The sequence below is a fragment of the Dipteris shenzhenensis genome, chromosome 23 (assembly GCF_047967505.1).
Source record: "Dipteris shenzhenensis isolate YYH24624 ecotype China chromosome 23, Dip_SZ_1.0, whole genome shotgun sequence".
Taxonomy (NCBI): domain Eukaryota; kingdom Viridiplantae; phylum Streptophyta; class Polypodiopsida; order Gleicheniales; family Dipteridaceae; genus Dipteris; species Dipteris shenzhenensis.
Window position 1 is genome coordinate 19,637,897 of NC_141618.1, and position 72,089 is coordinate 19,709,985.

Consider the following 72,089-nt stretch of genomic DNA (forward strand, 5'->3'; position numbering starts at 1 on the left):
AAGATGTTGCCCTTGGTATAGGTGATGCCATAATCAAGTGTGCCTTTGATGTATTTCAGCACCCGCATCCTTGCGCTCCAATGGTTCTCCCGGGGCTTATTGGAAAACCTGCTTAGTACACCAGTCGTAAAACTGATGTCCGACCGTGTGTTGCACAGGTAAATCACAGTGCACTCTTGCACTTCCGGCTGTGCTACCTGCAGAGATTTGCTCCCAAACTCGAAAAAGGAAAGCAACACTAGTCCTCTTACCAGGACACTGCGAACTTGGTTTGCTTTCTTGAGCTCCTTACCACGAACAAGGCTCTGATACCATGTGAAGATAGTGGGAGAGAGGGAAGGAGTCTCACTTGCAACTTTCTCACATACACAATGGGGGAATACACACAAAGGTGGAGGCTGAAAACAGTTTTCCTCTTCTTAGTTGTGTAAGCCAAAAGAACTCTAGTGGGATCTGCTAGTGCAATGCCTGCATAAAGTCAGACATCAAAGTTTGATGCCAACTCATCCATCGACAAGCAAAAACTTGCGTGATTTAATTCGATCAGACCCAATAACAACTGCAAGATACTACGTCCACAAATTCCAAGCGATGAAAACTCTGCTCAAGCAAGATTCTTTAATTATCGGCGGCAAGGTGATAGATTTTTTTTTTTGTAAACAGAATTCCAAAAAAGAGGAAGCTAGCATGACCATGGACTTTTATGGATCAAAAATGCCCCAACATATGGCAAATCTCCCAATAGCACAATCGAAGACTTTGCTGATAAATACATATGCATAGACATCGCAAAGCTTTTGGTGGACAACAAGGACATTCAAAGACACAGGCACAGGAAAACATGCAGAAAGCATGGGAGTATGTGTCGCTTTCATTTCCCATGACCACCTATGCAGCAACAAAGATCCTAGGTCTGCTTGAAGAAACAATATCTACTACCATGCACAAACGCAACTACAAAAAAATCATCTCATTCTTAGAAGAAGGCCATGCCGAAACCATGGACTACAACAAGCTACTAGAGTCTCTCCTATTATCAAAAGACGACTACATAAAAGCTTTGCAATCAAGCATCATGCAGCCTACTCTGTTCCTACGCAGACACCCGAAAGGCATATACACAAACAATTTCAACGTAACTGTTGTTGGATTGTGGGTTGCTAATACAGATGTGCAGTTTGTGATGAACCCACATGGAGCAGTAGCTTATTGTACTTCGTACATGACGAAAGTTGACCACGCTACTTCTGAAGCCGTCAAGCAAGCCCTTCAACAGAGCTTGCAAACAGGAGCGCTAATGAACGAGTGCATTCAACAAATAGGGAACGTAATCTTAAACACATAACATATAAGTTCGCAACAAGCTACCTACTTAACACTATCATTGCCGTTAACAAGTTCATCAAGAGAGTTCTGTTATATTAACACAAGCTCAACTGAGGAACACACCATGTTGCTTAAACACTGTTTTGAACTAGAAAGAATGGAACCGCAAAGCACTGACATCTTCTCACCAGACATAATCAGCAAGTTTGCAACCAGATCTTCCTAGCTAAGGGACTTATGCCTTGTAGAGTTTGCGAGCTCGTACACAACTGAAAAATCAGTAAAGAAAATAAAGCGTGCAAAAATCATTCGATTCAACAATTACAGCAAAACCAAGGATTCTGAAAATCACTACAGAGAATTGTGCTTGCTATATTTGCCATTCATTGACAAAGAGCCTGACCTTGACGATGCAACGCCCACATGGCATGATTTGTACGTGCACGAAGAACAAACAATAAACACCAATAAGAAGTTTAATCAAAACATCATTCCACAAAGATGGCTCAACAACTGAACAACAGTAGCCACATCATCAACCTCGCCAAACACTCAACAAAGTCCTAGTAACGGTTTCGACCTGCGTGTTGAAATTGATGGTTTGCAACAAGGCAACCGATTTCACATTCACTTGTATGCCAAACGCCCAATACTACAACGACCTAGGCAAACTAAACACCAAACAATGTTGGCTTCTCGAGATGACATTCTGCTTAAGAAACGATTGCAAAACACAACACCTATTCACCTTTTTATGTCTGGCGATGCTGGTACAAGCAAAACATTCACGCTGTTACTCTTAGTGCAAGCTTTGGTTCACCATTACTCACACAAACAAGTGACTACTACTGATCTACCAAAAGTCTTGCTCTTAGCATACATCGGCAAAGCTGCATACAACATAGGCGAAACCACCATCCACTCTACACTCCATCTACTGCTGCTTGCGACCACTTACAAAAGCCTAACTACAAAGAAGCTAGAAACACTATCACAAATGTATAAAGATGTCCAATTAATTGTGATTGATGAGATTTCATTAGTTGGCCAAAATACTTTTATCACAGCAGACATGCGCATGCGAGAAATTAAACACAACCATCTTCAACCTTTTGGAGGAGTGGATTTGCTACTATGTGGGGACCTATGCCAAGCAAGCCTGACAAAGGATAGTTGGATATTCTCATGCAAGCCATCAATGCTAGCAATGTCACCATCTATTTGGAAAGACAATATACTGTACTATGAGCTCGACATGCCCATGCGCCAAAACAATCCCTAATTTCTTGGCCAATTGAACCAAATAAGAACTCCATCACATACTCCGGACGATATTCACGATCTCAATTCTCTGTATTGTCGATCGCCAGCTGATGCAACGAAGGTGCCCCACCTTTTTTACACAAATGCTGCTAAAGATACACACAACAACGCCATCTTCACGCAACTACCATCAACTCCTTTTTGCATCAAAGCAAGAGACATCAGGCACAAAACATGAAGCAAAATAATAAATCTACCATTGGACGCCAAATCAACTGGAGGCTTGCATAAGGAGCTACTCTTAAAGCTTGACATGATAGTCGAGATATGCAGCGGCAACCTTGACATACCCGATGGATTGGTGAATGGCACTGACGCCATCTTCAAGGGTGCAATCATAAATAAAACACCTCCAATAATATGGATAGAATTTGCAAGCCCACAAGCAGGAGCACGAATGAGAGCTTCTTATTCCCATTTGTATGAAGAAGGAATTCCGAAAATATGGGCATCAATCTTCCAAATATCGCAAGAGTTTCAAGTTGGAAAGAACCAACTCAACACTGTGTGCAGGTACCAATTCCCTATTCAACCAACTGCTGCAAGAACAATTCATCGTGCACAAGGACTATCTATGGACTCCCTCGCATTTGATCCTTCTGGAATAAAGTCCCATGGGCTTGTATACACAACGCTCTCTCGCGTACGTGATCCATCAAATTTGTATATCTTACAACCATTGCAAAACTCGCAAATCAAAATAGACAAAACAGTAATCGAAGAACTAGCTCATTTGCGCGAGACGTGTGCCTGGCAAACACAACAAGTTGATTTCAGCACATCAACGCTTGACATACTATCGCTGCAGTCGCTAAACACAAGGTCTTTCGCAACGCACTACGATAGCATAATCAAGACAACTAGCATGCTGGCAGCTTGAATCTTGTGCCTACAAGAGGTGTGCCTGAATGAAACCACCACATGTTCGTTGCCAACGCATGCATGCACCATTGGTGGAAAAGGCATTGGCGTAGCCACGTTCCACAGGAAGGACATCGTGCTTCTTGCGAAACATTTTATTTGCTCCGAAGGAGTCGAATGTTTGCTTACCACCTTCAAAAGCTTGAAACCCAACGAAGTCGCCATCATTAACGTGTACAAATCACCAAGAGTAAGCACATTTAACCTCATAACCGCTATAGATCAACTCTTGCAGCATGTCCATCCCCACGAGCCTCTTTACATAGTCGGTGATTTCAACATTTGCTTCAACAAGCCCAGCTGAAATCTCCAGACCCTGAAAAACTTCATGGAAAACCAAAGCATGCACCAATTAATTGTTCAACCAACAACTACTTACAACTCCACACTAGACCACATATGGGCTCGCAATAATCTTAGCACTCACAACACACATGAGGCACAAACTATGTTCACTGGTTTGACCACTCACTGGTATACACCATCATCCCCAACACATGAACATACTAGTTTCTTGTGCGCCAACGATAACAAAAAATAGTCAACCCTTATACACCAACACGTAACTTGAAGAAACTCGGTAGGCCATATGAATCATATTCATCTTGTTCTCTAGAGTGTATAAACTCTACGTCTCTCTCTCCCATTCTCTATTCCGATATACATTATTGAATGTATAACTTATCATCAAGAAGACTTCATACAATTCCACATTGTAATTATAAGCCACTATCATAAATCTCCATACGTAAACATCTCTTGCAAATATCTAAAACTTCAACAAAGTAGGGCCATAGTGGTTGCTTTGTTTTTTCCCACACACACGGTCAACTACGAGGGGCACACCCATGGCCTGTGGCCTATGCTAATAGGTAGTAGGTTTCTTTCCCCGCATGTGGGTAAGTTGCGCATGCTCAAATGAGTGCGTGCCCAAACTGCCTGTGTTGCTGCTATTCCTCCTCAACAGACTAGAGCCGCCCATACGGGCCCATGGTGCATTAAATGTATGTGGGCCATGGGATGGACGTAATCTTGCCCGTCCATGATCTGTGGGCGGTGCCCATGGTGTAATAGTCTGTAAGCACCCTCAGGGTGGATTCAGACCAAGTGGGGCAAAGGAGGTTGGCCGCCGTTGGGTGGTGTTTACACCATACGGACAGAGATGGAGCCCATTTACAGGTGCTGTAGCGCGTCAAAGTCCTCTTGACTGGGGCTTGGGTTGGGGGTTGGGGGTTGCTGCACAACCTTCTCTGCCACGAGGCAACCTTCCATCCAATGATTTTTTGCCATTCCAGGCGGTGTCGCGTTGGCGTCTGCATGGTGCGAATGATTTTATGCCATTCCAGGCGGTGCCTAGTTGGCAAGCCAGGCGTCCAATGAGGTGGAAAGTGAGGTGGCCGGATGCCACGTGGCACGGGGGCAGGGTGAGTAGGCAAAGAAACCAGGGGGAAGGTCAAAGAAGCAGAGCAGGCTATGGCGCTCGCTTCTCCCTCCTTCGATCGAAACTTGCACTTGAATTACATGCTCTTCATGCTCCATGGCCTCCCTTCTGCTGCCGAGAATCAGGACAGTAATCGCCTCACCATTGCCTACTTTGTTGTCTCCAGCTTGGACCTTTTGAATGCTCTTGATCAGGTGCTTTTTCAACTTCCGCTTTCTTTGCTCTCTGATAGACTTGTTATGTGCTTCAATTATAGGTCCTTCTTGCTTCGGCTCAATTTTCATTCCAAGTTTCGTCCTTTGTTTTGAACCAGGTGGATGCCAAACAAATAATTGACTGGGTCTATGCAGCACAAGTACTTCCTTCTAAAGAAGTAGAAGAAGAAGGTCTCAGTTGCTTGAACAACACTGGTAATTTCAAAGATTTGTTATCCGTCCAATCATATCAGAGCATGCATATGCTTCACAAATGTAGGTTTCAGAAATGCTTGAGCAACAATGCTCTCATTTAAATTGGACGGATTTATGTATAAATCTATGTCCTGCTTCACGTTGTTAACATGGAATTTGAATTGCAGGAGTCTTTTTTGGATTTCGAGGATCTCCGTCAATAGGCACACGTTTCAGCTCCTCTGGTGTATGAATGATTGAGTTTCTAGCTTTGAAAGATTTGATTGATGCGGAAGTTGGGTGAAGAGTTTCTGGGAGCCATTAAAGAAAAGTAGTACAAATGTTAAAAAACTAAGAACGCGCCATGATTGACGATGGTCAGGTGTATTTGTTACTCCATGATGGAGGTCACCTTGCTAGTACCTACTCAGCATTGGCTATACTCAGGATACTTGGGGATGATTTTTCTCGACTTCAGCAGGATGCTATATTGACTTCTATGCGAATGTTGCAGCAGCCTGATGGAAGGTCACTGTTCGACCCAACCTTCATATCTCATATCTACTTTTGGTTACTCAAACTGCATGAACATATCACATGTGTCATAATGCTTAGTAGCCAGTTGCGTTTTTCAGTGCATGCTTGTTTATGTTTTTCAGCTTTACAGCAATTCATACTGGAGCAGAGACAGATTTGAGATTTGTCTTTTGTGCTGGTATTAGCCTTTCGCCTTGAAGTCTGCTTATATTGTGTCTCCTTTTCAAGGTGTGGGAGTACTTTTTTCTTTACAAATGTTAAAAAGCACAAATAAAACATAAAGAGGCTGTTACTTGAACGGTTATGTCATATATGCGTTGATCACGTTAGAGATGCCAGGATCTGCCCATAATCTGAGTGCCTACTTAAATTACATGTAGTCTTTGTATTCTTTTGTTGGCAAATACCTAGATGAGGCCAGGAACATGCCCAAACTCATCCTCTGAAAACACAACATAGTGCAGTTTCAATCTCATGATAGTCACTCATAAGGTTGAAAATCTTAAACTCCATCACGCATAGCAGGGACTTGCCACTATGACATCCCCACTGACGTCATCAATGCCGAACAGTGGGTGTAGACCATAATATAAACATATGCTCTCACACATACAAATCCTCACACCCACACATACTTGAGCATCCATGTATTAATTACAGTTGATTGTGGAAAACTTTCAACATGTAAACACAAAGTCCAATGATTTTACGAAATGGCCAATTGCAGACAAGGAGTATATTTTACGATTTTGGCATAGGCCAATGTGGGAATGTGAACGTGCTTTTTGAACAACTTTTAGTGGGATAGCAATTTAGACTGCCATCATGTCCTTAATGTGACTAACTAGGGCTTAACCATAATTGGATGGCCTAGGGTTAAGGCCACTTGAACATAAGATCTGGATGATCGGGGTCTAAGGATACTTTAACTAAGTGTTGACAATAGTTAGTGTTAAGACTAGACTAACTCAGTATTGGCTGATGGTGTGGATTAATCTAAGGTTGATTTAATTTTTAATATTTTAAATGAGAGAGAGAGAGAGAGAGAGTTATTTTCCTTCCTGTTTTTTGGAAGATTGCTTAGTCACCTTCTTCCTTTCTTCTTTATTTCTTGTTTTCTTTCTCTTTTGTTTATTTGACGTATATTAGTAAGCACTGGGTTTGCCCAAGAGACTCCGCGGGTCTTTAGGAACCTAGTATAACTGTTATGCTTGGGCACTGATGACGACATAATTGTTGCTTTGCTTGCTAAGTATGTCTTTCTTTCTTTTTTCAAAAAGTTTTTGTTACCTCTTTTTTCTTCTCTTCTGTTTTCTCTTTTAAACAACAAAAAATCTAAATTTGTATGATTGGATATATTCTAGTCCTACAAAGGTATAATCTAAGGTTGAGATTGGAGCTAGCATGGATGAGATTTAGATGCCATGATTCATCTATTCCAGGCAAGGCAAGGCTAATTTAGGAAAAGCAGGGCTTTTTATCGAAAGGCAAGGTATTTAGAGCATGACTTGACAGCTACGGTAGATGATAAAGGTAGCTAGAACTAGGCCTATAATAAGAAGCCAGGGACTTAATACACTGGACATCTACAGGTGGAGCTTAGAGATGGGAGTAGCAGCATGGTGGAGGGGCATGTGGTATGGGACCCATGGCATGACTATCAAGCAGGCTAGCTTCTAGACCTCAGGTTCGGGGTTGGTTCAAGTCTGATAACCTACTACTGGGTGGTGAGCTCCCTAGCTCAATCCTTATTGGTTCAGTTACCCTGTGGTTGTTGCTCTTGCTATGATTTGACATGTCAGGAGATGAACATTCTGGTTACTTGAAATTGTTTGCTCACTTGTTGTTGGGTATCTTGTGGGGGTCTTGTGGTCCTTGCTCAAAAACCTTGTGCATTATGCAGCTTTTCTTTGAACCTTTCACTAGCTTGTCTCTGTATTGTGGATGTTCTGGTCTGTGGCCTTCCCACAGGAAACCCAGAAGTTTAAAGCGTATGAAAGGCTGGACTCTTCGATCGAAAGCCAGTGGTGTGTGCTATACAACCACTGATGTGGTAAACGGTGTGGGCAGATTGTTGACAAATGACCACATGCTCAAAAGCTTGCAGAACCATATCTATGGCTGGATAGTTCTCACTGCTCTCTCTCAATTGCTCAACAACGAAAAAACGGCGGTGGTATGAAAAGACAAAATGCTTTATATTATCACCGACTCAAGGACATAGGATAGAGATTCAGGACTTAAGATCACCTCTACTGAGGATTGTTGCTTTTACAATGGTCTCTTGACAAAATCTATATAGATGACTCAACTGACAAGCCATAATGACACTCTATAGCATGCTATCAGCCAGCCGAGAAGGCTTGGCTCATAGCCACACAACCACGGAGCTCCTCTCTCATGTGTATGTCTTGTAACAGGAGCTCCACATAGCCAGAATGACACTATATAGCATGTTATCAGCCAGCCGAGAAGGCTTGGCACATATCCACACAACTACGCAGCTCGTCTCTCATGTGTATAGTCTTATAGCAGGAGCTCCACATAGCCCGTGACCTGAAAAGGATCTTGAACCACCGCATGAGCTCCTCAAATATCAAAGCCTCTAATCATTGACTCGTTGGATAAAGGAGGTGCCATGCACCACGTAATCTCTACCAGTCCATACATACCACCACGTTGCATGACTACATTGTTACTCCAAGAGGCATTCAAAGGCATCCACGGTTTGTCTACCGTTCACAAACCTTATACATACACAGGAAACACCTCCAAATATCACTTTTCCAACATTCTCCCCTTGATCTGAGGAGGGGATCAAAACAAAAACCCCACTAGCAAAAAATGAAGAGAACACTGAGCCATGTAGATGATATGTCCACACAGGACTGCGCCAAAAAGCTAGCAGCACCATGAAACAAAAAATGGTCAGACCCACAGTGAGTGCATAACCAGACAATCGTGAGCCACCCACACAGGGAAAAGCACAAAGAGTCGGCAACTGAAGTTTTTAAAAGGCCCATTCATCACCCATGCTTGAAACTTCTCCTTCTGCCCAATGCAAAACCCTGCAAAATGCTGACCCGGTGTAGATTCTTTCACAATACATGCCTTCTCTTGTTTTCTCTTGGAATCAAATGATTTACCATAACACAACTTCTCTTCATGTCCATCTTGCCCATAATATGTACACTTCAGCATATTGTTCACCTTCTTTGCTTCAGACTTTTCTCCAGTGTCCACAGCATAGGCAGGCTTCCCAATAGGTAGACTTGCTTCCATCCTTCTTTCCTTACTAAATGATAAAGCAACCACATCATGAAACTGAAGATTCTCAAAGCTTAGGCGAAGCATCTGTACCAAAGTAGGGTATTATAGATAAACTTGAAAGCAAGATTGCTTTTGCATCCTCTTCATCAGCCTTAGAACCATGGGCGGCCGATTGTTTCAACACAGCCTTCATCCAATTAAGACAGGTTCCTAAGTGCTCATTTTCACCCATGTGAAAGCTAAATAAGTACTATTTTAAAAGACCCGTAGAGTTCTTCATTCTTGTTCCAAACAAAGATTTGATGATACTCAGTCGTCCGATGCCAAGACCACTAAGTCTCAGAATTTCTTCTGCATGAAATATAAATATGTTGACAATTGCTATGAAGGAAAGCTCCTCCCTTTGTATCTCAAGATGTGTGCGCCACTCGTTTCTCAGACTTCGTCCAGGTGTCCATGACCAGTGGCCACAAATTCACCAAAAGCTCAAACCCAATATCCACTTCCTTTCTAAGAAAATATCAGTTCAAGACTTCAACCGGTACCTTGACTAATCCTCATAGACCCTGAAAAAACCACACAACTTTTCAACAATCTCCCAATGATTGCCACGACAAGGCTCTGATACCAAATGTTAAATCTATGCATGAAATTCACTTAGATAACCCGAAACATGCATGCATGACACGATATGATAAGGAACAAAAATATTCAATGCAATGCTCATGGCTCCCTCTCAATCACTCAACACATGAAAAAAATGGCGATGCTGTTAAAAGACCAAATGTCATATATTATCACCAACTCAAGGACATAGGATAGAGACTCGGGCATCTTAAAGCTAAGTGCTACTCTGAATCACATAGAGTGCAGACGCTACCCTCTCTAGGTATGCCCTTAGGACGTCCACTCTCAATGAATAGTCGATGTGATGCCACACGGAACTACCTGATTGACGAATGGGGGAGTTGGAGGTGTGTATAGCCTGGCACATTGATGAAGCCCTCCTCTGATATCTGTAAGCAGTGATTTATGTAGAAGCTGAGATTCATAGGAAGCTCGGTAAAGGCTAATCAGATTTGCGATTTGATGCAGATGTGGTTTGCAATTATTGTGAGCTGGTTCACAATTATTGTGGGAGAGTTGGGTGCTATAGGCTATTAAATAGGAGGGAGTAGGGCGTTCAAAAGCTAGGGGCTTTGTTCTAAAAAAGCAATCCCAAAGCAAAGGGAAAGCCAGAAGATGAATTTTGATGCGGAGACTAAGGCAATATTTCTCTTATGTTCATTGCCATCCTCATGGGATACCTTCCGTACAGTTGTCAGTAACTCTGTACTTGGTGGAGTACTGAAATTTGATGATGTTATCGGTAGCTTGTTGGCCGAGGAGATTAGACGGAAGTCTATGGACGGCAACAAGCAGGATGCAGCCTTAAATGTGCAAAGGGGCAGATCACAGTTCAGGGGGAAGTCCCAAGAAAAAGGGAAGTCTCGTAGCAAATCCAGGGCACAGAACATTGAGTGTTACCACTGTGGCAAGAAGGGCCATATGAAAAAGGATTGCTACAAGCTGAAAAGAGAGCAAAAGGATAAGAAAAAGAATTCCTTTTTAGAAAGCCTTTCCGAAAAGTAAGCCTCAAAGCCTTCCTAAAACCTTTAGCTTTGTATGGGGTCCTAGAAAAGCAATCAGCCAGGAGCAGAAACAGCAGCGATCGCCTGTGTACCTGTGGCAGGCAATGTGGCTGCTGCACAGACCGTTGATGTGATTGTCTGCATGGCAGCCAGCATGTCCATGGGTATGAGGATGTCCGTGACATGGGCAATAGCAAAGGGCCAGTTGGCTATATTTAGCTAGGGACGCTTATTAAAGCAGGAGGTTCATCTATATAAGAGTGGCCAAGGCTACCCATTACGGGTGGAATGTGCATCAATTGGACATAAGAACAGCGTTCTTAAATGGGGATTTGTGAGAAGAAGATTTTGTGAATATCCCATTTGTTTTGTTGTGTCGGGTCAGGAAACCAAGGTGTTTGACAAAAGCACTTTATGGAGCCCCCAAAGCTTGGAATGAGAAGATACATGCCTACTTGGTCAGCCAGAAATTCAGAAACGGTCCAACTGAGAGCACTTTCTATGTTAAAGAAGATCATGGTGTTCTACTTGTGCTCACTCTGTATGTGGATGACATGCTGTTGACTCGGAATAATCAAGATGCCATCTCAGCTTTAAAAGCTGATTTACAACAGACATTTGAGATATTAGATCTGGATGTTTTGCATTATTACTGAAGCATGCAATTTGTGCAATCAGATGAAGGCACAGTGTTGCTTTAGTCCAAGTACAGACAAGAGCTCCTGCATGGCTTTCACGATTGAACAGCCTCGTTTCTCAGCATTGGCAAGCAGTCAAGCGTATTTTCCATGACATACAAGGTACACAGAATCTTGGATTGTCTTATTTAAGGGGGGACGGTTTGCAGCTATATGCTTCTAGTGATTAGGCCGGGCAAGGGATCATCATACCCGACAGTCCACCACTGGAAATTGTTTTTTTCGTGGCAAGTCATGCATATCTTGGTTACGTAAGAGACATACCAGTGTTGCCACCTCTAACTGTGAGGGGAAGTACAGGGCAATCTTCACTTCCCACAGTAGATTGTGTATGGCTGAAGATGTTACTTGGAGACCTTTGCTAGTATTAGGAGACACCACTACCATACTCACGGATAGTCAGAGTGCTATAACTGTGGCAAGGAATCTAGGTTTTCATACCCCTACCAAGCATATTGAGATTCACTATGCCTGTCACCAAGCTGTAAATATGCCAAAGTCAAAGCATAAGTTGACCATTTATTGATCATAATTAATGAGTTCTTTATTTATTTAATTATGTTCAAAGAGTTACTTTCATTTGGTCAAAGTCTTGACTCTGGTCAAAGATACTTAACCTCGGTTAAGTAAGCCTAACCTTGGTTAGGAAGATCTGGCTTCGTGGCCAAGATGGTTAACCACAGTTAACCAAGCAACTAAAGTGCTGACCTTGGTCAAAGAGTGTTGACTTTGGTCAATGAGATTGGGCTTATGCCAGAGATGTGCCAACTTCGGTTGGAGAGACCTGTTTATAATTAAGGTGCCTTGACCATTGGTCAAAGTCCTTAATTATGAACAAGAGGGTTGACTTCGGTCAACCAGAGAACTAAAACTATATGTGCACATGTGTTTTGTGCAGTGGGGACGCCCACAAGTGACTAGGATTAGTCTATGGTTTATTTGCATGCAAAAGCACTAACCATTAATGGGTGCCATGGTTGTGCGCATTAGCTATTGGTTGCAGGTACTAGGACGGATTGAAGGATCAAGTAATTTGAAGCTAGGCGAGCGCTTCGGAGATCACTCGTGTGACCAAGTGCTTCGAAGACTCCAGAGTCACCCCTAGTGGCATATAGTTAGGAAAGTAGACTAGAAATTGGACACACTTGGCATGTTGCCAAAAGAATGAGCTTTGAGCTCTTGTAAAAGTCTTCTCGTTTTGAATTTTGTAACACATAGCTCTACGCTGAACTATGTACTCAGATTCTCTCTTCATGAATAAAGGCCTTCGGGGGGTCCAGCCTAACAAATTTATGGGCCCTAGTGTTGTGTGTGTGTGTGTGCGTGAGAGAGAGAAAGAATGAAAGAAAGAAAGTTTATTAAAGTCTTCGGGAGACCGTGAAGGTCTATGAGACTAAAGATAATTGATACAATGAGCATAACGGTGGTGGTCTCAAAACGGGCCAACCAACCGTTTCTACAAAAAAAGAGGTTATGAAGGACTATGTGTCTAGTCCTGATACAAAAAATATATATGTGTCTACCTCCAGATGATACAAAGAAGAAGAAGGGGGGGGCACAAAAAAGTGGGGCAGAGGAGGGAGATACAGTATACATGTGCAGGTGGTGATCGTCAGAGACCAATCATAGAGGGGCCATCAAATGGGAAGTCGGAAAAAACCCTGCGATAGATGATTGGCCTCTGACGTCACGCGGCCTAGTCGAGCTCGGTCGTCGGGGGCGGTGGGTGGCCCTATGGATGAGGGCAACGGTAACCCTAGTGGGGCGGGCCGAGAGCAGAGACGAGATGTCATGGACCTGGATGTGTGAATCTGTCCGCTGACGCAGCTGTCGTGACTCTGGCTCTCGCTCACGTCCGCGTCGTCGGCTAGACTGAGAAGAGGTATCCTGTGGCTGAAAGAAGTCAGTGATAGGCCGCTGGATATCCTCACGCTGTGTGTGCTGCTCGTGTCGCCGTGCTCGGAGAGAAGTATCTCGGTGGCGGGTCATCTCATGTAAGAAAGCGGCAAGGCACCGCTGATCCGGGAATTGTAGCATGTGTGAGAGGGAGCCGAATCCGTTGCGGAAGAGGCAGTGGTATCGGCCTCGAATGGCATAATAGATAGGACATCTGAAAGCAAAATGCTCCTCCGACTCGATCTCCTGTAAGTCGCAAAGTGGGCAAAGGCGGTCCTCTTGTGAGATACCCTCTGCGCGTCCACTCTCGATCCGTAATCGGTGTGATGAGACCCTAAACTGACCGAGGGAGATCCGGAGCGCATGTGGTAGATGAAGTTGTGTGTAACCCGGAGGTGTGATGAAGCCCTCCTGTGAGATCTGGAGGCAGTGTCGGCGGTAAAAGTCGAGCTTCACAGGAAGCTCAGAGTGAAGAAACCATGTCCGCCAGGTGTGGAGCTGGAGCAGATCCGCCCGAATGAGCCGGTTGACCTCCTGGTCAGTGGGGGAGAGGGGAGATGGTGGAGCGTCGAGGCTGTACTGAAAAGGAGGCAACCGGTCTAAGTCGAGGCCCGGTCGGGTGAACCAACTGGAAAGACGACTGTACCAGCATCGCTGGTCCCCATCAACGGATAAGGCCATAGAGGAGGATAGGGCTAACCAAGGTAGGCGGAGGCGACCGTCAGCGGAGGAGCCAAAATCCCTGACTCTGTGGAGGTAGGTGATAGCTTGAAAAGCCGCATCAAGCTGTAGGGGTGAGGCGCCGAACTCTGCTAGAATGATCTGGTGTGGTACCGATGGTTTGCTACGGATCATCCGAGCAAACATCAGTATTTGCAGGCGCTCAACTCGAGCCCACTCTGTGTCTGAAAGGTCGACTCCCCACCAAGGGCTACCATACATGCGTGCTGGGCGGACCAAAGAATCAAAAAGGAGAGACTTGGTCCGCGGGTCCTGGAAGTGGGAGTGGTAGCACTGTCGCTCTAGCCTGGCAAGAGCGGCGTATCCCCGGCTGATCCTGGCCTGCATGGCCGGGTGCATCGTGAAGATCGGGCCTGAGAAGACAACGCCCAAGTATGTGTAGGAGTCAACTATCTCAACAGGGTCGCCGGCGAAGAGGAACTCCTCTCGGTGCATAGCGGGTCTGGAAGTGTTGAAGATCATCACCTTGGTTTTCCCAAGGTTGACCTTCAAGTCATGTGTATCACAGAAGGCCTGAAGTCCATCCAAGTGTCGCTGAAGACCAGTAGCAGAGGAGGATAGTAGTACTACATCGTCTGCGTATAGGAGAATCTGGATGGCAGTCCCCGCAAGAGAGCAGCCTGCACCTCCGAGTGTCCTGATGGTGGTCTCGAGCTCCTCGATGTAGAGGCCAAATAGAGTCGGTGACAAGGGACATCCTTGTTTGACTCCGATAGTGCTCGTGATCTCTGGGGTCCAACTGGTGCCAATCCTGACCTGCCCCGTCACCCGCTCATAGAGAGCTACTACTGCCCAGATAATCGCCGAGTCGTAGCCTAACTCCTGCAGACGTCTGATGAGTCGGGCGCGGGGAACGGTGTCAAATGCCTTGCGGAAATCCACAAAGCAACAATATACTCTCTGTCTCCTGTGTCTGGCCTCCTCAATAATCCCTCTAAGTGTAAAAATGTGATCGTAAGTCGAGTGATCCATCCTGAAGCCGGCTTGTCCGGATGCCCTGAGCCCCTGTATCTCTGCGCGAGCACTGACCTCGCCATCTAACACTGATGCATAGATCTTGGACATAACATGTCCAACCATGATGGTCCTGTAATTCCGTGGATCCATGGGATCTCCTGCTTTGTGGATGGGTGTGATAGTGTTCAGGGTCCAGGCTCTGGGGAACCCGTGACAGACAGCTTCATTGAACAGTGTTGCGAGGATGGGGGCTAGAGTTTTGATGCCGTAGGCAACAAACTTTGTGCATAGGCCCTCATGATCCTTAGCTCGACCGTTATGAAGCTTATGTGCTGCGTGGGTGACTCCCTCGGTTGTGAAGAGGATACAAGAAGCGGGGCGGGGGGTGGCTGAGAGGTCGGGGGGGGGTGATCATGGATATCATAGTGTGCGTGCGTAGGTGTGCCAGAGGGAAGTGTCCGTGAGGGGGGAGGGGGATCGGCGTTCTGGGGATCGGCGTTCTAGGAATTTCCTCCAGAAATCCTTGGAGTTGCTACTAAACAGAATGTTCAGTAGCGTATCCTCATTCTGGCGCAAGAAGGCTAGCTTCTTGCGACGGACTAGTCGACGATAATCCCTGGTGAGACGTGGGTTGGCCCTAGCGTTTCGCTGGGTTGTGAGTCGGAGTGTGCGGCGTAATGCTTTGCACTCGTCATCATACCATCTGTTGCAAGGGGTAGAGCTAGCGGGTGGAGGGCGGGTGGATCGGGCAGTGGAAGGAAAGATGTGGCGGGCTGCATTGTGAAGGGAGTGGGTGATAAGGGTGGCTCGGTGATCTAGAGAGGGTGTGGTGCCTATGTGTCTGAGGAGGGAGGCTAGGTGGGCTGAGTAATCAGGTGAGAGGTTATGATCGAAGTGTATATCATGATAGGTAGTATAGTGCGGGGTGTGGCTGAGTAATCAGGTGAGAGGTTATGATCGAAGTGTATATCATGATAGGTAGTATAGTGCGGGGTGTGGCTGGGGGGGGCTCGGGACGCAAGTATATGAAAGAAAAGGTAAGTGTGATCGGCTCCTGGGGGTAAGGGTGCAGTGCGGAAGTCAGTGATCTGTGAGGTTAAAGCAGGAGATCCTAGAATATAGTCGACGACACTGGCTCCTCCGCCATGTGGGAAACATGTGAAACCAGAGGAGGCAGGCCATCGATCTAGTCCATTGTAGATGACCAGATCATGTATACGTCCAAGGTCCAAAAGAGCCTGCCCATACCCAGTAACGGGAGCGCGACTGTCGGCCGAGGAGTGAGGGAAGCCCGAGTCCTCTGTGTCCATCTCAGGTAATAGGACCGGATCTGAGTGGAAATCCAGGAGTGATGTCTGACGTGCACCTGTCCTTGTGTTGAAATCCCCAACTAGGAGGACCTCTCCGCGTCTGGAGAACTCCACAATGTCTGAGTAGAGATCTAGATAGGGGGATACCCCCGTGTCCTCGCGAAGCATCCGTGCGAAATGTGACGTCTCTGGAGGAAAATAGCAGACTGCAATAAAGAGGTCGCGTGTGGAGGGGCGTCGGAATCGGAGCCATAGGTAATGGGCATGGGCATCCCGTCTAACCACGGATGTCAAGCTCGTGAGCGCTGAGCGAAGGAGTACTGCAACTCCGCCTGACCCTCGGACCCCCCCAGTATATCTGGTCTCCTCACGGAATACTGACTCCCAGGTATAGCCACTGACCAAGGGGAGAGGGCGCTCGGGGCTCTCATGTGTCTCTGTATAGAAAGCGATGTCGCGTCCAGTGTATGACTCTGAGAAGTTCCTAGGGTCAGACCAGAGGGTACCATTACAGTTCCATACGGTGCATGCCAAGGGTACTGTGTGCTGAGTCTGAGTCTCATAGACCATGTCTCCCTATTTGGGGGGGGAGTTTGCTACCATGTCTGGAGTACCTGGTGGGGCTCGTTGGCAGGGGCCAACTAACAGGCGGCCATCTCGGACGACAGCCCACTTCCCCTCCTGACGGGTTACATCTCGCTACTGAAGCAGGGTGCGCCGCTCTTCCACCTGCATAGGTGTGAGATCCTCATCCATGAAGATAGTAGGGTGATCCTGTAGTGTAGCACGCTGCCTGAGTGCTGCAAGTCGAGCCTGAGTATCCTTGAATCGGATGATGAGTGGCTGTGGGCGCGTGGGATCTCGTCCTGTGCGCCATGCATGCTTGATCCCATGCTCGACGAGGCCGAGGGTAGAGGTCACAAAAGCAGTCGCGTTCGCTAAGGGGGTGAGTGAATCTGCGCGGGGGATACCTCGTACTCGGATGTTGAGAGCCTTACTGGCCCTCTGTTCCTGCTCGGCGATGGCGGCTGAAACTGCTGCTTTGGGTGCCCATCTCGCAACGTCCACCCATCTGGTAGTCTCCGCAATAGCAGTCTGGATAGTAGCGATCCTCTACCTCTGGTGTAGTGCGCGGAGCCGCTGTGACTGTAGCAGTGAGAGAGACAACCTCCTGACGGAGGTGAGTGATCTCCTGGCACATGCTCTGAATAAGCTGGTCTTGTGCTACGGTGTGATCCCGTAGTCGATGTAGCTCCGCAAAGATGTAATCTATCGTCTCAGGTGGGACCCGGGGGGGTGCGAACTGGGACATGGCGTATGGCTGTGGAGGCGTGGGCGATAGGCTAGCTGTATATGGCAGAGGAGTGGAGAAAGGCTGCTGGGTGAGGGGAAGGGGGGACATAAGAGTGGTGGAGACAGAAGGAAGCTGTGTGGGGGGTGAGGAACTGTGACCCTCTCCTGTGGGGGGCAGGCTGAGTGGTACAGTGGTGGGGGGGGCAGTGATTGGAGTAGAGATGATGGCTACGGGAGAAAGAACTACATTGGTGTCCATTGCACCCGATGTTTTCAGGGCTGGTTGGCTGTCAATTGCTAATCCACTCCTGGAGATGCGCTTTGTGATCTCTCCCACGATTGGCTTCGGAGACTGTTTGGGTTTGCGGGCCATTGTAGGACTTGTTCAAGTGCACGATTTCCAGGGGAGGCCGATCTTGTGCAGCATTGCTGTAGGGGTGCGCAGGCCTGCGCAAGGCCAGTGGCAAGCCAAGGCTTGCAGCAGACAAGGGCCCTCAGACCACGGGAAGGTTGCGGGAGGGTGTGGGGCAGAGGCTACGGGAGGGGGGGGGCGAGAGGGGCAGCGGGGGGCGCCGAGGGCAGCAAGAGGGGCAGCGGGGGGGGCGTCGAGGGGCAGCGAGGGCGTGCGGGGAGGGCGTTGAGGGCAGCGGGGAGGGTGTCGAGGGCAGCGGGGGGGCGTCGAGGGCAGTGGGGAGGCGTCGAGGGCAGCGGGGGGGCGTCGAGGGGCAGCGAGAGGGGGCAGCGAGGGGGGTGTCGAGGGCAGCGGGGGGCGAGACGGGCAGCGGGGGGCGTCGAGGGCAGCAGAGGGGCAGCGGGGGGCGTCGAGGGGCAGCGAGGGCGTGCGGGAGGGGTAGCGAGGGCGTGCGGGAGGGGCAGCGGGGGCAGCGAGTGCGTGCGGGAGGGGCAGCGAGGGCGTCGTGAGGGCAGCGTCGAGGGCGTCGAGGGGCAGCGAGGGCGTCGTGAGGGCATTGTGAGGGCGTCGTGGGGGGCGTCGAGGGCGTCGTGAGGGCGTCGTGAGGGGCAGTGAGGGGCAGCGAGGGCAGCGTCGTGAGCGTCGGGGGCGTCGTGAGGGCGTCGTGAGGGCGTCGCGAGGGCGTCGTGAGGGCAGGCAAGGAGGGAGCCGCGCAGGCGGGTAGGAGCTGCGCGGCTGGAAGCGGGAGCTGGGAGCGGGAGCTGCCTGCGAGCAGGCTGGTAGCAGAGCGGGGAGCTGCAGGCGGAGCAGCAGCGAACAGGAGCGGAGGGGCGAGAGAGAGAGAGAGAGAGAGAGAGAGAGAGAGAGAGAGAGAGAGAGAGAGAGAGGTGCGCACAAACTTAAAAAAAAAAAGATGCCCTCCCTGCACACACACATAGAACATGCGCACGCGGTGGTTAATTCTATCAATATCCTCAAGGTGGACTTTGTTGCTAGAGAGAGAGAGAGTGAGAGAGAATTTCTGAGAGAGTATTCTGCAAAAATTGACGTTTGAGAAGTAAAGGATTTCGTTGGTATCAGAGCACATTCTCATCGCTCTTCTTAGAGCGTGACAATCCACGAAGCGAAGCAAGGAAGGAGGAGATTGTACGCATTCCGTTGAGCAAGCAGAGTATCATTCACGAGGGTGTACAAGGGACTGATATTCATTCAGTAATGAAGAAGATGTCAAGGCCAATTCAAACGAGTAATCTCTGAGGTTGTGAACTTAGGCGCACAGAAAGGTGAAGCGATGAAGGCCCCGCGAGCATATCGATGATTTGGGCGAGTCACGCAAGCAGAGAAGCCTCAAGGACCGCATAAACCAATGGCGGGAGGAATTCCTTATATACTGGGTCATGTTTCAAACCCAGAGGAACGAGAATTACTGCTATCATGGGGCAAAGTCAGAGAGGAGCAAGCGCTGATTTTATTTGATGCAGGGGCTACAGATAATTTTATATCAGAAGATTTAGCCCTAAGGCTAGGAATAAAGACGGAGGAGTTGGGCAGGCTCTGGACTAGATGTTCTGTGGGAACCTTGTGCCAGTCACTCCCTTGATAGGGAAGCTCCGTCTTCATGTACAGAGTTATGTGGATCAAGAAGACTTCTTCATTTCTCCACTGATACATCATGATGTAGTCTTGGGTATGCCTTGGTTCCATTGCAACGCAATAAAGTTGACTCTTCTTGAGAGAGTGTTGGAGTTTGTACATAGGGGCAAAGTAGAATGTGTGGTTGCTAGGAATAGAGGGGAAACTATTCCCATTGTATCAAATAGTTCTGTTGGAAAAGAAATAAAGTCTGCAGTTTCAAAAGAGAGAGATGTTGAAATGCATGCTGAAATAAGTGAGGCAGATCAAAATAAATTTGAGTTTCTTGAAAATTTTAAAGATTGCTTTTTTGACGCTTTGCTAGGGGAGTTACTCCCTGAAAGACCTGAAGATCATGGCATAGAACTCATTCCTGGCAGTGAGCCACCCAATAGGCCCCCATACAGAGTTAGTGCAACTCAGCAAGAGGATATTATGGCTCAAGTGCAGGACTTGTTGTCCAAGGGGCTGATTCAGCCCAATTCTTCTCCTTTTTGCTCCCCTGTCTTGCTGGTACAAAAGAAAGATGGTTCATTCCGTATGTGTGTCGATTATCGCGCTCTAAATAAAATGACCATTAAGAATAGATTTCCTATTCCGCACATTGATGATGTGCTGGATCAGTTAAATGGGGCTTCAATTTTCAGCAGGATAGACTTAAAGAGTGGCTATCACCAAGTGAGGATACAACCATAGGATGTGCATAAGACAGTGTGCCGCTCTACTTTTGGGTTGTATGAGTATCTAGTGATGTCTTTTGGATTGACTAATGCCCGAGCTACTTTCAATAGGATGATGGATCACATCTTCGGACCCTATAGACAGTTCACCGGTACCTTCTTTGATGACATTATTGTCTTTTCTAAGTTCGAAGAAGAGTACAAGGAACATCTTGCTACAATATTTCAAGAGCTGAGAAATCACTAGCTCTATGCAAATAGCAAGAAAAGTGAACTCTTCTTGGGAGAGATCCATTACTTGAGACATATAATATCCAAAGATGGGATACGGATGGATCCTCGAAGAGGCTGACCACAAAGCCAATCTTGATAGTTCTAGATTTGTATTAGCCATTCGATATGGATTGTGATGCTTGTGGAGAATGTGTTGGGGCTGCATTGCATCAGAATGGTCATGTAGTGGCCTATGAAATCTATGAGAAAGAGTTGCTGGCTGTAATTCACGCCATCCATACATGGAAGCATTATCTTTTGACTTTATAGTTAAAACAGATCACCAAAGTCTGAGATACTTTTTGACTCAAACAAAACTCTCCAAGAAACATATGAATGGGCAAACATGTTGTCAATGTGCCATTTTCAGATTGTCCATACTCCGGGAGTTAGGAACAAAGTGGCAGATGCCTTGTCTCGAAGACCCCATGTAAACAATGTGACTATTGCTTATCATCGGGATCTAGAAGACATTAGGGAGCAATATGCTAATGATGCAGATTTTGGTGAGATTTTACAGCAAGTGCAAGAGGGGCAGTCTACCAGTCACTACTCCCTGAAAGATGGGTATCTAATGAAAAATGACTGCCTATGCATCACCCAAGAGATGAGGAAAAAGATTCTGGAGGAATGCCATGCACCTCCCTATGCTGGGTATAGAGGAATTATAGCAACAACTCAAGCACTAGAGAGGTATTTCTTTTGGCCAGGGATGCGGAAAGATATGCATCAATTTGTCACAAAATGCCTTACTTGTTAGAAAGTGAAATATGATAGATGGAAGGCACGTGGCCTACTTATGCCTCTTCCCGTGCCTCAAGTACTGTGGGAAAGTATTGCAATGGACTTCATTTTTGATTTGCCAAGATCAAAGTCAGGGAATGATGGGATTTGGACTATCATTGATAGATTCAACAAGCAAGCTCATTTCATTCCGGTTCATAAAACCATAAAGGCAGACCATATGGCTAAGCTTTTCATGGTACAGATCTTTAAGCACCATGGTATGCCCAAGTCCATTGTCAGTGATCGAGATCCCAGAATGACGAGTCTACTCTAGAGAGCTTTATTTGATAATATGGGGACGAATCTGAATTTTTCTTCTTCCTTCCATCCCCAGACAAATGGTCAAATTGAGGTAGCAAATTCTACAGCGTTGGATATGCTGAAATGCTACGTGGGTGACCAAGGTTCAGACTAGGAAAAGTACCTACCTTTGGTGGAGTTTGCTTACAATAATACAGTTCATAGCTCCACATGGAAAGCCCCTTTTGAGGTCATCGATGGCCACCTATCCTGAGGACCAAAGATGAAACATTTGCAGCAGATCAGTTTGTTAGAGACCTCCAGACAGCTTTCAGCTAAGTCCGGACAGCAATTGAAAGGTCTCAAGAAAAGCATAAGAGAGCTGCAGATAAGCATAGGAGACAATTAGATCTCAAGGAAGGGGATTGGGTGCTTTTGAAGTTCGAGAAAGCTAGGGTCCGCAAGCTAAAGGGCAAGCAAAAGGTGTATGCAAAGTTATCTCCTAGATACTATGTCCCTTTCGGGTTTATAGAAGAGATTAATGAAGTTGCATACAGGTTAGCACTGCGAGAGCATTGGAGGATTCACAATGCCTTTCATGTGAGTCTTCTAAAGAGATTCCAGGGGCTAGAGCCTCCAGAGTCAGTAACAGAGGATCCACCAGAAGTGGATGAGTTGGAGGAGGTCCTTCAGCCAGAGCAGATTGTGTACCATACTGTACGCAAAGGCCCTTAGGGCAAGGAATTTTACAAATACCTTGTAAAATTCAAGAATTATTCGGCATTGGATGCCAAGTGGATGGATGAGGACATGTTGTCCCACCGCTTTTGGATGTTTACAAGGAAGCTTTTTAGTTGAGGTCAACTGAATAGAAGCTGAGGGGATGTCACCAAGCTGTAAATATTCCAAAGTCAAAGCATAAGTTGACCATTTATTGATCATAATTCATGAGTTTTTTATTTATTTAGTTATGTTCAAAGAGTCACTTTCATTTGGTCAAAGTCTTGACTCCGGTCGAAGATACTTAACCTCGGTTAAGTAAGCCTAACCTTGGTTAGAAAGATTTGGCTTTGGTCAAGATAGTTAACCACGGTTAACTAAAGTGTTGACCTCGGTCAGAGAGTGTTGACTTCGGTTAATGAGATTAGGCTTATGCCAGAGATGTGCCAACTTCGGTTGGAGAGACCTGTTTATAATTAAGGCGCCTTGACCATTGGTCAAAGCCCTTAATTATGAACAAGTGGGTTGACTTTGGTCAACCAGAGAATTAAAACTATATGTGCACGTGTTTTGTTCAGTGGGGATGCCCACAAGTGACTAGGATTAGTCTATAGTTTATTTGTATGTTTATTTGTATGCAAAAGCGCTAACCATTAATGGGTGCCATGGTTGTGCGCTTTAGCTATTGGTTGTAGGTATTAGGACGGATTGAAGGATACAATAATTTGGAGCTAGGCGAGCGCTTCGGAGATCACTCATGTGACCAAGTGCTTCGAAGACTCTAGAGTTTCCCCTAGTGGCATGTAGTTAGAAAAGTAGACTAGAAATTGGACACTCGGCATGTTGCCAAAAGAATGAGCGTTGAGCTCTTGTAAAAGTCTTCTCGTTTTGAATTTTGTAACACACAGCTCTACGCTGAACTATGTACTCGGATTTTCTCTTCAAGTATAAAGACCTTCGGGGGCCCAACCCGACAAATTGTCCTGGGCCCTAGTGTTGTGTGAGAGTATTCTGCAGAAATTGATGTTTCAGAAGTAAAGGATCTTCATGTAGGGGAGATCACATTGACGTATTAGCCAATACCTGAGAAAAGTTTGAAGCTTTCTGCAAAGCTTTTTGTTTATTTCCTTTTGGTGATTGATCCATTTCTTTGTACATCTTCACACTCTCACTACAAGGGGGATTTTGTTAGATTATGAATAGCTTGGTGTGAACACATAGTTTCCCAGCTTGAGCTGCTGCTCCTCCCTGACCCTTGCTGCCCCCCCTCTCCCTCAGCCCCTCCCACTCCCACAGCCCCTCTCCTCCCTCTCCCTCTACCCCTTCCCTTTCAGCCCGCCTCCCCTTAGCCCTCCTACTCACCCCCTCTCCCCTGCTGCCTCTCCTCCTCCACTGCCCCCTCTCCCCCGCTGCCCTCCTCCTCACCCACCCTCTCCCGCTGCCCCTCTTCCTCCGCTCCCCCCCTCCTCCGCTCCCCCCTCTCCCCCGCTGCCCTCCTTCCCCACCCTCTGAGGATACACGCATATTCATTTACCCCACTCACTGAGGATCTCTATTCGGCAGTTTCGAGTCTCTTCACAGACTGCCCATTGAGAGTGGCAGGGCAGAGGGTCTACCCCGGGAGAGGCGCATATGCACATTATGTGACAAACAAGAGGTGGAGTCAGAGGAGCATTTCATTTTCAGATGCCCAGTCTACTATGAGATCCGAGGATGCTTCTACTGCCTCTTCAGAGGCAGTTCTGGGGTGTTGTCTCGGTTTCTCTCCTATCCAAACTAGAGATGCTTGGCGGCTTTCATCCATGAGGTAGTCGGGCACCACGAGCGTCTACTTCAGTCTAAGAGATAGGAGCAAACCTCCTCCTTGGTAGATCCTTCTCAGAGCTCGATCACGGAGTTCTTTTAGCCAAAGCATGTGGACCCCCATACCATGAGGCCTCGACATAATCGAGATCCAAAGCCAACGACATGACATCTCAGACAGAGGGTTGACGCATAGATTGCACTTGGGGATATCCCCTCTCTGTTTAGAGTCGGGGTTCCACTGAGGGGTCATTGTAGCCCTTGCTAGGTGCAGAGCTATACCGGGAGATGACACAGGACCATGCCCACGAGCAACCGACAACACTCTATCGCCGACTTCATGCTTCCGCTGTCTCATCCACCGGATGAATTGATGATGATGATGATGATGATGATGAGGATGATGATGATGATTATGAGGATGATGATGATGGTGATGCTGCTGCTGATGTGTAGTCAATCACTCTGACATGACTCTATAGTATTTAGCACTAGCTTTTTGCATTCTGCATTGGTGTGGATGCTCGTTTAGTAGCTTCACCCTCAAAGTTTGTTTGTATCAAGATTCTCACAGTTTCATAGACCCATCGGTCTTCCGAAGACTTTAATAAACTTTATTTATTTCTTTCTTTCTCCTGCAGCCCGCCCTTCCCCGCTGCCCCCTCTCCTCCTCACCCGCCCTCTCTTGCTGCCCCCACTCCTCCTCACCTGCCCTCTCCTACTGCCCCCTCTCCCTACGCCCCTCCCCCTCCCTACACCTCCCCCTACCCCCATCCCTTCACCCCTTCTCCCACTCTCTATGCCCCTCCTCCCTACCCGGCCCCCTCCCTGTCTTCTCCTTCGCCTCTGAGACCCCTCCTTCTGCCTCTCTCTCAGCCCCCCCCCCCCCCCCCTCTCTCTCTCTCACTCTCTCTCTCCCCTCCCTCCTCTTTCCTCCTTTCTCTCAATCTCAGCCCCTCCTCTCTTCTCTTTTCTCTCTTCTGGCCTCTACTTCCTGCGGCACTTCGGGTTCGGACGGAACATATTCTTTTGTTCGAGTCGGCCTACTCACTTTGATTGGCAATGGATTTCCATTCAGCCAATCCTACTCCGCTTCCACCAGCCGTGAAAGCAGTTACATTTTCAGAAGACGAGTTGCAGCAGCTCAAGAAAGATATAGAGCTCAAAAGCTCTACCACATTGATTGCACGCATCTATCGTAGGTCGCAAGCTAGAGGCTAGATGCTTGCGGCGCTACCTTCAGACCTCACCCCTCGACTCAAAGATGTTCACTTATTAGGGCGAGGTTTCTTCCAGGTTGTTTTTGATTCATTGGAGACTACGAGCGCTGTGCTCAAAGCTGGGTATTTGCACTTGGGACATAGAAAGATTTTGTTTGACCCTTTCGTGCTGGGCTTTGACCTTGTGGAGGAGGCCAGGCAAGGGTTTTCTTTTTTTGTCCGTTTTTTCGGTCTCCCATAGGTTTACCATCGCTTACTCTCGGTGATTGGGAATTACTTTGGTATTGTCATTGAGATCTCCCCCTTCCTGGTTGCCGTGGACAACTACAGAGGCGATCAGGTCTGATGAGGTTCCTAGAGTTAGGGTCCTTACATTGGACCTTAATTTAATAGACGATCATATCTGCTTCAACGTCTGGATGGTTGGTTCTTTCGATAGAGGGTGGAGATCGCGGGCAGACAGGACCAGTGTAGGATCTGCAGGGCCGTTGGGCATTTCGCTAGGGAATGCCCATAAAAGACGAGGCCCAAAAAGCCTTCAGGTACAACAGCTCCCCCCTAGACCTCAACAGGGGTGGTACAGTTCCAGCACCTTTTGCGGGACCTCAACAGGGTGTTGGTACAGTTCCAACACCTCTTTCTTGACCTCGACAAGGTGTTGGTACAACTCCTCCACGCCAGAGCGCTCTTCCTTGACAGAGTGCTCCCTTGGTACCTCCACCTGCTTCCATGGCCTCTGTTGTCTCCACATACAGGGACCTGGTGGTGTCTCTCATCGCCGTCGTAGACAATTGATTAGGAATCAGCTTCATCCAGGTGTTACTGGTGGCTGCATTGATGTCTTATTCATTCAGGAACACAAGTTGGATGACAGAGATTGCACAAAGTCAGGTAAATTCTTTCAGGCCACACTTTTTGGTCACCTGCTTTGGGCACTAGGGGAGGTACATGCATTTCAATGTCGATCTCTTTTCTCCTCCTAGTTGTTGGCCACGGAGTTATCTCCCCTTTGGAGCCCAGTGGATTCTTCTTTTGATTGGGGGACGTAAGGTTAGATTCCTCAAACTCTACGCCCCCAATGATAGAGGGGATCGTGTCTTGTTCTGGAAAGAGTTGCTCTTCTGGGCCCCCATTGCTGATTCGTCAGTGGAATTGCCCTCAGACAAGCCCTCAGACAAAAAAGGAGGCAGAGAGGGTGGCCTCCACTCCTTGGAGAGGGCAGCTTGGGATGCATTCCTCTTCAGTTTCAGTGGCAGAGATGCTTGGTTTGATGATGCCTTTCACACTCAGTCACGGTCACTCTTGTTTTCTTGGTCGAATAGGAGACTGCAGATGCTTATCCATGCATGGATTGACCGGTTCTATGTTGACAATTGGGCCTTGGATGGAGGAGGTTCAGTTTGCATTGCCCCTGGGGTTCCTACTTCGGATCACTTTCCGGTAGTGCTGATGATTTCTGAGCCGCACTTGAGAGGTCGATTCGCTAGTATTAGGATTCCTGATGCCCTTTATGTAGAGGAGGACCTTACAGAGGTAGCTTTGTAGATCTGGGTTTCTCACTTGTAGGGTGGAGTGCCTTCCCCGTCACATTTGGCACATGCCCTCTCCAATATTAGTGACTTCTACCATCTGGTTGCGAGTACCAGGAGATGTGAGATTCTTCGATGAGAGGTTGGTGCTCACGAGCAGTTGGCAGCCTTGCAGAGGGAAGAGTAGAAGAGGCCACACGATGCTTGGATTCAGGAGCGCCTTGCTGCAGCAAGGGCTCACCAGCATATTTTGTTAGATCAGAGAGCAGAGTATTCCTTTCATGCACGAGAGTCCTTCTGGAACCAGATGGGAGGTAGGGTCAATAAGCATTCTTCTCTACTCGTGGCCCCAGACATAGTAGAGAGAGTGTTTCTCAGCTCATTGACTCAGATGGAGTTTTACAGTCAGATTCGGATGCCGTCATGCGCATAGCTACAGATTTTTATGCCTCCCTTCTTTCCGCAGATCCTGGTAGCGAGGACACCAATGATGCCAAGCAGGTCATATGGCAGTGTAATCCTAGGTTGGTGAAACCTGATATGAGGCTCTCTCTTGATGCACCTTTCACCAACATAGAGTTTTAAGTATGCGCTTCTTACCTTTCACAAGGGGAAGTGCCCATGTCTAGAGGGACTTACCACCTCTTTTTTCCTGATCTTTTGGGATATGATTGGGAATCACATTACCTCAGCCCTACAGGCTGTTTGGGACTCCGATGAGATGCTTGACTCAATTACAGAGGATCTCATACATCTAATCCCAAAAGGAGGGTGCAGAAATTTATTGTCACAATGGAGGCCTATCACTTTACTTGGCACTTGCTATAAAATCCTGGCAAAAGCAATCAGCTTGTGTTTGCATCCTATACTTCCAGATCTTATTCATGATACGCAAATGGGATTTGTTCATGGCAGAAGCATTTTTTATAATATTTTCTCTTTTTGGGAAGCTTCAGAGTGGGCCATGGACAGTGGACAAAAGATAGCCATTCTTCTCCTAGATTTTGAAAAGGCATATGACAGGGTAGATTGGGATTTCTTGGAGGGAACTCTTCATCATTTTGGGTTTTCAAATGTATGGATCAGAGGGGTTTCAGCCAGGTACTTATAGGAGGGGTTAGGGGAGACAGATTTCAATTTCCAGATCAGTCCGTTACGGATGCCCTCGTGCCCCCTTTCTTTTTCTTTTTGTGGCTGAGGTTATGAGCTTTTTTCAGAGATCTTGAGCTGACATTCTTGGGCTCCGATTACCGCTCAGACAAGAAGAGGCCCTCATTGCTTGCGAGCTAGCAGATGACACTACTATTTTCTTGGAGGCCTCCCCTCAGACTCTCACCTCTTTCAAGACAGCCTTGGACTTGTTTTGTATGGCAGCTGGTGCTCATATTAATTGGAACAAGTCCAATGGCTTTTGGATCAGTGATGATGACACTCCAGACTGGGGGGCTGATTTGGGCTTCACTTGGACCCAGAGGGGTGTGTCAGGTCAGGTATTTAGGATGCCAGGTCGGTTTGGGTATCTCTTCTTTGCAGCCATTTGCTCTGGTGTTGGAGAGTATCAGGAGAAAACTTCTTTTTTGGAATTCAGCCAGATGGTGGTTGTCAACCAGGTTCTGCTGGCCACGGCTTGGTATGTTTGCTTCTGTTGGTGTAGCTTCAGGGATTGCATCACTCAACTCATAAGGCCTAAAAGGAATTTTTTATGGAGCGGGCTAGATGGCACAACATACACTATTGCTAGGGTGGCTTGGGAGACCATGATCCTTCCCACGCAGGAGGGGGGTCTCAACATCATAGATCCATATTTGCAATGCAAGGCCCTGCTTGCAAGTTTGTGGTTAGAGGCCTTTTGCCTGGGGAGGAGCCTTGGAAAAAATTCTTCATTCATGGCATTCAGACTTGCAGACCCTCCTCAGGTGGAGATTGGATGGATAGCATCAGATGGATTTTCACCTCAACCTGTCTCAGAGTTCCATCCTCCCTGCTTTTGGTTGCTATTCTGAAAGCTTGGTCAAGCTTTAGAAGTACCCTTCGGCTCTCTCTTGAAGAGATTGAGAGGCACCCTATCATGTGGAATGATTGCATACTTGATGAGCATGGTAGGCAACTTGGTTTATCTCATAATTCATTATATGCAGTGGTCCAAGTGGGAGAGAGGCCCAGCCACTTCTGTCAGCTCTTGGAAAGCCTTCAAAAGGCTTCCAAAAGATCGTCAACGAGATAAAGGGAAACCAATACATGAAAAATTACGAATGCACCAGCAAGCAGGACAATAAGAGATAATATCTTGGTGGGACCTGCAAAGTCTTGTTGATGTGAATAAATATGTGAGTGAAAGTATTATATACGTGGGGAGAGGATTGTGGAAGAGGTGAATACATAGGAACGTGTTTGTCTATATATCTTTGGTGTGGGAAAATGAGGCTTATTGGGGAACAAGAACTAGCCTGTAGTTACAGCATATGGTCCTAAGAGTCCCCTAACTGTTGCTACTGATATCATTTCAGGTAGAGCCCATACATACATACATACCTACATACATACATAAATATACTTACATGTACACATACATACATGCATGCATGCATGCATAATACGCATGTATCCTGATTTTTTAAGAATCAAGTCTTATTGACAAGCAAGTTTGTCCAATCGATAACATCTTTTCTCCTTTGCAGTGGCCATTTCTGCACTACTGGATAACTGGATGGGCATAGATTCACACAAGGCATTGGATTATATCCTTGATTGTCAGGTACACTCAAATAGCTTGTTTGGACCACTCATTGCCCAACAGTTTGAACATGTATATTTCACTTGATGAGGTTCACCGTTCATGTGATCTAAAAGGCATGCTTTAATGTTACTGTCAAAGCTTGTGCCAACTCGTTTTAGAAGACTGCTTGAGCAGTTTTGCTTTATGTTCTATTTGTCCAGAGGAAAGACCTAAATGCAGTGCATGCATTTAAAGTTTTGCATGTTGTTGTTCTTGCAGTCATACGATGAGGGCTTTGGATTGTCTCCAGGTTTGGAATCTCATGGTGAGTTGTGCTGCAATTTTTCTCAAATACAAAAGATAGCAAAGTGAGTGCGTTATCCAAATTGATTCTATGCTTTGCAGAACTCATCGGTTACCGTTTATCTGTCTAAATTTCTCAGCTTGCTTTGAGACTATGTAGAAACCTTTATGATTTGTTACTTGGATAAAAGCTAAGCCAGTATTTCTAGACCCAGTAAATATGTTCAATCCATCTCAAAGAGAATATGTGTTTTTGGAAATGTGCATGATTTTTTTTCTTTATATTGCTGCAACCTATCATGATTGTTGCCCAAGTACTTGCTAGTCTCCATAGTTAGATATCTAGTTGAATCACTGCCCCTCGAATTTCACTCTGTGCTAAATATATGACTTGACAACTTTCACTAGTTTGTATTGAGAATGTAAATTGCACTAGGTGCATAAGGCACAAAGTGTATACAAAGAGTGGTAGGAAAGGGCACGTCCTACAATGTAAGAGCTGGTGTAAACTGTCTAATATGTTCCTAAGTTATGTACACCTTGTATCTGTTCTGTTTGGCGTAGAGAAGTGTGCATACTTTCAAATCATGTGTGTGAGGAGGCTGCCTCCCTTCACGCTCTCTTCTTCCACCTCAACGCTTCTCTTAGCATGGTATCAGAGCTTATGATCTTTTCTTTCCATCCCTCATCCTTGCATAGTTTAAGGTAGACTGTAATGTTTCAGGCTATGGGAACCTTCTCTTTTTTTCAGCCATTGTTGCTCTTGTAGATCTCATTTTTTACAGAACACCTGTCAAAACAGCTCTTCAATAGAAGTTCTTGAGCTTAAGTTATCCCATTTTGCAGGCTTTAGGCTCTAGAAGTGTGGGAGAATGTTGTCGAAGAGTTTTTCCAGGCTTCTTTATCAGCTCAGTGTTGTCTTGTCAGTTGGTTAGAAATCTCAGGCTATCCCTTCCTCGTTCAGCTTGCGTCTTGAGAGGGGGTAATACTTCCTCTGCTATCTTCAGCGCTGAGGTAGTATTTTTTTACAAAATTTTTGTAGCCCTTTACTGTAGGGCTTATAAGGCTTTGAATGGCCTCGTGAAAGGAAAAAATATACTTGAAGATATGAGCTCAAAGAGAGCTTGTGAGGTCTTGGAAGAGCCAGAGAGGCTCAAGCAACTCTGGTAGCTGAAATCAAGCCATTGGGTTTTGCTAGAGGTGGCTCATCAGACTAGCAGACACATAGAGCATCCTTCTAGCAGCACAGAGCTGCTTGAACTTTCCATGCTAAATTATGCAAGCGCAAGATGGCTAGCCGAGGGCCGAGGCAAGAGTGGCTCAAAGATTAGGTTTGTCGCTGACTTCAGTGACAATAGCTGATAGAGCCTTTCAAAACTGATGGCATATAGACAGACTTGTGAAAAGGCCAGTGCTGAAAGAAAACTGGAGAATTTGGTGCTTTGAAGATTATTTACCGGCATAGCCACTCGAAAGGGGTATGAGGCCTTGAGTCTTAGTAGTAGTAATAAGGTGCCACAATAACATCAGCAACTTGGAGGAGCAGGCGTTTAGTTCAAGGTAGAGCTAACAATGCATGCCTTAGTAAGAGGTGACTTAAATTGCTCTAGCAAAAAAGCCCACTAGTGTAAGGTAGCGCTGTAGCACTACCAGAATAAAAAAGGAAAGCTTGCAGCAGCAAAGCTACACACATGGCAATGTGAAAGATAGCGCAACAACAACAAAAGCACTTCAAGCAGCACATGGTAAAGTGGCAGCCTTATGTTTGGGTGTAGAGCCAATACAAACTACTTAAGACTTGATGTAAGGCTTAGGTAACAACATAGTAAAAAAGACGACCTGTTTGGCTTGCATGAGTGGCTCGTGTAGCTCAGATAAGCCAAAAAGGTCTTGCAAAGGCCAGCATAAGGTTGGCCACAAGCCTAAGTAGTTCAAAATTGAAGGCAGCATACAAATTGAGCTTGTGAAAGAAATATATAGCTTCATAGGAAGCTTCACGACATGACAAGCAACAATGAGAGAGACTCTCTCATCCTTGCTACATGTGAGTCTTAGTTGACGTTGGTTGTTAGAACCTTGCTTCTTGATTGGAAGTTCATTGTTCCAAATCATTGAAGAAACGAAGTTAAGATTTTTGAGTAAGGAGCCCATGCCCACACCACATTACCAACTGACAAGTGACAATCTACCACATCATTACTCTTACTAGCTCAACATTTCAACTGTCAAAATGCATACATGTCGGCCATGTGGCACTTAGCGGCCACAACCAAAGGTAAACAATTAAGGCTCAATAGACTTAAAGGTGAAAGACTTAAAGGCGAAATAAAAAGAGATAATCATATTGGTAAAAGGCATGCAATACAACATTGAACAGTTTGTCTCATGAATAGGAGTCTGAAACCTCTTAGTGCTCTCTTAAAGGATATTTCGTTACTCATAGATTTGCAAGACAAAAACTGAATCCTTGAGAAAAGATGAACACGCAATTAAGCCCCTGCCCCCCCCCCCCTCCAACCCTTATCCAGGCTCTTTATTACAATGATATACAAGACCAAGGTGTTGAAGTAAATCTTATTAACACCTTCCAAACTTGAGACCAAACTGGAAAGGACTTAGGCTATAGCGGGAGCTTTTTACAATACTTGAAAATGAAAACAAAGCTCAAGGCTGAGCATGAGATTGCGGAATATTTCTTTACTTTCCAGTTTGGTCTCAAGTTTGGAAGGTGTTAATAAGATTTACTTCAACACCTTGGTCTTGTATATCATTGCAATAAAGAGCCTGAATAACAGCAGGGGGGGGGCGCTTAATCATGTGTTCATCTTTTCTCAAGCAATATTGTACATTTCAGTGTTTGGAAAACGAAGCTCAAGGCTGAGCAGTAAGCCTGTATACATATACCTAGATGAGTCCAAGCACATGCCCAAACTCATTCTCTAAAAACACAGCATAGTGCAGTTTCAATCTCATGATAGTCACTCATAAGTTTGAAAACCATAAACTCCATCATGCATAGCAGGGAATAGCTACTATGACATCCCCACTGACATCATCAGCGCCCAACAGTGGGTGTAGACCATAGTATAAACATATGCTCTCACACACACACCCACACATACTTGAGCATCCATTTATACAAAGTCTTTGTACTGAGTTTCTGTCGGCACTCCAAACGTGAAGGGCAAACTCAGCCACGACGAAGGCTAGCACTAAAGGAGAATATACATGAACAATATCTCAAATGATAGCCTAGCTAGGGTGCTTAGGGCTCCAAGGGCTCTCCAATCCTGAGGGAAGATGCCTCCATATTTATACTGCTTCCACCCTGATTCCACACATTAGTAACAATTAGGCAATGCTTTGAATAAGAGACTTGGACTGAGTACTTCTAGGTCACTGATGCAACTTCATATAAAACTATGCAGAAACAATGTAAGTCCTCAAAGTTTAAGTATAGTCGTTGGTAGGGAGTAGCACTGCATAGGGTGAGAGCTGCATCAACAGTGGGAGTAGGACGTCACGGAAAAGGATTGCTGCAGGGCAATGTGGAGGAGGAACTGCAGGAAGAGTTGCACCAGTAGGGCTGTGTGGAAAAGGAACTATAGGAGAAGCTGCACCAACAGGATTGCATGAAGGAGTAGCTACAGGAGGATCTCTTGTAGGAGAAGCTGATGGACTGCTGCACAAGGAGCTTCTATAGGAGTTGTTTCTACAGAGAAAGTGGCTGCAGCAAGAAGAAGCAGCTGCTGCTGTGGAGGTGCTGTTACAGGGGCTGCTGCTGCGGCAGAGGGCTGCTGTTGCAGGGGCTACTGCTGCTGCTGCAGAGGTGCTGTTTGCAGCGGCTGCTCTGTTTCAGTGGGCTGCTGTTGCACTGTGCCCGTTTGGGCATGGTGGGCTGGCCCCCTTGGAATTTGGTGAGCTGCATGTGGGTTTGAGTTCCTACAGTGACGAGTGGTGCCGTGGTTTATGCATGGCCCTCCATATGTCCCCACAGGCTGCCATGAATTTGTTGGGTATACTGGTCCAGAGGTCACTCAATTCATTGAGACTGGGAGGCAGATGGGACCATGACTAGCCATGATGGGTGGTTGACAAAATGAGAAGACAAAGAGGGCTGATCTAATAAGGGATTACAGAGATTTGGGGTTCTCTATCCTAAGTTCTGAAACCAATGAAACCTCTCGATGCTCTTTTAAAGGGGCAGGGGGAAGATTGCTTTGTATAAGATTGCGGAATATTGCTTTACTTCATAGATTTGCAAGACTGAAACTGAAATGTGCAATATTGCTTGAGAAAAAATGAATACATGATTAAGAGGCTACGACATCCCCCCTCCTTATCCAAGCTCTTTATTACAATGAGATACAAGATTAAGGTGTTGACGTAAATCTTATCAGCACCTTCCAAACTTGAGGCCAAGCTGGAAAGAACTTAGACTATAGCCGGAGCTATGTACAAGACTTGAAAACGAAGCTCGAGGCTGAACAGTAGCCCTATATACATGAGCAGTATCTCAAAAGATAGCCTAGCTGGGGTGCTTAAGGCTCCAAGGGCTCTCCAATCTTGAGGGAAAGATGGCAGTACATTTACCACCGCTTCCACACATTGTAACAATTAGGCAATGCTTTGAATAAGAGTCTCAGAATGAGTACTTCTAGCTCACTGATGCAACTTCAAAAAAGCCATGCAGAAACAGTGTAAGGCTTCAATGTTTAAATATAGTTGTTGGTAGGGAGTAGCATTGCATATGGTGAGAGCTGCATAACAGTAGGAGCAGGACATTGTGGGAAAGGACTCCTGGAGGGCTATGTAGGAGGTGCACCAGCAAGGCTGTGTGGAAAAGGAGCTGTGGGAGAAGCTGCACCAGCAGGATCGTGTGAAGGAGTAGCTACAAGAGAAGCTGCTGCAAAAGGTGGTACAAAAGCCAACTCCCCCACCATCACAATAATCTAGGCAAGTCTCCATGCATATGTCAACTAGTAGTGAATCGTCAATCAGTAGCACTCAAGTTTCAAATCAGATCCCTACAAATGGAGGTAAAACAATAATGCATGCAGCTGAGGTTAATACATATGACACAAAGAGGTTAATACAGACGCTTACTCAGAAGGTCAACAAGAAAGAAGAAAGCCCTTGGTCAGTGGACATACATTACTGACTTTGCATACATGGCAAAGGTGATGGAAACCTATGAGTCAACTAGTTATAAAGAGGTTGCACAAGACCTTTTGGATGATCCATGTAATTCTCCTAATTAATTTATTGATTCAATAAAGATTCTTCACGTCCATTTGATAAATGAACTATAGTGTAGAGCAACAACAATTACTGTTCCCATTGTTGTATTTACTGGAGCAAATGTGTCATCTGTCCCATACCCTTGTGCATAGCCTTTTGCTATGCATATATTTAGGCGGTTCTGCTAGTATCAGTGTTTGATTATTTATAATGGCATTTCCGCATTCATTCTTGCTTGCAAGGAACATTTGAATACAAATTTAGTCACAGGTCTTGTGAATAGCCCCTTACAGATGTTATGGACAGCTTCCTTACTTGGCATTGAAATATGGAGATCAAATGGATTGATCAGTCCTTTTTGTATAAAGTATGGTAAGGTGGTCTATCAATAGCTTGGATGCTTGATGCAAAGCCCATGGATACTCTAGTTACATGCAATTTGAAGTTTTCACAAAATGAAATTTCTCTAGAAAGATTTAAAGTAGTACTGTCAGCTCATAGGTAGCTTGATATACTCGACAACGACAAGGCTAGATTTGAATTATGCAGTCAGAGTGCTCATTCAATACCTACATAAACCTATAATTTTTCTCCTTCTTAGAGCACACAGAGTTCTCAAATACATTGAAGGAACTATTGATTTTGGTCTCAAGTATGACTCTCAATCTAATTGAAATTCAGGTGCATTTACAAATGTAGATTGGGCCAAAAGCATTGATGATCAAGGATTCACAATTGGACTTGTGGTTCTGCAGCAGTTTCTTGGCAGAATAAGTAGCATACTACTGTTGCATTGTCATCAACAGAGACAGAATATAGAGCAACAACGAATACAACTAGTGAAATGGTTTGGATTTGGAGACTACTTCCAGAATTTGAGTTGTTCTCAAGGAACCCAACACCCCTTTACTTGGATAATTTGAGCACAAGGCATCTCTGCAAGAACCTGAGCTTTCATAGAAGTGCCTCATCACTTCATCTGAGAGAATATTATTTGGAGAATTTTGATCTGATGTACTGACCCACACATGAACAAGTTGCAGACATTTTTACAAAGTTATTGAGTTGTAACAAGTCTTCTTGGAGATTGACTTGGACTCTACGGAGACCATTTTTAAACAAAGAAGTTGTGTTTTCAAGGTTATACAGTTTTGATTCATAGTTTTGATCCACTTTTTTGCAGCCACGTTCACAGCAGCATCAGATTTTGCATTTTTACTCCCATTGTAGTTTTTTGTTTTGACATCCACCCTCATCTTCCAAGTGTAATTTATGAGGGTGTATTGAGAATCTAAATTGCACTAATAGGGTTCCTAAATGAAAGTTGTGTATATAACCTTGTATCTCATCTTTTTGGTATAGAGAAGTGTGCATACTTTGAGATTTGTGTGTGCAGGCTTCCTTCCCCCATCTCCCACCTTTAATGCTTCTCTCAGCAGTTTACCTTTGAAGGGGAGGAACTCTTTAAGCCAAGCATGTGAGACCACAACTTTGGTTTTTGCTACGTTTAAAACTTTCAGCAACTGATTGGAATTCATTTGAATGAGCTCGGGACCCTTTCGGGGTAAACAAAGCCAAGACATCATAAGGCAGGGTCAACTCAGTCTGCCCATGCACAATCTAAAAAGTGTGGTGGATAAGAGGGCATCCTTGCGTCACCATAATGTTACTGGAAATCGGTTCAGACAACCCTACTGGTAAGTAAACTTGATATGCCCATACAGATGTCTGACTTCCCGAATTCTATAAGAGGTCCACGATTGTGGAAATCATGGATCCTACAACCCACTTATGAGAAACTGTGCTTGGAAACCTTCATGGTCCCTTTGTCCTCCTTACTTTTGAGTTTTTTAATCATTGCCTGGCCCATGTTGGGAAAGAGAAGCCTTGAAAGTTAGAATAATGGAGGATAATGTCCTACATTAAACCTTGCAGCAGAAGACTTAACCAGGTTCACCAAGACTCAAGATCCCACTTCTATTGACATGTGCATAAGTAGCACACTGCTTAGTATACACCTGCAGCAAGGTGCTGCATTGCCTGGCTCTTTGTTAGTCTCTACAGCAGCCCTACATATGGGCTTATTCATGTGTCTTGTGCTGGCCAAATTTCAGCCCACGTGGCTTTAGATCCAGCTCATATGCTGCCGATGCTGCAGCCACGCTGCTCAGCTCTTGAGCCATTTGTTTGTGTTCCTGCAAGTGTGAAGCCCCTGGGTGGTCCTCATCTGGGGGCTCATAGGTGAGGCAATTGACCCTTCTAACCCAACACGCCCTCTCAATGACACGTGGGCCAACTCCCACTCTATCAGAGAGATGCTCCATCAGCTTCCTCGAGGAAGCTCTTTAGAACATCCGAATGAGGTGTCGTATTCAAGTTCGATTTCCCACAGCTCTTGTACCTCAAGGTCTTGCTCTACATCATACTCATACAACCAAAACCATTGGTAGCATGACATTCCAATGGCACTTCCAATCCTCGTCATGAACCTGCTAGCATCTCGAGGATACCGAGGCACCATCAACAGGTCCATCTAGTCGTCTCCCTCAGAAACTAGGAACAAACCAGATCCTGTGTCAAAGTATCTTAGTTTCATTTTAACCCTAGATGCTTTGCAAAAACCCTGGAATTGCTCCTATTTGTCTTTGAAACCAAGCCCTCATTGAGTTCCACTCAGGGCTGTGTCCTAAGTCCACCAAGGGAAACCTGTAATCTCTCCTATTGTTGTGATTCCTTGATCCCCAATTCAACTAGGTCACCAACACCCCCATCTAGCATCTTTGTGCCAATGACCTACCTGTACCATGGAAAATCAGAGTTTATGACACAGGTGTCGTCAACCAACAGTAGAAGACTTTGAAAGCCTCTGCCCTAACATTTCCCTTTTTGTTTGTAAATGGATTTGACCTCCACTTGAACAAATATTGTGAACAACACATGCAACTGAATTCAACATCAATGCACAAAGAGAAAACATACCTTAGTTTTTCATGCTCCCATTGCATGCTGTTGCAGCAAGCCAGGTACCTTCTCCAAGTACCTGCCAAATCAACAACATCATGATCTTGAGCTCAAGGACTAGTTGGTGTTGCCAACTGGCTTGTACTCTGTCTCAAAGTGGCCTTCTATATCCTCATCCTCCTTCATATGTATGGCCTCGTGCTCAGTGTAATCCGAGCAACCTTTGATGTTCTTCACCTCCACAAAGGAATCGGAGAACCACTGCTTAACATCAGACATGAGCATTGTCACATCTTGATCAATGAATCCTGTCTTGCGGCTACTAGGTCTAACCACCAAGAACAGCTACTGGTTAATTTGTTGCTGGTTTGGGATGTCATAAAACTATGGCCATAATCCACAGATTCGAGATGGCATTTAGTGATTAATAGCGAGTAAATGGCGCTAAAACGAGAGAATATCTCATCTTGTTGCACTATTCCTCATCATACTATCCATATTGGGGGGCATGGCCATTGGAGATATGGTCTGGACACTGGATGTTGCACAATATGAGCAATATGTATCATTTAAACAACGATCCCAGACAATGTGATGATAAGGTCCTGGAGGGGGGTGGACCGTGGATGGCAGATGTAGGTCAGAGGGATGTCATGTGAAAGGCAAAATATATGGCTGCATGGTCAGGTAGAGACAAGTCTGAATAGTGAGTTCTGTGATTGCAAGCACCAAAAGACAGTGTCCTTGCAAGTTAATCAACCACACTGCAGCCTTTTCCTTTTCCCTTCTGAACGAAGCACGTGTACTTTGATGACTCTGGCCAATGCTGCATACCAGAACTAGAAATGCCCATATGGTGTGTAGTGTACCATATGAACTAGAACCAGAAATGCCCATATGGTGTGTAGTGTACCATGGCTCAAAGAGATTTGTGAGAACATGAAGTCCATGATAGTTGACAGGATCTTTGGCCTACAAAAACAGAAGGATGTCTAGGAGGTCCAAGCCTAGCATTGAAGTCTCCAAGCACTGCACTCATGCACACAAAAGACAATGAATCTAGAAGCATGGATATGTAAGGAGAAGCCATTTAGCAAGGGGAAAGTGGCATAGTGCAGAAGTCCATGTCACTGAAAAGGATCCTTGTCTATTTTTAAATGCAGCTTGCACCGTGGTGGTACTTGGCCACTGTGATAGCTGTTTTCTACAGAATTTTAAATAGGAATACTGTTTCCACACAGCCTTTTACAGAGGCATGTGCTTCTTGCATTGGATGGGCAGACGACGACTCCTAAGCATATTCTGAGACATTTTCCACTGTCAAAAATATGAAGTGTCTTGGTAAGAACAATAGCCTCCCAACCTCCAATGCATGAATCTACGTTTTCTGATATAGAATCTCTCTGTTATAGCTCCATACTACCATTCAAAGACGGGTTGTCTTCCTAGCCTCATAGACAATGCATGCCAATTTGGACCAAATATGAACCTTGCTATCCTTGCAGTCACCCCATGCATTTATTCCTTGCTATTGGCTATTTAACCTCCTTCAGTCTCAGAAGATGGTCTATCCCCAACTCTTTTGATTTTTGCACTGTTCTTTTCCACTGCTGACAGTTCTGTGTCCCCATTGAATTGCTTTCTTGCATTTGTCATATGCATGCTTATCTTGTTCTTGGGCATCGTTCCGAGCTGTCATTCATGTGTGAAGTGAATCCAATTTCGAATATTGGTGTGGATTTTATTGCTCTTTAAAGTCCTTCTGTTACACTGTATTTGTCTGCTGGCATGCATGTATTTCCAACTGGCGAATCTTCATTGATCGTCTGCTTTCCTTTTACCATTTCAAGATAAGCTTCGATTTTTCATTTTTCGCTTCAATGGCATTTAGCCTTTCCAAACAGTTTACAAAAGCGTTCTTGAAGAGCCTGCGATGGGCAAAGCATTGTCATTGTTCATGACCTTTCCTAAAGCATCTTCCAATGCCTTGGATGTTCTTAATGTTCATAATCAAGGCATTGTGTACTATACAGTCTTTTCACACATGTATCCCATTTGTACTTGTCTGTCTGTGTGGCAGTTTCCACTTGCATTTTTAAAAACTGTTAAGAGCATTCAGCTCTTGCAAATAGAACCCCATCATCTGCATATAGCAGCAAGAGGATGACATATCTTGTGATCTGTGCCCCTCCCATACACACTGTCCCCAGGCCGCCTCTATTTTGTCAATAAACATGCTAAATAGAGTTTTGTAGAAGGGCGTCCTTGCTTTACTTCAATTTCATGGCATATGTGACTGTTTCATTTGTTGAGCCATCCTACTAGTTCACTAATATCTTTCATTTAACCTGAATGTAGCTTCCCTTAGGTCCTAGGGGATTTTCATGGTTGCTATTTGTGTCAACAACTTTTCCCTAGGCACTATCTCAAATGCTTTCTTGAAATGTACGTATCAACAGCATGGCAACATTGTTTCAATCCGTTGTCTTTTTGCTACTGTCCTTATGGTGGCTACATGGTCGATTGTGGAATCCTTTTGTATAAATATTAACTGTGATAAAGGTCTAGTATTGATACTTTCTGCTTGCATGCTAATCTTTTGCCCTGGAATCATGCCATACAGTTTGGCAATCATTTGCTTACCATAATAAGACAGCGCGCACGAGAGAGAGAGAGAGAGAGAGAGAGAGAGAGAGAGAGACTTACCGTTTCCTTTTGGGTCATAGGTGGCGCAACTTATTGTGCTGTGTCTGCATTAAAATTGATGGGCTATATAGTACATGACCCTATTTCAGGGATGGCCACATCACCTGTTTTGAATGTGAACGCTCTCATTAAATGGTGTGTTCAGGTACCGTTGATGTCCTATTAGATGGAAGGTGAAGAACTTGGTCAAAATAATCTCGGTTAAGCATATGCTGATATGGATGTTATTGAATGTGAGATTTCAGTTATAATAATAGACTAGCTAGTCTAGGACATATGCAACATGTTCCTTTATTGTGTGCAAGAAGTTAAATTTCTGAATTTGTGCTGGGTATATTCGTGACTTCGGTGTGTGGACAAATTTGGTCTTTAAAAGGAATCTGCTTTTTGTAATCTGATTGTCAATTTTTTTATATTAAGGCTGGAAACATAATTGGATTCTCACAATACAACCCATGATAATGACTAATTCTTGACCTTGAGTCAAGGTTTGTGCATGGAATTTAGCACGTTGCAAATTGTAATTTGCTATGATGGGCATGAGATGATGTCCATGAGTGTCGATGATGTCCTCAGCCAAGTGTGGGCAAGGAAGTGTTATGGAGAGCTATAAGATCTGTGCACCCCATAAAGCTTCCTTCCAATTGTCAAGCTAGGTACTTGCTGCAAGACTTTATGTTGTGAGAGTGGAGTAGTGGTGCTTTTTTGGCAGCATATCAAGGGGAAAGAGAGCATCAGAGGGAAGAGAGCGTGGTTATGTGACTACGTGAGAGGAAGCATGAAGGGGATGACTTCTAGCAGGCTTCTACTAGGCTTGGACAAAAAAGAGGTTGGAGTCGTTTGACAGTTTTTTTTTTAATTTTCAAGAAAGAGACTTCTATGAAGTATGAAAATACCGGCAAGATCTAGCTCAGAGCGGAAATATATCATGCATGGCATGAACAAAAAAAACCACCCGGGACGGGTCAACAAAAAACCTTAGTACAAATTGGAAAGAAACCAAGAAAGAGGCTAAAAGTGCCACCTCAATCCTGGTATAGAATCTGAGAAGAAGGGAACCCCTCCATTCCCTAAGAAAAATATCCCTCTTGGCAGAGGCTACCCGGGAGGATCCTTGCATGGTCACCCAATTGGCCATCAAAGTATGTAGTATATCGATCCATATACTAGCCATAGTGTGAGAGGGATGGACTTGGGATCCGTCCAATGCGTCTGTGCACCTTGCTCTCCACATGACATGCTGCAATACTCGCCAGTATCTCCCCGGAGGTATCCACATAAGCATGTATAAGTGTGAAGGGGGATAAGAGTACATCATCCAGAGAGCAGTACTCAACTAAGTGTCATCAAATTAACATAGCCCAAGAAGAGTCTTGCCTCTCAAAGAAGACCTGAGGCCCCAAAAGAGAAATCCAAGCCATTGAACCCTAGGTCATATAGAAACGGGAAAGAACAAAAGTCTTGAAGGTCCTAGCAATCCCCTTCTAGATAATTCTCGTCTCGTTGCAATTCCATAAGTAATGGTGAGTGGACTCCTGAGTAGACCTGCAGCGAGGATAAGTAGAGTCTGCCCGAACATGGATAGCCTTTAGTGCTAGCCTTCATCATGGCTAAGTCTGCCCTTCACCTCTGGAGTGCCAATAGAAACTCGGTATGAAGACTTCATATAAATGGATGCTCAAGTATGTGTGGGTGTGGATTTGTATTTGTAAGAGCATATTTTTATACTATGGTCTACACTCACTGTTGGGCACTGATGACGTCAATGGGGATGTCATAGTAGCTAGTCCTTGCTATGCGTGATGGAGTTTATGGTTTTCAACCTTATGAGTGACTATCATGAGATTGAAATTGCACACTATCGTGTTTTTAGAGGATGAGTTTGGGAATGTTCCTGGATTCATCTAGGTATCGCCCAAACATGGATCTTGACATATTCACTGCAAGCCCTCCTGAATAGACAACCAAAAGAATAGAGTGGTTTTTTTGTTCCTGAGGGATTTCGAAAGTCTCCTCCAAAAGACTCTCAACAAATTAGAAGAAATATGAAAGTTCTCCTACTAAGGAGCTCTGGAGGGCCTATAGCCTCTAGACCTGATTTGAAACTTCTTGGCATTACTTACAGTATAACAAAAGAAGGGGAAACGCTTCTCTTGGTGTCTTGCATCAATCCATTCCCACTCTCCAGTATGCCATTGCAAGAACTTGATGGGGACCCCTCCGTATAGCCAAATGCTCCAAGTACCCAAGAGAGTAAGATGTGGGTTCGGAGTCAGGTGCCACTGAGAATCCTTGCCATGCTCCCTATGATCGTGACAGGCTATCTTCATGTGCTCCTCGAAGGTCTATGACCTGAAGGGGAATGCTTGTCCTCTAGAAAGCCTCCATCCAAGTAGAACAAACAATTGGTATGTCATCTGTATCCACCCGACCCTCGGGTAAGGCTGCATCTATCTTATGAATCCTCCTTGCACTTCCTCTGAGATGGCTAATCCTATGTTGTTTGAAGCCGCCCTTCAGTTTTATAAAGGGCAGTAAACCATAACTAACTTGCATACATTTCAATTACAGCCATTAGTCATCAATTACAGCCACTTCAATACTTATTACAGCCACTTAGAAATATTTCCAGCGAAGCCAAGCACATACTAAAACAATATTCAGGAGCTAGATTGCCTCCGAGTGCAGCACCAGATTGGCCCCAAAATCATTGGCGCCCCTTTTGGTATTTCTTTAATTTATTCATAAGGCCAAGAATACAACAAGGTCACTACCTTGCACTTGTCCAGAACCATCCTAGCAGGGATTCAACAACCTACAACACAAGCCAATCCCTAGCTTACAAAGGCATCTAGCCTCAATGCATAATTCCATAGCACAAGGCATCCAAAATCCATCACATATCCAATTGCATAATCCATGGAAAAATTGGCAACCAAGCTGTTCGAGGAATCCACATAAACAAGCTAGGCATTGTCCAACATCAATCCCTCTAGCACAAAAAGTTTGTACACAACCTGGAGCTGTTTCGAACAGCTAGCCTCAGGCACACAGCTCTAGCTAAGCTATTACTCGTGCCAATCATTTGCTGTCCAGCTGTGGATATTATAGCTTACAAAGGCATCCAGCCTCAATGCATAATTCCATAGCACAAGGCATCCAAAACCCATCACCTATCCAAGTGCATAATCCATGGCCAAATTGGCAACCAAGCTGCTCCAAGAATCCACATAAACAAACTAGGCACTGTCTAGCATCAATCCCTCTAGCATAGAAAGTTTGCACACAACCCGGAGCTGTTTCCAACAACTTGCCTCAGCCACACAGCTCTACCCAAGCTATTACGCGTGCCAATCCTTTGCTGATCAGCTGTGGATATTATAGCTGACCAGAATACAGAAGGAGATCCTCCATGTACAAACGGGTAGTGAATTCCATACACTGAAACCTTGCTGTCCAAAGCTGACACACAGCCCTAGACCTAGCAACCAACTTGCAGGTTCAGAGAAAGACATGAGAGACAGATTCCATCCCACAAGGGCTCACCCTTGTACTTTCTTTCACTAGCAATTCCCCTATCAAAGCCAATGCTTGGCCTCAATCTGCATCCAATTCCCAAGTGCATACACTAGTACCCAATTACTAGGCAAGGCTATTGTCACGGGGGCGTGAAATTCTAAGTACTTTAATGTACTACAAGACTGTGACAACTTTGGTTTTAAAAGTCCAAGCGTGGGCTTAATAATGTATAATTAAACGCGGCATGGTGCCTAGCACATAAGCATAATTAATCCCTAGGCCCAAAGGCATTCCAAGGAATTAAAAGAGTGGTTGTTGGGAAATGATGGCGTGGCATTTTTAATGGGTCCCCTAGAGGGCCATGTACCTTCAGTGGCCCCCCTAGAGTTCCAGGTGGCTCTAGTGCCTTCTACATGCTCCTTTGCCATTCTTGGACCTTCCTGGGCCTTCTAAACTTCAGATGTGTGGTTTTCTCTCTCATCTACTCCCTTTGTTGAGATTTTGGACTGGTTTTTCAACCTCCTTCAGCTGAATTTCAATTTTCTTCATAACTCCTCACCCGTTTGGATTCCTCGACCTCCGTTTGGCCTAATGGCTTCCCCTCTGTCTCCCCTTCGTAGTGATACGCTGTTCCCTCCATGCGTTTCGTAGAACGGGCAGAGCTGAGCACTTATTTTGCTGGTCAAATTTGCAAAAGTGGCTTTTTCTGGACCTTTTTACTTCTACAGCCTCTTGGGCCTCTCCTCTTGCAAAGCTACAGCTTTCTGTTGAATTTTGAGTGGTCCCACGCATTGGTTGACTGGTTTTTCTCAGTTTTGGAGGACTTTCCGGCGATGAAACTTCTCCAAAACCTTCTCAATGCATTCCTCTCTAAAGCACGCTTCTTTTGAGCCCAAGAACTCCGACTTCTTCGCGATAGAAGTGCCTCTTTTTGCATTTTTTAGTGGAATTCTTGCTGGTCGGCTCTTGTAAATGCTCTTTCTTCATGCCTTTGCACTCCTCTTTGGCTGAGAATGTAATTGGGCATTGGCTACTATGTCCTCTTGGCTGTTGAGTTGTGATTTTGCTGCTGCAATTTCTTTTTGCCATAAGCTATTGGTTGGCCTCGTGTGCCGCCTCTTTCTTGGTTCACAGGTGCTTAGGCAATGCTACATGAGTCATTCTTTGGTTGGGTACTTTGCTGATTTTATTTTGGAGCTTTGAAAAGCTTTATGAATGCCATCTGGAAACCACTCAAAGAGAGTGCAGCTGGGGTGCAGTGTGATTGCATTTGGATAGCCAATGGAATTGCACTCGGAAAAGAGAATGCCTTTAGATTGAGCCCATGGGTTAAGTGCACTTATGTGATGGTGTTCTATGCTTGAAAGTCTTACGAAGGCTCAGTGAATTGGGACTACGTGCTCAGTTGCAGGGAAAGTCTCCCAAATGCAACTTGTAATCATTTCACTGTGAAATATAAAGAAATACCGAAAGGGGCGCCACGGTGTTTGAGGCCAATCGGGTGCACTTGTCTATGTTTGTTGAGCAGGGGCATTCTAGCCTCCATCCCTTTTTCAGTGGTTTTGTTTGTGAACAAATGGGTAAATGCCAAATGGTGATCATGCAATGGTTAATGGTTGTGATATATGCTTTGTGAGCTGTAAATAAGTACTAAAGTGATTAAAGGTTTAGTTCCACTGCCCTCTGAGTGATTAGAGGTCGGTTTCATTGGTTCCATTGTCGAGATACCACACACTCTTCCTCAAGAGGTGGGCCTCGGTAGTTTGGTGGAAGGGTATCTTTGCTGCACTTTTTGACAGCTGAATATTACAGCCATAAACATGGTGAGTACCCATGAGCAAGAGAGCTCCACAACTCCTCAAAGGAGAAGGCAGGAAAGCCTTAATGATCCAGCTAGTGTACAGCTGCAGGGAGCACAACAAATGCCTTTTGAGCAGGCCACACATGAAGCTACAACTCAGCTCAACGGAAATACTAGTTCTAGCAGTGAGTCAGATGATGCTACTATGTTGAATGCACAGCTTGCAAGTGCAGTGATGGCTTTGATTGAGCTGACTCAAAACTTGGCTCAGATTGTGCAAACAAATGCCAAGAAGAAAAAGAAATCAAGAAAGCACAAGCACGGAAAGAGTGAGTACACACATGCATCAGCTTCTCATGGCGGACAGCACACTCATGCATTAGTTTCCCATGAGGGATAGCCATAAAAAATGACTCATAAAGTAACTTCCAAGAGAGAGGAATTCCCCAAAAGAGCACTTGAGAAAGAGGTACAAAAAGTGCAGCCAGTGCAACTGTATGAGCAGCCAGCACAAGGCCTTGGTTTGGGTACTTCTACTACTCAAAATAATAATGTGTAGTCCATAAATGTGGCTCAGCCACCTCAGCCATATTTGAGGCAACAACCGGAATATTTTGGTACAGATTCTATCTTTGATGCTATGTTGATTTCACCGCCAACTGGGCATAGAAAGCAAGCCATATATGACAATGTGGGAATGCAGCCAGGCATGCAAGCCACAGCACATGCTCCCATGCCTAATGTTCAGCCAAGCATGGCTCTCCCTAGTGAAGGGAATGCTGTAAAAATACAGCCATCTTTGGGACGGCCAACATCAAATTATAGGACAAGTACAAAGCCCTCACATTCCTTCAACAGTTTGATGTTGCATTTCTTGGGGGTTTGTTTACAGAAGCATCCAAGCTGAGGAAGGTTGCCACCTTTTTGAAAGGCAATGCACTTAAGTGGTACACCAACCTTATGCTTCATGGAGATGCACCTGCTAACCTTATGCTTCATGGAGATGCACCTGCTACTAGGTTGGAATTTAAGCAAGTGTTCTCTTCTACTTGGCTTACTCCAACTTTTGAAGTTGAAGTACTTTCACACTGGCATGACTTGTCATACAAACTTTGCAAGAATCTTGATGATTACACCAAGAGGTTTTGGGATGTTTTGTTGCCATTGAGTACTTACAGTAATGTTTCTTTGAAAGAGCAAATAGAGAGGTACTGTTGTGGATTGCCTAGTGAGCTACGTGATTATTACATCAAAACCAAGGTGGGTTCTATGACTCAATTAATTGAGAATGCAAGGACAGCATATGCATGGATGCAAGAGAAGAATTTGGGGTTTATGGACAGCAAGAAAGAAGACAGCAAACGAGCTGCCAAACACCAGGATAATAAGGACATCAAATCTGAAAATAAAAATTATGGCAAACGACCGTTTCAAAAGGGAGGAAAAGCCCAATTCAAAGCTGGTCAAAGGCGTGGACAGCCTAATAAACAGTTCAAGTTATCTAATGAAGAGAAAAAGTCACTCATGGCGCAAAACAAATGTTTTATATGCAAAGGAGAGGGACACTGCTCTTATGATTGCCCATCCAAGAAAAGAGACAGGTCAGATGATGATAAGAATGATGATAAACAGGCTGATCGGAAGGGCAAAAGGCCTAAACCTTCCGCAGGACTTCTTCCAGATGTGATTGGGAGCTTGCCACATGCACATGATGAAGAGGAAACGAAAAAGACTGAGATGTGCAGAGCATGGGGAAAAGTGAGATCAAAATTGTTTGTTTTTCTTTGATTCTGGGGCAAAGGCGAACTTCATAACTCCTAACATGGCAGGAAGGCTTGGCATCAAGCCTGAGGAAATGGGGCCCATCCGGCATGTGTGATATGGCCAATCCTGAACTCAACACACCTGTCACTCCTATCATTGGCAAGTTGAGGATGCATATCCAGGGATATCAGGATCCAGAGGACTTCTACATTATGCCTTTGCCAGAGTGTGATGCTTTGCTTGGGATGCCTCGGATGTACAAGGTGGGGGCTGATGTGCAGATGAGAAACAAGAAGATTTCTTTAACTCATAGAGGCAAAAATCATATACTTGATGTAAAGTTGAAAGGGGAGTCCATCCCTGTAGTTTCAGCTTCTTGTATTTCCAATGTAATAAAGCGTCATATTTCAGCGTACTTGATTTTTATCAAAGAGGACAGCCAGCCAGTTCAGGAATGCTCTACTCTTTCTGCTTTAGATAGAGAAAGGGCTGCTTTTATTTCAGATTTTCAGGATTGTTTCTCAGATGCACTTCCTCAAGAATTACCTCCCAAGAGGCCCGAGGATCATCAAATTGATATAATTCCATGAAGCTCTCCGCCAATTGTTGCAAAATTTTTGCTATAATTGATTTGATAGTGAAAATAATCATAAATGGCATACCCGTGCCCTCATTTAGGATTGACAATAGCTAGTGTGGGAGTTGCACAAGGAAATACATTTTTCTTGGTTTAGAATTAACTGCAAGAAGCACTGAAATATCTCCAAGAACCAGCATGGTGCTTGCAAGGAAATACATTTTCCTTGGTTTAGGATTAACTGTAGCAAATAGCTCCAAGAACTAGTGCCGTGATTGCACAAGGAAATGATACATTTTTCTTGGTTTAGGATTAATTGCAACCAGCACTAAAATAGCTCATAAATGTAAGGTACAATTCAGTTTGCTCATAAAACATGCAAAAAATAAAATTTTGGAAAGAATAACTATGACAACATGTTGTTCCAACTGCCTGAAGCAGTCTCCAAGAAACCCAGTGTTTCAGCAGTGAGCATTGCTTACAACAATCTGTTAGATGTGATGAAAGATCAGTATGTTAATGATGCTGATTTTTCAACTATTTATGATCAGCTTTCTGATGGTCAAAGGCATGATCACTATATGTTGAAAGAGGGTTTCATTTTGATGCATGGATGGCTCTGTGTCACTGATTAGATGCGACAGAAAGTCATAATGGAAAGTCATGCTCCTCCATATGCAGGACATAGGGGAATTACAGCAATAATTACAGCAGTGGAGCAATACTTTTATTGGCCATCTTTGAGGAAAGATGTGGAAGAATATGTGAGAACATGCACGGTTTGTTAGAAAGCAAAGTTTGACAGGCAGAAGGCACCTGGGTTGTTACACCCTTTCCCAAATCAAGATAGACCATGGCAAAGCATAGCTATGGATTTTGTGTTTGATCTTCCACGTACTCCTACTGAACATGATGGATTGTGGACAATAATTTGCAGGTTTAGCAAACAAGCCCACTTTGTGTCAGTAAGAAAGAAAATTACAGAAGATCAAATGGCCAAATTGTTTCTGCAGCATGTCTTCAAGTATCATGGGATACCTGAATCCATAATCAATGATAGAGATCCGAGGATGACCAGCCTCTTTTGGAGAGGGCTGTTTGAAAATATTACCCATCACTCGATGCGAAATGGATGGAGGAAGGTGAACTTGCTGATTCACCTGGGATATTGCAGCTTTACCTTGATGCTTTCCAGCTAGAGCCGACTGCGATCCGAGCTCCTATAGGTAGTTCAGCAGAGCGAGCGTCTGGAGCATTACCTAGTGTCAAGAGCGGGGTAGTACCTCCACTCTCTCAGTACAGACAGGCTCACCGTGATTTCATGAGGTCGCTTGATGACACTGTATGTTTTATCCGAGACACTGAGCTGATTTCTGCTGTGAGACTTCATGATATTGTTTCATCTTGACTATTGATTGCGAAGGATCACATAGATTTTGAGCAATGTATATGGATGGATGCATGCCCCTCCTAGCCATATTTTCACCGTCTCTGTATACTATAGCGGCGGCTTTCTTGTATGCTCTTTCATGGTATATTTCATGCTCGCTCCTGTGTGTTGGGGCAGCAAACTGTGGTTTGCTGTTTCAAGAGAGGGGTATGTCACGGGGGCGTGAAATTCTAAGTCCTTTAATATACTACAAGACTGTGACAACTTTGTCTCTGTATACTATAGCTGCGGCTTTCTTGTATGCTCTTTCATGGTATATTTCATGCTCACTCCTGTGTTTTGGGGGAGCAAACTGTGGTTTGCTGTTTCAAGAGAGGAGTATGTCACGAGGGCGTGAAATTCTAAGTACTTTAATGTACTACAAGACTGTGACAACTTTGGTTTTAAAAGTCCAAGCGTGGGCTTAATAATGTGTAATTAAACGTAGCATGGTGCCTAACACATGAGCATAATTAATCCCTAGGCCCAAAGGCATTCCAAGGAATTAAAAGAGTGGTTGTTGGAAAATGATGACGTGGCATTTTTAATGGGCCCCCTAGAGGGCCATGTACCTTTAGTGGCCCCTCTAGAGTTCCAGGTGGCTCTAGTGCCTTCTACATGCTCCTTTGCCACTCTTGGACCTTCCTGGGCCTTCTAAACTTTAGATGTGTGGTTTTCTCTCTCATCTTCTCCCTTTGTTGAGATTTTGGACTGGTTTTTTAGCCTCCTTCAGCTGAATTTCGATTTTCTTCATAACTCCTCACCCGTTTGGATTCCTCGACTTCCGTTTGGCCCGATGGCTTCCCCTCTGCCTCCCCTTCGTACTGATATGCTTTTTCCTCCGTGCGTTTGGTAGAACGGGTAGAGGTGAGCACTTCTTTTGCTGGTCGAATTTGCAAAAGTGGCTTTTCTTATATCTTTTTGCTTCTACAGCCACCTGGGCATCTCCTCTTGCAAAGCTACAGCTTTTTGTTCAATTTCGAGTGGTCCCACGTGCTGGTTGACTGGTTTTTCTCAGTTTTGGAGGACTTTCCGGTGATGAAAAACTTCTCCAAAACCTTCTCAATGCATTCCTCTCTGAAGCACGCTTCTTTTGAGCCCAAGAACTCCGACTTCTTCGCGACAGAAGTGCTTCTTTTCACATTTTTCAGTGGAATTCTTGCTGGTCGGCTCTTGTAAATGCTCTTTCTTCATGCCTTTGCACTCCTCTTTGGCTGAGAATGCAATTGGGCATTGGCTACTATGTCCTCTTGGCGATTGAGGACTTGGTTTGAGTTTTCAGGGCTTGGTGAGTTGTGATTTTGCTGCTGCAATTTCTTTTTGCCATAAGCTAGTGGTTGGCCTCGTGTGCCGCCTCTTTCTTGGTTCACAAGTGCCCAGGCAGTGCTACATGAGTCATTCTTTGGTTGGGTACTTTGCTGATTTTATTTTGGAGCTTTGAAAATCTTTGTGAATGCCATCTGGAAACCACTCAAAGAGAGTGCAGCTGGGGTGCAGTGTGATTGCATCTGGACAGCCAATGGAATTGCACTCGGAAAAGAGAATGCCTTTGGATTGAGCCTATGGGTTAAGTGCACTTATGTGATGGTGTTCTATGCTTGAAAACCTTGCGAAGGCTCAGTGCTGTCTACCTAGTCTCCACCTTAAGAAGGGCTACATGCCTGTATTCATAAAATGAAGAAGTCCTTCCAAGGCTCTTGCTTAGGCATAAGTCCTCTTACCACGAGCTTAGGCATAAGTCCTCTTGCCACAAACTTGCAAAGCAAGGCCCTACACTGCAAGTCTGGGTCTATGATATTGAGAGCCCCTTCCTTTGTGGGAATGATCCAAGCCACCTTGGCTATAGTGTCTGCGGTGCCATCTAGTAGCCCATTCCACAAGAAATTCCTTATAGGGCTCTTGAGATAAGTAATGCAATCCCTAGTGCTGCAAAAGACATTGGATTTGTTCCAATTAATGTGTGCACTAGTTGCAGTAAACAAAACAAATCCAAGGTTGCCTTGAGAGAAATGAGAGTTTGAGGAGTGGCATCCAAAATAATAGCAGTGTCATCAGCCAACTCACAATCTAGGAGCTTCTCATTATGTCTCAAGGGAAGCTTCAGCCCAAAAATATCAGCTTGTGGTTAGCCATAAATTATAAAAAGAGGGGCAAGAGGGCATCCCTGGCGGAATAATGTAGAAATCTGAAATCTCTCTCCCCTAATCCCTCTGATAAGCACCTGGTTGTGGGGTAATCTGTATAAAGAGGAGACCCCTTTAATGTATGCATCTGAGAATTCAAAATGATGAAGGGTGCCCTCTAGAAAGTCCCAATCTACCCTCTCATAAGCTTTTTCAAAATCCAAGAGTAGATTGGTTAGTCTTTTGTCGCTTTCCATAGTCCCAATCCGAAGCCTCCCAAAAGGAGAAGATATTATAAAAAATGCTCCTGCCATGTGCAAAGCACTTGTGCATGTCATGAATGAGACCCGGAAGAAAGGGCTACAAGCATAAACTAATTGCTTTCGCCAGAATTTTGTATAAGGTTCCCAAGAGAGTGATAGGCCTCCATTGTGACACCAAATTTCTGCAAACCCCCTTTGGAATGAGATGGATGAGACCCTCTATGAGTGAGTCAGGCATAGCACCAGAGTCCCAAACATCCTGTAGAGCTGAGGTAATGTGATCCCCAATCTCATCCCAAAGGGCGATAAAGAAGGCTAGTGAAAACCCATCCAATCCGAGCACTTGTCGTCATGGAGAGCAAGAAGTGCAGTCCTGAATTCCATATTAGTGAAAGGTGCTTCTAACGAGACCCTCATATCCGGTTTCACCAATAATGGAATGTGCTGCCAAATGTAAATCCTGGCATCATCTTTGGCCGATGTATGAGGATCTACTACACGAAGGGAGGCATGAAAATCAGTAGCTATATGCAAGAGGGTATCTGGATCTCTCTACAATACCCCGTCTGAGTCAATAAGCTGTGTGACACTATCTCTCAACTATGTCTTGGGCCATGAGTAGAGAAGAAATGCTTATTGAAGATAAGAAGAGGATAAGAATCAACACCAAAAGCAGTTAGAGATCAAAGATGTCAACAAACATTTCAACCGTAGTAGGCTCAGACTACTGTTCCACTTCCTTTCTTATCCATATTAGAGATGCTTAGCCGCCTTCGTCCATGAGGCAGTTAGGTATCGAGAGCGCTTTTTCAGATTACAGAGATACGGACGTGGCACGCAGTTAGACTCATGTTAGAGCATGATCACAGAGTTCTTTCAGCCAAATCACACAGACCACTATTCCATGGGTACGGGCCAGACTTGGGTTTCATATGACATGATGATGACGTAGATGATATTGATGTTAGGACTATGTAGTATTGATGTTTTTATGACTAAAACATTTAGCATCTAGCATGGGTGATGATGCTCGTTTCAGTAGCTCCAACCTTTCAGCTTGTTGTATCTGTTTCTTAGAGTCTCATAGACCCATCGGTCTTCCGAAGACTTCGACTCTTGTGTCTGAAGAAAAGTGAAATCTCTAGAATTGTAGAAACCTGTTGGACACAAAGATTTGAAATTTATATCAACTTCTTTCTTTCTTTCTTTCTTTCTACCACTTTTACCAAAAAGACTCTTGTACATGAAAGGCATACACTGCTCTTTGATCTAGTGCTGATGAGTCCTTGTTGTAGCAAGGCGTTCTTGAATTTAAGCATTCGTAGGTCGTTTCTCTTCCCTTTGTAGGACTGCGAACTACCAATGAAGACCAATCTCCTGTCTGAGAATCTCATGCCTTCTGGTACGTGCGACCAAATGATAGAAGTCACTAATATCAGAAAGGGCTTCTACTACATGTGAAGGGGACTGCACTTTGTAGCCTCAGTGAGGTCTTCCTTTGCATATAAGGCATCTGGAATCCTGAGACTAGCAAAGCGACCTCTCCTATGAGGCTTGGAAATCATTAATACCACAAGAAAGTGGTATGAGATAGAAACCTCGAGAGAAATGCATACCAAACCACCTCTATTCAAGCCCAATCGTCAACATAAAATCTGTCAATACATGCATGAATGGGCATCTGAGGTCTCTTGTTCTACCACAAGAACTAGAGAGACTGTGATGGAGTGTGAAGACCAACTAAACATCTCTACTAGGCTCTCTCATGCTTCTAGAGACTGGCACCAAACCAATTGACATAAGGGCATTGGAAAGAGTTTTCAAATACATCAAGAAGGTCAAGGCCATGGACATACACAGACTACCAAGAAAGGCATGGGAAGCAAGTAGAAGACTTCAAAAAACAAATAAGAGTAAGATACTATCCTCAGGATGGTGGCTAGATATACATGGCTGGTTCCAAAGGTGGGAAGTTGCCTCATATTTAGATAGCCCCTCAGACAAAATGGATGAGGAGGCACTGCAAAAAGCGCTCCTTGAAGCATTGCATCACAAATGGCAATCAGCTAAGAAAAGAGCTAAGTTTGAATACTATTGCCAACATATTAGTCCCAACTATTGGAGCACATATGCTCAAGCAAAGGACAATGTTCAAAGATACATAAGCATGCCCATACCTATTAATGTCAGGCGTAATATTGCAAGTATGCGTACCCGTTCTCATATGCTAGAGGTGGAGAGAGGAGCTTGGGGAGATACTTCAAGAGGTCGACGAATTTGCCAAATGTGTGATTTGTAGGACGTGGAGACAGAAGCACATGTTTTATTGACATGCCCACAGTATGCCCACATAAGGAAAGATTTTCAGAATGTCGTAGAGAGGCACTCAAATCTTGTGAGCCTACTCACGCATGTACATCCTCCTATCTTGGGCACATATATTGGTAGGATTCTTAAGCACAGAGAACAATGCACAATGTCGTAGGCTATAAAGCAGTGATACTATGTTACTTTATCACCCCTTCCTCTTTGGAGGACAGAGACTTCCTTTTTTGTATCTTCTCTGATCAGATGAGGTCCCATAGGTCATTTTTCGGCCCCTAGAGGACGATAATACAACATTCTATTCTATTCTATTCTCTAAAGAATGAATGCCTCCTTCTCTACTCCCCTTTTTGTCTAAAGGAACTCCACCATGTTGAAGTCACCCCCAATAGTCTGCAATGGGGGCCCAAGAGAGAAGTTCCTTCCAAAGGAGGACAAACACCCCTCGTTTGTTAGGGGCATAAAGGTTAAGAAAACCAACCTTAGTCCCCCAATCAGAAGAATGACCCATTGAGCTTTGGAGTGAATGATGATACCATGTCCAACCACCAAGGGGAGAAAAGAGTCTGAAACTGAAATGCAAGTCTCACCCCTAGTGCCCAAAGTAGGTGACCAAAACGTGTGACCTGAAAGCAATTTACCTGACTTTGCACAATCTCTGACATCCAGCTTGTGTTCCTGAATGAAAAGAATATCAATGGAACCCCTGTAACACGTGGATGGAGCTGTGTACGGATAAGCTTCCTACGGCGGCGGCGATGTGGCACACCACTAAGGCCCTATATGTTTCAACTAATAATCCTCATTAACAGGAGGAAGTAGCATGGAACACCTTACCCGACCTAGTGGTGGAGAAAAACCCCTCCATGGGGGAAGCCTCTTGCTTGTTAAATTACACGGCGCAGCGGAACAGAAACTGAACAAAGAATAGAGAGTACACAGCAAACTGAAGACGAACAAAATTTTCCTTCAATACTGATGTAGTACAGATGATGGCTCCGTCCACTCGTGTGCTCCCACAGTGGAGCTTAGATGGCGATCTAGACAAATACTCGGTGAAGAGCTACTAGCTGGAAGATCTGATATGATCTGAACTGATCTGATACAATGGACTGGGAAGGTCGCCTCTTTATAGCTATGAGGGCGGTAGTAGGATCAACGTAGTCAGTGAAACCGACCAGTCAACCTAGTCGGTGGAACCGACTAGTCGTCCATGGAATATTCAAGGAATATTTCCTATATCGTCGCCTCGGGGACTCTCGTCCCCGAACTCCCACCAGGGGGGCTAGCTGGCCCCAGCAAGAGTAAGGGGCTCCCACACAATCAAGACAATGTGCCTCGTTGTGCTACCAGCTTACCTATCCTGCCTAGCCCATAGGCTAGACTCACATAGATCACCTTTCTACCATCAACGATCTCATTGATAGACCTCATTTGACATGCAAGTGAGGATCCATCCTTTGTCCCGAGCTCACACAGGGCTTCTCCTCATATGGGGGCCTTACAACTTAAGCACCTTGGACCACTGGTGGTTACCAGGAGGGTGGGGCATTGAGCATATCTAACATTGCTCAAAGAGCGAGGCATGGAACCAAGTGGAGGAAAATCCATAGGCAAAAGACCTCGTCCACCCCTATCACAAGGAACACCAATCACTGCCTCATAAAAAATGGAGGGCACAAAATTCTCCCCAAGAAAGCTCGCTAGATTTGTCAGGACCGAAAGGGGCGTCAAAGTATGTAAAATCCCTGCTATAAAAACTAGAGAGACGGTATGTACAACCTCCTTCCCTCGGTCCATGGGGGAGGAAGCGGACGAAGAATGGGCTGCTCGAAGAACAATGACCACAAAGATCTGCCGAAGGAGTTGCAATCGGGTAGCGTGTGTGGAGCAGCAATCGGGTAACATCTGGAGCAGTAGCGTCCTGAGCTGAGCAAGGGATAGCCTCAGATACTACTACGGTCGTAGCCTAAGGAAAATCATGAGAATCACTAAACAGGAATGTCCGACGCCTCGATCGGGATGGGTCCAGGATGAGTGAGGGCTGCTCCTAATGTGGAGGTGATGGAGGAGCACGAACACTAACTAGAACCCAACAGGAGACGACGGGAGCAACAAGTGCGGCACGTGTCGGATGTGAAGGTGGCTCCCGAGGAACACTCTGTCGAGGAGGAACACTCTACTAAGGTTGAGGAGGAGTTATACCGGAAGGCTTTTTGGGCCTCTTTTCCTTTCTTGGGCAATCCTTGGCAAAAACGCCCAAAGGTTCTAAGATCTTGAACTGGGCTTGTCTACCCGCAATTTCGACTCTTTGTCAAAAGAAAGAACCATCAAGGCGCTGGAGCATGATATGGTAATCGGATAAGTTAGGGTCATCAATGACAACCTTAACTCTAGGAACCCCATCCGATCTAACCACCTCTGCTGCTGAAGAGGATAAATCAGGGGATTGGGGGATCTCTGTGCCCACTCCGAAAGTAGCTCCAATCGAGGTGAGGAGCCAATGTAAACCTAAGGAAGGCTGGGGAACTTTATGAAAAGTGAAAAGACCTGGCTATCCTCTTCTATTGGATCAAAACCCAGCGTGAAGGGTCCCAAAAAGATTCTCCTAGAACCCAAATGCAATGGGCTGGCTTTGAGCATTGGAGAATTAAAGATCGCCTAGAAGAGACCGCATCCCGATAAACGAACATCTTTAAGGCGCAGGATGAGGTCAGAGGGTAAAACCGCAAGCATCCAATCTCTTTGAAGCTTGGAAGGGTGGGATCCATAGATGTGAGCGAAGACGGTGGTGGAAGACTCCAATTCCACTAATCTTTTTGAAGCTGCAGCAACTCATCTTTTGAACGAGTGCATGTTCTTATGGCCAGTGGAAGCGGATGGGGATTGACTTGAATGTGCCATTCGTCAATCTAGGGTGAGAGGCAGACTCAACCTGAAAATAAAGGCTCTGGTCGTGTCGAGGGAAAAGGGGAAGCTAGAAGGAGGCTGAAAGGGAGAGAGGGACAGGGAAAAGCTGTAAGGGAGAGAGAGGAAGAGGGGAAGGGCTGAGAAAGGATGGGAGAGGGTGTGGGGAGGGCTGATAGGAGGCGGGGAGCGCTTAGAGGGGACGGAGAGGGAGGAAGGGATGAGAGGAGGCGAGGTGGCAGAAGGGGCAGGCAGGGTGGCTGAGAGGGGGGCGGGGGAAAGGAAGGGGGAGGGGAGGAGGTAGGGAGAGGGGGAGGAGAGGTCTAGAGGAGGCTGGGGGAAGGGAGGGGAGGCGGGGAGCAGGAAGAGGGGGCAGGGGGAATTAAGAGGGGGTGGGGGGGCTGAAAGGGAGGCAGGGGCTGAGAGGGGAGGCAGGGGGAGGGGGCTGAGGGGGAGACGGGGAGCTGCGGCACTTGCTGTCGTCTGACAGTTTTAAGGTGAGTAGTGGTGAAATTTGTAATAAATATTATGAAATGATCAAGGATCAGCATGCATATAAGTTTAATCAGCTCCAATTTATGATATTGAGAACTAGGAGCTGCCGATTTTATTGATATGCATGCTTGGTGACAGTTGCAAACATGTTACACAAAATATCTGTAGTTTGAAAATGCTACTTCATGTGGTTTAACTTTATTCACATAATTTGCGAATATTATTTGAGCTGATGAATAATTATCTTTCTCAAATGGGTGGTTCATTGAAAGGTTTCACACGTAGCTGAACAAGCAGCTTGCGGACATCTGGTCCTAGACAAAGTTTACATGGTTATATTTACAAATGCTTTGTACGCAATCATATATTTTGAAATAAATATCTGGCTCATTTCATATCATGCATCATTCGAATAGTAAGTGTTTGCACTTGAAGAATGGGCCTTCAAGTAGATTCGATACTTTATTCTTGGTTCTTGCTATATTAAAGTCTGATAAGATGGGGGCTGTATTGCTCTGTGCAGAAACAGTCACAGTCCGGGGGTTTCCAAGGCAGATTGAACAAACCTTCCGATGCTTGCTATGCTTTCTGGTGATTGAGGAAAAGAAATAGTTCCCTCCAGTACAAAGGCCAGCTTACCAGGTCTTTGTTGATTGTGCCTTGTCCTGCCATAGGTTCATCACATCATACTGTTGTCTGCATGGTTTGTGCAGGGTGGGAGGATTACTCGATCTTCTTGGAGCAGGCCATCTTAGTGATGCAGAAGCATTACGTGCTTTTCAACTGAGCTGTCAGAGTAAGGTATGCTAAGAAGATTCTTTTTCTGAAAAGGTTCTATGGTATGCTTTAAGGTAGAAGAGAGTGGCAGTTGGTGCAATTTTTTCATTTCGAATTTCCTTTCAAGTCTGATGAGCTAGATTTTACGCTTTATTCAGTTTGGAAGGCGGTCTCATTTATGCACTATTTCACCAAAGGAAAATGATCTTTTTAACTTCATTCGGAATGCATTATGCAGTATGGTGGCTTCAGCAAATGGCCAGGGGATCTCCCAGACATATTGCATGCATATTATGGTCTGTGTGGGTTCAGCTTGCTGGGGGAACCAGGTTTAAAGACTCTTTGCTGTGAGTTAGGTATTACAAGAAAGGCAGCTGACAAGCTGTGGCACACAAAATAGAGTGCTGATGGTGGACTATATTCAATGACCTTGTAAGACTTCCAACAGTCGGCTAGGTTTGAGGAGGAGGTAACATTAACACAATAGGGTACTGAGTCAAGAAGCCCATACGAGTACAGTCTTCTATGGAAGCTGGTCTGCCCTGTATGAACATTGTGCTTTACGATCGGGACCCTTGTTAAGTTACTCAAAAATCTAATCTTTTCATTGTGAAGACATGGAATCGTCTGTCTTTATAGGGTCAACAACCCATGCCTGTTTTCTTGACAAACTTTTGGGGGGTGGGGGTTTCTTGACAAATTTGAGTCAGGCACTTCAGAGGATGAACAAGCAGGTCAACTGCCCTCTTTCTGCAGTGTGTGAAAGAACATTTCTCTAGCCCTCGCTTTAAGAGACATTTCTATTTCGAAGATTTTTAATGAGGATTTACTAGTTGTTCTGTTGAGATATTAAGATCCCTAGCCTTGAGCACCCCCTTGTACTAGCACCTGCTCACATTTAACTTCCACTTAACAGCAGATTTTGTAAAGAAAATAATTGTATTTTCAATATTTTGGTTCATAAATATTAGTAAAAGCAATGAATCCTCATCCTCTTGCAAATCTATAACTATGATTTCCATTCTATTGTCAACAATTGTAGTTCTTTAGCTCATACAGACAATAGCAGAGACCCTTGTGACAAGGGAGCATGGAGACTACGAACTTTTATTGTCATTGGACATGAGTTAAAATCAATTTTCTCCCCGATATTATCTTCTGTCATATGCGCCTAATGGGTCTGGGAAAATGTAAAAATCCACATCTCCTCATTCCGTTGTCAGTTTCCCATGAAATCACCAAGATGAGGTTGTAATTGTCCCCTCATTCACGGGTTTGAGAAAAGTACATGGTATTCTGGAATTTGCAAGATTCATTGAAAAATTTAATTGGTGATTTAATTAACACATTAGCCTAAGTTAAAACCCCCTAATCTAATCTAAATCAATCCTCCCTTCCCCTCCACCTTGCTGCCCTCCGCTCAGCCGAATGCAACCGGTTGCTCTTTTTGGTCACTCCATTTGCTTTCAAATCTGATCATTGCTGACTCTCAAGAACTTGTGGAAGAGTTTGTGAACCACAGATAATGGCCATTTGAAACTAGACTTACTAGACTTTGGCTGCATGCGCCCTTTTGTAAAAAACAAACTATCGTCTGTCGGCGCACTCGGCCTCAAATATGTGAGGTTTTGGAAACTCCCGTCGTCGTAATTCTATGAAATTATCCATTCAAATTCCCCACATGAAGAAATTGATTAGCTCCGTGACCATGGACCCAACAAGCCCTCAATTTGCTAGAAGTATGCCACCTCTGTGAGACTAAAGCTTGTGGAAGCCAAGAAAGTCGAGAAGGCATTGCAACGGACGCAAGCTCGTCCCTAAGAGAGACCCAGAATCAGAGGCATGTAGAAGGCTATTGGAGTGTCATTGGCACACCCTCTCTTTATATCCATTGTGCATGGCGGTTGAAATATCTGGATGAGTTGAAAAATGAGCACATGGCAACTAATCCCCCCCACCCCCTTTCCCCCATCTTTCACTAACTAATACCATTTTTCACCAACTGGGGACCCCTATTCATACATGTTTGTAAATCTAAGAGCCCAATTCCCAAACACTCGTGAGTGTTCATGATTCTAAGGACCTATTCCTAGACAAAGTGTTGAGGACCCGTAAAAGTTGTTGATGAAAGCGCTTGTGTCTAGTGGGATTTGACAAGCTTTAGCTAGGTTAAAGTTACTAATGGTTGGTTTGTAATTCAACTTCCTCATATAGATTTTATAAAGAAAAACATGTCAATTATAGAAAATAAATGATACTTTTAATAGCTCGATGTGGAAATGCTACACGAGGTAGATTCTTTTTATTTTTTGTCTAGAGTCGAGCTTGTTTAAGGTTAAATAATGAACCCCATAGCATGCAAATTAACAATTTGGCATAAAAGGGATTTGAAATTTTTTGTTAACACTACTTGCTAAAACCTATAATAGCTTTGTTAAGGTTAACTTCAACATAATTGAACTAGCCATGCTAGCTCTCTAACATAACAAAATGGTAAGCATGATTTTGGTATAAGAGGATGTAGAGTTGTTGAAGACTGTGATATATCTTCAATTTTTGAGTACCTTTCCCCACCAACGATTTGTTAATATAATTAGATACAAATGTGCCTTTCCTCCCCAACAATTGAACATAATATCAATTAGTTTTAAAATTTAAAGGGAAGTGTCCCTACGTCATACTATGTCTATAGTTTAGTTGGCTATTGATTTCCAATCAGAATTTGTATTACTTATCATTCTCTTGATAAGGTGGATATGGCAACTCTTACCTTATTGAAATTTTTGATGAACTTAAAGTTTGTACTTTTAATATATCCTATTTGTAGTTTTAATATATCCTATTCAATTGTCATCTATATGTAATATGACCTCATGGTCAAGAGAGTATGCATTGATATCATTGCACCATACCAAGTGATCGTAAAGCGCCAAAGGACCTTTGATCCCCCGCCCCGAGCTTAAGCTCAAGCATCAAGAGAGCAACAACTGCATGTCACCATCTTGAATGACTCATGAACTTTGACACTATTTAAGAGCCATGACAATCACCATATCATTGGGTTTGATTGTATGGATGATTGATATCAAGAGAATTATGAAATGGCAGGGAATTTTTAACCTATTATTGAGAGCCTAAGTATCGATATAGCAACCATTCTAGGGTACCATGTAGCTGAGCTTCTCCAGGTTAGGCAATAAATTGTGGGATAGGCTTGGCACACCATGCATGGCTACATAATGGATCTATATGACAAGTGCATCATATGAAACATGTGCTTCCATTTTAGGATTGGTCGAGATTGAGAAGAACGATGGCCTCTCCTTGGTAACAAAAATTTCTAATCTTTGCAATGTTCATATTGTACCTATTTTCATTCTTTTTCATTACTACAAAGGCGATTTGGCAAATTAGAGTAACGCATGTAGATTATCTCTAATTTGGCAAATTAGAGTAACGCATGCAAATTATCTCATGGGTGTCAATCCATGTGTTCTTTCAGGATGTGTATATACTACATAGCCTTGAATAAGTAGACCATCAAAAAATGCTTTCGTATTCCTATCTCGATAGTCCTTAAGAAAGATGGATCTTTAATGATATGTGTAGACTATCCAGCCATGAATAGATAGACTATTAAAAACAATTTTCCTATTCCTTGAATTATGACATCTTTGATTGTCTAGGGGATCTACGATTTTCAGCCGCATAGACCTTAACAGTGGCTATCATCAGGTTTAACACCTACATATTTTCATTAAAACTATAGTTCGAACAACTTTTGGAATTTATGTGTATCTACTGATGCTTTTTGGCCTTAGTAATGCCGATTAGTTGGAGTCGATCAAAGAATTCACATGACTTTTCTTTGATGAAGTTCTTATTTTCACAACGGAATGAGGAGGAACATAGAGAACATTTGAAGTCTTATAAGAAAATGCTCTTTTGATTAATGACAAGAAGACTGAATTCTTCCTAGCACAGATGCTATACGTAGGCCATATCATCTCCAAATATGTATCCAAATGGATCCAACCAAGATACAAGCAATTGTGGAATGGCCCGATCTAAAGACTCCTCATGAGTGAGATCATTCTTGGCCAATGCTCATACTATAGGAGATTCATTTGGCATTTAATAGAGATAATTGCTGCCCTACATGATCTCACCAAGAACAAGGCTAAGTGTAGATGGACTCTGAAAGAAAAAGAATATTTTCAAAAGCTGAAATATGCCTTATCCATAGGCACCATTCTCATCATTCTTGACTTACAAAAGCCCTTCTTCGTGGTAGCCAAAATTGGTGGTTGGGTTGATGTTGCTCTAACTCAAGATGCTCATGCACTAAGCCTAGGAAAGTAGAAGGCTGAAAGATGTTGAACTTCATTATGAAACCTATGAGAAGGAAATCTTGGTAGTAATACATGCCTCAAAATTATTATTTGATAGGAATATACTTTCATGTTGAGACTAATCATCAAAGCCTGCAATGCTTCTTGAAGCAATCTCACTTGAGAGAGGGGCACTAAGATGGTCTATTTTCCTAAAATCTTTTCATTTCCAAATCCAATGCAATTCTACAAAAGAAAATTTGTGGCATATGCACTTTCTTGTAGGCCAAGAAATTATCATATCTTAGTTACATATCATGATGGGATGACAACTCTAAAGTATATATATGTAGAAGGTGTTGATTTCTCTTAAGTATAGACACATCTGATGATAGGAAGAAATTGCCATGCCTACTACATCAACAAAGGATACTTGTATATCGAAGAGAAACTATGTATTACAAATGACCTCTAACCAAAGGTTTTAAAGGAAAATCATAATCTACCCTATGTTTGTCCTAGAGGCATTATGCCTACATGTATAGCCCTAGATGAACTCTTCTATGGCCAAACATGAAGAAAGACACTTTTTCTTACATATTAAATAGGAAATGTATGATAGAGGAAATCCCAAAGGAGTGATATAATCTTTGTTTATTCCAAAAAGACCATGGAAGCATATCACCATAGACTTCATTACAAGAATCCCTAGGACTAATTAAGGATATGACATAATTTGGACCATAGTGGATAAGTTATAGTAAACAAGCTCACTTCATTCCACTATTAGAGGCTCTTGAAGCTACACATTCATTAGGTACACCTTCAAACATCATCGAATACCCAAATCTATACTTGTTGATAGAGATACTAAATTTACTAGTAGCTTTTGGCAAGCATTGTTTGAGAAGGTTGGAGCCATTCCGAGTTTTCTTCATCATTTTATCCTCTAACAGATGGCCAAAGTGAAATTACTAATAGCACCCACTTGATTGATTCAAAATATGCATACATGTGGCCCTTTCAAAGTAGTGGAGGTTATCAATCAAGTTTCAGTTTGGCTAGATCTCCCACCACATTGGGAGATAAACAATGGTTTCCATGTGAGTTTGATCAAACCCTATGTTGGGGATATTCCTCATGAACCCAGTCTATGAAGATCTACCAAAAGTGGGGGATAATGAGATATTTTTCATAGGAAGATGAGGAAAAGTGACAAAAAGGTATCTCTTGAAGTTCAAGGATTTTCGTGTAGAGATGCTAAATGGCTAGAAAGAGCATTGGCTTAGGAGTTTCCTGATATTTTTTATGCTTATGAGGAAGTACTTGAATAGAGATCAATAGAATAAAAGACAGAGGGAATGCGGCTTCTCTTTACAAAACATATATCCACTTTCTTAGTTGTTCATGTACTTTGCCATATTATCATTTTTGAACTTTGAGCGAAACTTGAAAGCATGATGTGCTAAAACACACCCCTTCAAAATCCCAAGCTGTGTTTTTTAGGGGAGATAGAAAGACCCAAGCTACTCATCTTGATATTGGATACATGGTGATGTTGAGCATGGGGTTTAGGGTGTCTCTAGATTAGATCTGCCCATGCCCCTCATGCATTGACTGCATCTCGATGGTCGAATCAACTTGGGCTGGCAATCCGCCCATGGTGCACTAGTCTCTAAACACCCTTCGTCATTGAAGGATTCAACTAATGCATGCTTTTGTATCTAGCTTCTTTTTAAGTTTCATAGACCCTTTGGTCTTTGGTAGATGTTAATAAAATTTCTTTCTTTCTTTCTCAGAGGACTATGAAGTGTTTTCATTCCCTTTTTTCACATCTCTGCTCCATAGAGCTCTGGGGTTTGTGTTCAATCAGTGAGTTCCTTGCTTCATTGTCTAAATCACACATATCCAACTATGAACAATAGCTGGTCAATTATGTGAGGACGATTTCTTAGATGTTCACAATTCTTAGGGGTCTACACATGCATGGCTTATGCAAGTTCAATGTTTCAAACCTAAGCTTGGTCTTCGTAGCCTGCATTTCTTATAACACCTCTCTTACATCATTCTAAACTTAAAGTGCCCGTGTTTGCAACATATTCCTATTATACTTTTGTCAGTCCGTGCATTACTTGGTTAACCATAATGATTACAATATCTTGTGATGTCCATTATGCTACTTTATGCTTGCCCTTATATTATGTGGGTCCTTGGTACTACAAAGCCAAAGGGTCCCCATATTGCAGAGGAACACCTATAGGGGATTGGGTTGGGGGAGGACTTTCTAAGGACGAAATTCATTTGAATATGGTGGGCAACTGGAGGTTGCAATCTAGATTTCAAGGACTTTCCAAGCAAAAAGTCGAACCATGGTACATTTCCCCATGTTGTGGGTCAAAGGGCGGTACCTTGGGTGAAAATTGTAATTATGGGCATGTTTCTTCTAGTTGAATTCAATTGTGAGCAAGTTAGTTTAATTGTGGGTTGACCAGTTTAGTTCGAATTGTGTGCTTTATGCTAGTTGAATTTAATTATGGGTTGTTCAGTTTGATTGTGGGTTGGTTATTTTAGTTGGAATTGTAAGCTTTATGCTAGTTAAATTTAATTTTGGGACAATAAGTTTGATTATGGGCTGGTTAGGTTAGTTAGAATGTAGGATAAGAAGGTTTGAATTTTGAGGGGAGGAAATGGTCGCATGCTATTGAGGATGTGCACCACCAAGCTTACATGGGAGAGGCCTCCACCCACATCATGCACGTGGGAGGATGCATTTATGATGAGATCCCCTTCCTTTGGTTATAAAAAGAAGGGACTATTTCTTGATGTGACATGCTCATTCTTATATAGCCAACAATCTAGCATTTTGATTTCCCATCCTCCCTTTCAATAAAGTATGACCTTCCTTCCTTGATGTCTCTATCTCCCCATTCCCCCTTGTCATGTACATGCTTCTCATCCTCCTCCCCCTTTCGTCTTGTACCATAGCCACTTTCTTCATCTCCATCCCTCTTCTTTCCTTTCCCCCTCCCATGCTATCACTTTCTCCCTCTCCCCCATGGCTCTTGAGCATCGCCATAGCCTGTTCCTGATGGCGAGTGTTCTTTTCTTTTCTTGGTGATAGTAGCTCGTGCAGTTGCTAAGATACAAATCTCGACAATGAAAATAGCTTCATCAACAATTTTATTGTGCCAACCCCTTTCCGTTGTTGATATATCTAGCATTCCCTAGATTCTCTTTCTTTAAAAATTACAAAAAAACACTCCTCATTTTGCTTTGTCTCTCTCTCCTTTTCTTTTCCTTTCTTTACATCACTCCCCTTCTCTCTCATTGTTATAGTCTCTCATCCCTCTCTCTTCCCTTTAGCCTCTCCCTCTATCCCCACCCTTCCTCTCTTTTCTCTCTCCTCAGTCCTCTCTCTCTACTTCCTCCCTCTCTCCTCTCTCCTCTCTCCTCACTTCCCTCATCTTCTCCTCTCTCTCTCACCCTATTTCTCTTTCCTCTCCCTCATCCTTTTCTTGCCCCTCTCCACCAACTCGCTCCTCACCCTCTCCCCTCTCTTCTCTCTCCTCACTTCTCTCTCTACTTCCCCTCTCACTCCTCTCTGCACACCGCCCTAGCGACTCTCTCACTCTTGCCTCACACACTCTCTCTCTCTACTCCCACAACCCTCCCCCCTCGGGTTTTACATACGCTTGCATCACCTTTGCCTCACCCCCGAGCACCGTGTCTGTGCCTCTGCTTCACATAGCCACCATGCACTCCATTTCTCGTGCCTTCTTGTTAGCTGCCCCATCTGCCATCCATTTCAAAGTGTTGTAAAAGGAAAAAGTGTATAGTTTTCTAAACCCTACTAGACCAGCTTGTCAATACGAGGACATGGGTTGGTGCTGCATGTTCATTTTGACGATGGTCAATGGTGCATCCCATGGGCTTTAACTACTCGTATCTTGTGAAGCATTTCTCAAGTGTCGGTGTTGTAAAAAGGAAAAGTGCTTAGATTCATGTTCTCTACACACAAGCCCATCAAAATTGAAAAAAAAAAATGGGGTGTCTTTAAAAGAGCTTCAGTTCAACTAGTTCTAGATAGTTTGCATCATTTTGTTATAATTGTCCCTCATGACCTCCCTTCAAGGTGCCACAAAAAAGTAAAGTGCTTTGATTTGCTACACACATCAACTCTATCAACTTAGATTTGGCAAAAGGGCTCCACAATTGATAGTCTGGTTTGCATGCATGAATTTAGTAGTTTCAAGGACTTTGTAAGAAGTCTAAGACCGGCGAACATCAACACTTGACCGGATGTGTTCCTAGGGCTACCGGCTGACTTGCTGCAGTAACACATAGTCCAACTGGGTGAGTCCAACGCTGGATGGGAGCTCCTATCATGGGACATAACGGAGATCAAGGTATTATATATCCATTGGAAGCTCTCCAAGGTGCATAGTCATCGAGGTCTTAGCATCATCTAAGGTAGTACAAGAAGTAAGGTTCCTTGACGGGTGGGAGCTGTCCGAAGATTGGAACTTCATCCTAAGGATCTGTTGCTTGGTTCCAATCAATAAGTTAGTATTGTGTGATTACTATAAAGTCCATTTGAAAAAGTTTCTCTCGGGGAATGAGGATCAGCAGAATGTAACGCTTTCCTAGAAGATGTTGTATATGCTAGCTTAGATGTTCAAGATGCATGATTCTTCATGCTCATCTAACTCAGTGCACCTAAAGGTCAAGAAGAAGAAGGTCTTCAAGAAAAAGGGCAAGGTACCAAAACAACCCAAGAGCTACTATATGATCATGCTAAGAAGGTAGGTTTCTCTGAATTCCTCTATAACAATATGCATTTGTATGGTTAACATGTTCCGACCTCAAAATCCTTTTGTACCAAACCAACCTTTTGTTCCACATCACGAATTTCACATTGTAATATTGTTTGGGCAAAAGGTAAACTTTCAACAAAGAATAGTAAGGTTTTTTGGTCCTCGGCGCTTGGCCAAAGTCTTGGCTTCTCCCCACCCTCTCATTCTTCCAATCTTGGATTAATGGGAGACTTGGGCTATACGCATTTTGGTTCTCATATAATATCAGCATGGGTAACGCATTTTGATGGTGCTTTCAAGTCCTCAACCAAAGTAGTAGGAGCTGGCATGAACTTAGTTAGTCTCACCCAAGGGGTAAATTTCAAATATAGTAGCCCTGTGATAGCTAACACTTGCAATCAAGCAGAATATTCAGCCCTAATCTTCGGTTTGCACATTGAGTCACTCAGCTCAAAGTGTGGGAGGATTCTCAGCTCATCTGTCGCCAAGTAAGCGGCGATTGGAAAGTGCAAAGCGAAAACTTACACTCATGCCATTAGCATGCCACACAACTCTGCCAAGAGTTCAAGGAGATCCAAGTGCACCATATTCCCAGAATAGTGTGGGTGACACTTCGCCCATGTCTCTTGTGAGTCAATGGGAGGTACCTTTTCAAAAGGGGCTTCTTGCCTACACAACTCAGGGTGATTTATGAAGCAAGAACCGGGACCCTCCCAATGGACACAAATGGCCTGCGTAAGGGTCAAGGGTGTGGCCATTGTGAGACAAGATGCTTTGAGTACCTCATACGGGTTCATCGACTTCGAGCAATCATCAAGAAGGTTCTTCGTCAAATTGACCAGAGGAAGAAGTTACAATGCTAGATGCACCCCACTAGAAGAGATCTAGTGGAGATTAGGTGCGTTCCTTTGTGAATTTGGTAGGATATTATCGGTGCTTCATTGATTAGTATGCCTCTTTGACTAGACCCATGACCTTGTTGTTAAAAGATGGTGTTTATTTCTCTTGGAGTGAGGATTGTGATCAAAGGTTTGTGCAAATCAAGGGTGCTCTTGCTCTTGTACCCATCCTATGCAATCTTGATTGGTCTAGGACCTTTTATATCAACCCAGGGTTTGGAGAGCACACTTTGGCGGGGATTCTACTCCAGCAAGGGAAGGACCAACTCATGTATCCCATCCGGTTTGCATCATGGCAGACGCTTGAAACAGAGAAGTGTTACTCAAAGGCCAACAAGCATGTTCAATTCTGGTGTTTTGCATTGAAAAGTTTAAGCATTATGTGATAGGTAGAGCTTTTTTCATCATTACAAGAAATGGCCTAGCAAAGCAAGTTTTGCAGCCAAATCCCGTAGGCCAGCTGGCTAAGTGGTTGGAAATCCTTCAAGAATATGACTTCTTTGAAATTTGTAAAAGGGGGTTGTTCTAATTCGAATAATGGCTTAATTGATTTGAAAGAATGTCTTGATGTGAACCTTGCAGCAGCCACCATTGAAGTGAATGATCCATGGTATGGAGGCATATACAAGTTTCTGGCTACTTTTTCTTTTCCACCTGACAGCACCAGTTATGAGAAAAAATATCTGCAAATATAGTAGATGCTATACACAATAAAACTGATTACTTTACTATGAACTTATCAAGCTATAATGTAAAACTATGATTTGTGAAGTTTACTAGGGTAAGTGTGTGATTTGAGGGAAAGGTAAAGAATGGAGTTACAATGAGTAAATTTAATGCTTTAGAGTTTATAGAAGGTGAACTTGGCAGTTTAGTAGATGAAAAGTGTGAATAAAAATGGGGGGATCAGGAAAATTTTTATGAGAAGAAAATTTAAGATCATAAAGAGGAAGGGAGGAGAGGGTAAGGTCTAGTAATAAAAAGGTGGAGATACTAAAGAAAGTAAAGAAATCATGAAAAAATAAGTAATGGTAGAAGGGAAATGGGGGCGATTAAGTAGGATGATTAAAGAGAAGGAGGTAGGAAAAATCGATTTTAGCACTAAAAAGGGTTCATAAAGAGGATGGGGTTTAAGAAGAACTAATAAGAAATAAATAAATAAGGAATAATGAAGGGCAGGGGAAATGTAGAATAATAAGGAGAGGGGGGTTTATAAAGAGCAATAAAGGGATGGGGGGTGAGGAAATGAATGAAAATTAAAGATATGAAAGACCATAGATTAAAGAAATGGGGATAAAGAGTGGTAAAGGGATGGGGGTGAGGAAATTAATAAAAATTAAAGATATAAAGGACCATAGATTAGAAGGAATATAACCTAAATGAACATTAGAGATTAGTTTAGAGGGGGTGGGGCATGAAAAGCAAGGGGGGAAGAGGTAAAGCTATAAGGGAGAGAGGGGGGAAAATTAAATGTAAATGGAGAAAATAACATGTAATAAAATAAGTAATAAAGAGGAAAGAGGGGGGAACAAATCACAAAAAGTTTTATAGAGCGGGGTGGTTAAGAACAAGAATGGATTTAGAGTTTAATTAAATGTAAGGAGGGAGAAGAACCTAAGAATCCATTGTGGGGGTGACGACATTGACAAGGAATTCAAGAACTACACTCTGTGCAAACAATCGAAGGCATGAGTATGTAGGTTAAAAAACCAAGCTAGAGAGCATAAGTACAAATGGTGGAGAAGTCAGTCAATGTTACTGCGGCACTGCAGTAGTACGTGCGAGATGGCTTAGGGAAGCATGGAGTAGGCATGTAAGTAGACTAGGTGGGGATACCAGCAGTGAAGAGGCAAGAGGGACAATTATAGGCAGTGTAGAGAAGGTGGTAAGGATGATGATGTGGTAGAAAAAGGTGGCACCAGCATGAGCTTGGATGACAAAATAGATGTTGGGAATCGATGTGAGGGAGTGGAGGTGAGTGAGGAGGTAGCGACACTGATGCAGGTTCATGCTAGGCAATAAGGCTATAGAGTCGCATGAGAGCAAGAGGAGACAAGTACAAAGTAGGGGATAGAAAGGGTGAGCGAGGAAGTACAATGGGAGGAAATAGGTATTTAAGTAGAGGGGTGAGTCAGTGGGGAAGCAAGGGGGTTTAGTCAGGGACAAGTTTGAGGGTCATAGAAGGGGGCTGGTGTGGTAAGTTGGACTAGAGAGAAGGGGGTTTGGTTAGAGTGAGAGGAGGATAAAGAATGGGTTAAACGAGAGAGGGGGGGATTTAGAAAAAATAGAGAAAAGAGAGAAAAAGATTTTACAAAAAAATTAGAAGTAAAAGGAAAGGAAACTAAGAAGGGAAAAATAAGGAGTAAATTTAAGAAAAAATTGAAGATAAAAATAGGAAGCAAGAGGTCAAAATATCAAGGATAAATTAAAAGGAAACTAGTAAGAAAAACTAGGTATAGAGAAAAAAATAAGGAAAGTATGAAAATAGGAGATAAGAAATAAGAAAAATAAAGGAAAGAATTAAGGGAAAACGTGAAGAAATGGCAAAAGAAATTAGGGAAGACTAGAAGATTAGGAAAATAAAGGAATTTAGAAAAAAAGGGGGGTACCAAAAAATTAGGAGAAATCTTAGGAAGAATTCAAGGAAAATTAGGCCAAAAAAAGGGAGAAATAATTAGGCAAAAATTAGGGGAAATTTGGGATAGAGGGAAATTAGGAGGTGTTTAAAGTGGATAGAGGGAATGCAAGAGAGGCCAAGGATAAGGTCCAAAAAAAACTTTTTCAATAAAATGAATGAACGTAATAGTGTAAATGAAAAAGGGATGAGAGGATTGTGTGTGTGTGAGTGTGTGTGTGTGTGTGTGTGTGTGTGTGTGTGTGTGTGTGTGTGAGAGAGAGAGAGAGAGAGAGTGAAGACTCGACGAAACCCCATTTCATAAGTGAAATGAAAATAATTTTGTTTATGGAAACAAAAGAGAAAACTGCTATGAAACATTACATAAAACTGAGAGGAGTGTAAATTGCAAAAGCTCTGTAGAACGCATGACAGTACAAACAAGTTTTGCTTTGATAAGTCATCACAAGCACTTTTATTGCAGAGGGGCATCTAC

General features: G+C 44.1%; 1 protein-coding gene across 2 annotated transcripts; it reads left to right on the plus strand.

Annotated features, from left to right (window-relative positions):
• The first annotated feature begins 5,040 nt into the window (after positions 1-5,040).
• PGGT-I (Prenyltransferase family protein) lies at positions 5,041-59,848 on the plus strand. Of its 2 annotated transcripts, XM_087394559.1 has the most exons (11): positions 5,041-5,205; positions 5,325-5,421; positions 5,589-5,647; positions 5,783-5,928; positions 6,060-6,115; positions 29,707-29,783; positions 30,024-30,069; positions 40,976-41,100; positions 58,682-58,749; positions 58,872-58,959; positions 59,174-59,848. In XM_087394559.1, the coding sequence occupies exons 1-11, from the start codon at positions 5,044-5,046 to the stop codon at positions 59,333-59,335; spliced, it is 1,086 nt and encodes a 361-aa protein (XP_087250685.1). In that variant the 5' UTR covers positions 5,041-5,043; the 3' UTR covers positions 59,336-59,848. The 2 variants fall into 2 exon arrangements, with proteins under 2 accessions (XP_087250685.1, XP_087250686.1); XM_087394560.1 differs by lacking the exon at positions 40,976-41,100 and having other exon boundaries at positions 59,174-59,312.
• The last annotated feature ends 12,241 nt before the right edge of the window (positions 59,849-72,089 follow it).

What these genes read in the sequence shown, in the direction of transcription:
- PGGT-I (XM_087394559.1), top strand. Translation starts at nt 5,044, where the DNA reads ATGGCGCTCGCTTCTCCCTCCTTCGATCGAAACTTGCACTTGAATTAC. An exon ending in TTTTGAATGCTCTTGATCAG is followed by an intron (nt 5,206 to 5,324) that starts GTGCTTTTTCAA and finishes GTTTTGAACCAG; the next exon opens with GTGGATGCCAAACAAATAAT. An exon ending in AACTGAGCTGTCAGAGTAAG is followed by an intron (nt 58,960 to 59,173) that starts GTATGCTAAGAA and finishes TGCATTATGCAG; the next exon opens with TATGGTGGCTTCAGCAAATG.